The following is a 72,089-nucleotide window of genomic DNA, read 5'->3' as shown; positions in this document are numbered from 1 at the left end:
GAAAGAATACAAAACAGAATCTTTAAGAAAAAAATTACCCAATAGGCTGCCATCCAGAAATAACTTAAAAAAAAATATTTTGTGAATTTCTTTCCAGAGGCTCCCCAAACCTATATGCAGAAGAATAGGTTAGGAAAATAATTATACAAAATGGCATTTTAGTGAACAGCTTTTGAAAAAACAAAAGCATTCAATTCTGTCTTCATTGAACTTAACGTATGAAAAAGAAATGAAAAGGACTGACAAATTTCAGAGGCATTTTTCTGTTGTTTTAGGCCGATAGCTTTGTATTCATTGTATTATTACAAAACCTTTCAAACAAACAACAAAGTAAACTGAAGAATAAAATGACCTTACACTTATCTACAATCCACTTTCAACAAATCTCAACATGCCCTTGGGTTGAGAAGCTTTTCTTCTTTTGTGAATACAAGTCTTTATGTGAGAGGAATTAATTTAATGGAGGTATACATGCGGCAGAATTTCCCAACTGGCAGAGTTCTGTTCCTTGGTGCTAGACACTGGACATTACACCACCCAGTAGTCTGCTGGGAGGCGGCGGAAGCTCAGAGAGCAAAGCAGCGTGTTGGACAGCAGAGCCGGGAGTGCAAATTCGCGGGCGCTGGACCAGAGCCTGGGCGCTGGAGACCATTTCTAAAGGGATGTGGAGCTGCATGTGAGATGCCTGTGTGCTCACGCTGACGAGGAGCAGAAAATCTAGGTGGAGGAAGATTTCAAGACCAGCTGGTGACTGGGAGGGCCCTATTATCCCAAACCGACTGAGAGAAAATTCTATCTCCCTGATTTTCCTGAGAGAAGAGCTTGTTTTGGAAACTTCCCCACTGTTTGAAGTGAGATTGAGTAAAACATATTTCAGAAGATGGTGGAACCTGAGCCTGTGGCTGGGCCACCCTGCTGGTGTCTCTGGAATTCAACCCCTTGTAATGAATCACATCATTACCATTGAATCAGAACCCAGTGAGTCATGAGTCTTGGATATTAGCTACAAATAAGGGTGTTTTTAAAAACTGGAAATTTAAAAATGATCATTGGAGTTAATTTAATTTTTGCAATAACTACTGAGGTTAAGTGGCAACAGTAAATATGTACCTTCTGAAAGCTTGGAGCTCCAAGCCAGGTGGCAGGAACTTAGGGTCAGAGCTGAGGGTGCTCCAGCTGCATCCCCAATGTCACAGAGGCAGTGAGATGGGCCAGTCCAACACCAGGCATGCTGGGGCCCCTGCCCCTGCCACCTCCAGGTGCCTCCCTCAGCACTACCCTGATCAACAGGGCACCAAAGGACCTGTGTAAGAGTGTATCAGTCAGGGCACAGACAGGAGACAGAAACCATACCAGTAATTTGAACAGGGAAAATGTACCATAAAGATGGATTATATTAACTAGTAACAAGGGATTCACTATTGAGGGGGAAACAGGACTCTAAAGACTAACCTCGGGCTGAAGGAAAGTGCCAAAGGAAGAATTAAACTTGGCTGGGATTTAGACCTCACTGGAAAGGGTGTTTACGGGGTTTTCTGGGTGACATCTGGTCCACAGCCAGGGCCAAGGCTGGTGAACAGGAAGCCTTCCCCAGGGTGTCAGCAAAAATTATTGGAGAGTGAGAGCCTCTGGGTATCCAACACATCACTAGTAGCCATTCCATAGAAGCCAGAAGCATAGGGGAGAGCACCCAGAACCAGGAGGAGAAGCCCCTTCCTTCTGCAATGCACTTCATTCTAGTGACAAATCTGGCAAAAGAGAAATGTTTACAGGGTCCAGCTTCAGTATCACAGAGCAGGACTGAGAAGTGTGCATTTGGAGTTAAGGAGCAATAAACTGCACCTAACTGCAGCTTTGTTTGCGATAGTCCCAAATTGGACCTAACTCAAATGTCCATCTATTAAAACATGAATAAATAAACAAACAGTGGTAGAGACATGCAAAGGAATAGTACACTGCAGTGAAAAATGAATGGATTCTAGCCACACACAACCACATGGATGAATTTGGAAACATAAAGTTGAACAGGGTGAAAGAAGTTGCAGAAGAAAACATAGTATGATTCTGTTTAATTCTCCCTTAAACCTACTCCCAGCCTACTTCCGCTGTTTCCTAATAGTGGTCAGGGCCTAAGGAGGTCAACTTCACAGTAGTCTTATTGATAGTATGAAAACTTAGAAATCTAAACTTTGAACTGCCACAAATATCCAGATGGTGAAAAGAAACCACCTGGAGTCAGAATTAGCATTAATAATGTGGCATTGGAGGCAGAAATAAAGGAAACTTAGGCAAATAAAATAAACTTAAGAAACTTAGGAAAATAAAAAAAAAAATAAACAAGTTCAAAACAAAAATTAATGAAAAATAACAGTAAACACATGACAAAGTGATAGCATCCTTAATATGCAAAGAACAATTACAAATCAATAAAAAATAAAAGAATGCCTCAATAAAAATGGATTAAGAACAAGGCTTGTGTGTCTGTCTTCAAAAAACATACAAGCCTCCGCCAAGCTTCCTGACAAATTGTAAAAGCTTGATCCTTAACAAGAACAAAATCTGGGCCAGCGTTTAGGCTGCCATCTTGTCCTGAATTTCCTGGGAGAAAGTAGGAACTGGATTTCTTAGCTTTCCTTTAAAACTCACCTTAGAAGGCACCTTGCTCAGGAAGCTGCTCCCGGCTTCTCCAGCAAAGCTAGGTGCTCCTCCCACGTGACTTCCTAGGGCTTTGCCTCTCGTCTCTCAGCACTCATTGTGGATTTCTCCCCAGCAGGGCAGAAGCTCCGCCAGAGCAGCATCCCAGCCCCCACATGTTTGGCATGCAGTAGCCACTCAACAGGTGCTTTTTAAAACATTGAATGTGTGCATACATGAAAATGAATACAATAAAACATCATCTTTAGCTAGGAGCCAAAATTTTACTTAAGTCATCATGACACCTAGTGGTGAAGAGTCTCCATTGCAGACCTAGCATAACTGCTGTATGGACCTGAATTTCCTTTTGTTGCTGCAAAGGCCTTCTGAGCGCCAGCTATGTGCCACCACCAGAGACCATGTGAGTGCAGGGGACCCATGGGTGAGTTGGTCAGTCCTATCCTCTGGGGGTTTATAGTCAGAAGCACCCACTGCCACCGGCCACCACATAGAGTCAGCATTAGCATTCATATTGCACCGTTGTGGGGAGAAGGAAAGGAAACTCAGGTGCCAATGATCCTGGAATCATTTAGAGAAGGGCAGCCTCTGAAGCAGGTGGAAACTCTACACATGGAACTATCTCCTAACAGCAGCCTGTTTATCATGCCTTTTAATGCCAGCTCCGGTTCCAAGTGTCAGAGCATTGTCTCAGTTTTATTCCTGTCAGCAAATACTGATATAAGTTGATACCTCAAGCCATGCTGGCTTCCCTGGTCCCTCCACTCCGTAGGGAGAGGAGGCTGAGGAGAGACTTTCATCCAGGGGGCCTAGTCCTGCCTTCGGCTTCTGTTTCCTCTACCTCTAAACCAGGCTTTAAAGAGTAAATCCTAATTGGATAGCCATTTGGGAAGCAAAACAGAGCTGGATTTCTTTTACTAAAATTATAACAGAGCAAATGAAAACAGAAAAAAACAAAAAAAAAACAAAAAAAAAAAAAATAGGTGACCTCTTTTTCACCTGGGCTTAGGTAAATTTTAGGTACTACCAGAAGCCATAAAGGAAGGCACTGAAACATGTAATTTCGTAACCCTTCTCTACAAAAATAAAATAAAATCAAGCAAAAATCGGTAAGTTCAAAACAGAGATAAACTGAGGAAAAATAACAATAAACACATGACAAAGTGCTATTATCCTTAATACACAATGAAGTTACAAATCAATAAAAAATAAAGAAATATCTCAATGAAAATGGGTAAAGAAAAAATAATTCTTCAAGAGACATACAAATGGCCAATTATATGAAAATTAAAATAAAATAGTTTGGTGGATTCATAAGGATTTAAAGATTTTTAATACCTAATACTGACAAAGATATTTGTGGGAGTGTAAACTGGTACGTTTCCAGAGGGAAATTTGGTAATGGATTTCAAAATAGTAAATATATATATCTCTTACCCAGAAATTCCACTTCTAGGAATATATTCTAAGAAAATAATTGACCAAGTATATAAAGATGCAACATGTTCATCAAAGTATGAGGGGTGCGTGTTTGTGTGTGTATGTGTATGGATATATAAACTTGAAATAATTTGTCATTCATTAAAGTAAAAGAATAAGTTTTAGCTATGAGCCAAAAGTGTACTTGATTAATCATGTCATGATGAATAAATTATGGTACGCTGAGCCTATGGAATGCCAGTTAGCCATTAGACATGAAAATATAACTCCACATTTATTATCATGAAAAAATAGGTCCAGAATATATTGCTGAGCTTTAACAGCATTAAAAAAGAACTATCTGTAAATCCACATAAAGATTGTGGTTTGAGAAGATGTTCACCAAAATGTTAGCCGTGCTTTATTTGTGAGTGGCTGGATTTAGGATCACGTTTACTTTCTTCATATATTTTAAAAAACATTATGTGGCAAGAAGGTTTTGCTTTAAAACTAGAAAAACAGAAGCTGTTTTCATTAAAAGAAAAAGAAAATAAGCTCTGCCTTTCAAATAGATCCAATCCAGCTACCGCACTTGACTGCTGCAGCAATAGGTGTGTAGAAACTGCGCGCCGTTGCCTCTTGAGAACCACAGGAAAGCTACATTCCGAGACTCAAGGTGAGCTGTGTGGTTCTTATTTTCCTCTGGAGTGACACAGTTCTTTCCAAGATCCCCAATAAAGCTAATGACTACTAAGAACAATCCGTGACAATATACACTACAAAAATTCAAAATGTGAAAGCAGCCGTCGGCTAAGGCTTTGGGCTTTCCATGTCTCGGGCTCCAGTAGAGCTTCCCTGCCGAGAATAGACTCTTCCCCAGGCTCCCACTTACAGTAAATGTAATTACACTTTAATGGTATTCATCTCATTCTGTCACTTGTTCCATTGCTCCTATTTTTAACCAGCACAATGGGAACATTTGTCCTCTGATTCACTGAGAGGTTTTAGGCCAGGAGTCTGGCTTTTAAAATGACAGTACCTTTAATCCTATTGCTGACTTTTTAAATGAAATAACAGCCTGTAATTAAAACAATGGGGCACAGGTGACTGCAGTGGGATGAGAATAGCAACCCAGCACTGAATTCAGGAACAGGATTGATCAGCGACTGTGCCCGAAGGCAGGACATGGAGAACCAGGCTCTGATCCTGGCTTTGTGGCCTGGCAAGTTATGTCAAAGTCCTGCACTTCAGCCCCTGTGAGAGGAGGCCTCGATTCTTACAGTCGGTTCAGTCAGGCCCACCCAGCAGGGTGAACAAAGCCCACCTGGGACATTTGCTCCTCCGGAAGAACACTGGGGTAGCAGTTCTGCCCACTCAAGCAAAGCCCCTGGGACATCCAAAGCTGTCGTGGCAGTTGAGGAACCTCCACCCCCCGAGTCCCCGGACAGACCAAATGCCATGGAGAGGTGGTGTCTATGTCCCCTCCCTTTGAATCTTAGCTAACTCGTGCCAACTGCAACCACGAGAATATACTGGGACTGACACTCTGTGATGTCTGGGGCTAGGTCCCAAAAGGCCACACAACTGTCTTCTCGCTCTCTTCACTTGCTTGCTTTGGGACACTCCCTCTTGGAAGCCAGCTCCCGTGATGTGCAAAGCTGGAGCTATGAGGAAGGCATGTGCAGGTGCTCTGACCGACAGTCCCAGCTGAGCCCCCTTAGAGCCACCTCAGCCTGGATCCAGACATGTGAGGGATGACACAGCCCCAGCCATCTGAGTCCCTCCTAGAGGCATTCTGAGTCTTTCTCACTGAGGCCCCAGACACCGTGGAGCAAAGGCAAGCCATGGCTACTGGATCTTGATCATGGAATTTGTGAGCACAGGAGAGGATGGTTGTTTATGCCACTAGGTCTGTGATGGCTTGTTAGGGCAGCAACAGCAACTGGAACTCCAGGTCTGATGTGTGAGTTTATGTAATAAGCACTTACTTAATGTTTGCTGTGTGTAAGGCCCTGTTCTAAGCAAAATGCAAATATTAATTTGGAGTATAGTTATAATATTCATCTTTATAACAGTTCTGTGAGGCCCATACTATTATTGTCTATATTTTATAGTTGAGAAAACTGAAGCTCAGAAAAGTTAAGTAACCTGCCCAAAGTCACACAGCTACCAAGAAGGAAAGAGAGCATTCAAATTGAGGTCATGTAACTCAAGAAAGCATGCTCTTAAGCCCCCTGGTAGGTACTTTGCTTCTGCTCAAATCTTTTTAGTCCAAACTTTATGCATTGACTCCACCTGCGGCCTCCAATATCCACTCAGCATCCTTTGTTTCTTTCTGCCTTGCCTTGTTAAGATGTGATCAGAGGCTCCTGGGAAACCCATCTATTTTGCATACCTTGAGAAAAATCTAATAGACTCTCCATAGGAAAGGACAAGTTCGTTATGTATTTTTCAGACCTGCCTCCTGATGACTCCTGGTCCTGACCTGATTTCTTGCAGGCCCCAGGCAGGGGCTAATTTACATCTCTGCAGCCAGAGATTGCTTCTTCAGCTGCAAGCCCCCAATTAGCAGTCATTTTATTTGGGTACACATTGAGTTCCCTGAGTTCTTGTGTGCTTACTCAGCAGGCCTGCTGTCTCCGAAAGAGGACACTGCATGATAGTGGCCTTCAGGCCCTTCAGGACCTTTTAGGGGCTGGATTTCTCTGCTTCTGTAAACATTTACACTCACCCACTAGCACATCCTGATCAACAAAGGATAAAGCTTTGTGGCCTTCTTGCAGAAACTCTCTTTCCTAACTCTATATCTGCCACTTAAAAGTTTTTCCTAGAGCCACGGGTCAAACCCTGATTGTGATGCCAATAGATCACGCAAAAATCCCTTACAGAAGTCTCCTCTAAACTAGGTGTCAGTTGAAAATTAAAGAAATCTTTCCTTCAGTTGATCTTTTTCAAACAAATGAAAGTCTGAATAGAAGTGGCACAGCTTCTTACCCACCTACTGTTCTATTTGCAGAAGAGAAGAGACAAATTCATTAATTTTAAAATAATTGCCAACACAGGGCCTCCAAATCTTCTCTCCCTCTTTTCCTTCCTTGCCTCTTTCTTTCTTTAAATTAGGTGCTGATTGGGCTTAGGGTAAGAACTATGGAAGGTCACAAGTCCAAGGAGACACGGAGAGTTCTGGGAACAATTGCATCTATTCAATAGAAGCCACTGGCTTACCAAATCACAGGAAGCAGATCCTACATGACTCAGAATTCATTTTGAAGAGCTTCCCTCTTCCATCCATTGTTTGCTGGTTGAAGGATAAAAATGTATCCATTAACACAAAGTTGATTCTCTCAAGACTTCTCACTGCCCAGAATATGTTGGGCAAAATAGAAGCAGCGGGAGCCACTGAGGCTAGTTAGGGAAGATGAAACAGGAAGCCTGGGAGGAGTTCGCAAGCTCAGAACTTTCATTCTGCTCTGTGTCCTGCACCTGTGTGCATCTTTTTTCCCTCTCATACTCATTCTAACACAATGAAAAGTGGAAGGTGTGCCTTGAACCCCTCTGACCTGCATCCTACTCTCTCTGAATGTGGTCACTTGCCTCTAAGGGCTGTGCATTATTCTAAAAGAATTCACATCCTGGAATCCCTAAAGACAAAAGGAGTGGCCCAGAGGCTACACAGCCCAGCACTAATTGCTCAGACCCCTCTCTCTTCCCATGTCACGCCAGGCCTGTGATTTAGAGGATGAGCTTACTAAGAGGGCTGGTGACTCAATCCTGTGATGCACTAGAGACGTTCAATAAAGAAAAGTCAATGTAAAAAACCAAACCAAAACAAAAACCCAGCATTTAACCCATGTGGAGGACAGTTGTCATGGAAAGTGATAAATGTCACACTGTGAGAACTTACAGGCCTTGTGTGCTTTATACTGAAAGACTCTGGCTAAGACACCAAGAGAGTAAAAGATGATAGAGAGAGAGAGATGAGTGTTTCTTAATGTCCTAAGAAAAATGTGAGAGAGTGCTATAGGAAAAGATAGATTATAGCATGATTGTGTAATGGTGGAAAGAACCATAAAAGGGAAGAAAACTATATGAAGTTCCCCAAATAAGAGCTTAAAAGATGCAATTTAAGATTCTCCCCTAATTGTTCTGCCAAACCTACCTTAAGAGTTTCTGAGTCCTGTAAGGCCAAGTTTATAATTGCCGAGTACCAGACCGAGCAATTCATCCCAGATGAGCAAATCATTCATGATGCCAAAGCCTCAATTCTTGCAAAATATAGGATGCTGATGCTGATGCTCATGATGGGGATGATAACTATTACTACAACAGTGACGACAATAAAACCCTTCTAAGGACTTACAAATCTTACTCATTTAATCCCCACACAACCGTATGGGTTGGATCCTTTCCACAGATGAGAAACGTTAGGCACAGGGAGGCTAAACACACTCTACTGGCACCAGGAAAGGCCAACAAACCCTGCCATAGGTGATGATAAAGAAGAAGCCATTTGTTCCAGGAAGATTGGTCCTTTTGGGGTAATTTGGAGCCACCCCACGTTTCAAGGTCTAGTCCTCAGCCTGACATTTTCAACAATCTCCTTTTCAAATTCAAAGATAATCAAGCCTCGGGAATAAATTTGTCCCAAGCAACATAGTTTCATATTTAATTATTAATATAAATCAGAATGTCAATTTATTAATTCAGAGGTTCCTAAACTTCCACTGGTTCATGACTTTTTTCCATTGTGCCCCTAAGCCAAAAGAAACACAATTGAGCCTTGAACAACACAGATTTGAACTCATACCTGGCTTTTTTTCAACCAAATGCACCACTGAAAATACAGTTTTCTGAGCATGGAAAACCTGCCCATATGGCCTTTTTGTATAGGCAGATTCCACAGGGCCCGCTGCCAGACTTGAGAACTGAGGATTTGGTTAAACATGGTAACCGCCCCACCCCCAAACTGAGGGAGACTGTACCTATTTGTATTAAGCAGTCAGACTCAAACAAATTAACAAGTGTTTATGTCCTAAAAACTATAAGCTGTTTGAAAAAAATATATATGGAAATTTAAAGAAAAATAACATACTTGCTCTATTACTTATTAATGCAGTGTGAGTGCCTATTGGGTGCCGCACAATTTCTCCAACCTTGGAATTTGATCAGATGCCACCAACTCATTTCCTTCTCCACGCTAAGTTTTGAGTAATACCTGTTTTTATCACAGCAACCACTAAAAACCCAGCTTTGGAAAGATATGAGATCATCAAAAGGGATATAGCATAAGCTAATGTTGAAACTGTGAACTACTTAGGGCTAATAGTTCCTGTGATGTTCAATATATGTGCAGTATTGCAGAGTTTCCCTTAAAAACTTACAGTATCTTGCTGCAGGTGTCTGGGCATCTCGGCTCATAGTTTGGGACCTGTAGCATTATATAATACTAAGAAATAGAATGTCTGCTTAAGAAATATATGTGCAGAGCGTACTTAACTTTTCAAATTTTGTTCCCAGTAGGGTTGAGAAACCAAATCAGAGTCAGAAAGCCTTAGGGGCCGAGAATCAGCAAGGGAGGTAAGTAACTTGGGCCTGAGATTATGTACCCCGATATTGATCTGCTTAATGCAGTTAAATGCAGTTAAATAGCTTCGTTGTGTGTGTGTATTATAATATTTCATTTGGACACATCAAATCCCAGATAGAACAAAAAAGTTGCAAGCTTTTTTTTTTTTTTTTTTTTTTAGAGACAGGGTCTCACTCTGTCACCAAGACTAGAGTGCAGTGGCAAAGCTGCAGGTTTTTAATGATTTTGGTAACAGCTAAAGGATTGACTTGTTAATTATTCAACCTTTTACTGTGTACAACTTTTATGTAATACATATTTATGTATTTTGAAATGTTTCTTTAAATTTTTTAAATCATCATCTCAGAGAAAGTTACTTGCCAAAAAAAGCACTGGTTTTTAACTTTTCTTTAAAAATCTGTACTCACTTTAATATATATTCAAGGAATAGTAACAGCATTTTTCTTATTAAGAAGTTGGTATTTTCAATATCTTAATTGTCAATAAGCAGATTCAGAGAGTTAATGATCTGCTTTCAAAATTAAAAGCTACAATGGTAAAGTTAAAAATAACCTAACATACCTTCACTTTGGGATAAAACTATGCCACTTCATCAGTTCTACACACATCCTCCCCTCATTTTTTAATATCTTTGAGGTCAGGTGCATCTTGTGGTTACTGTTGGCTGGGTGGCAACTGTAATCAAGTTGTCGCCACCTCCTGGTAGGAGCAAGAAAGCGCCACCATCAAAACTAGCAGAAAAAGGCATCAAGAGCTGGCTCTTAATGGGAGGACATTTTTAGGAATACCCCAACCAATTTACAGGCAAACCTCATTTTATTGTGCATTGCTTTATTGCAATTCACAGATATTGAGCTTTTAACAAATGGGTTTGTGGCAACCCTGCATTGAGCAAATCTATCAGCACCATTTTTCCAGCAGCTTGTGCTCACTTCATGTCCCTGTGTTACATTTTGATGATTCCCAAAATATTTCAAACTTTTTCATTATTATTATATCCGTTATGGTGATATGTGATCAGTGATCTTTGATGTTACTATTGTATTTGTTTTGGGGTGCTACAAACCACACCCACATAAGATGGCGAACTTAATTGATAAATGTTGTGTGTTCTGACTGCTCCACTGACTGGCCCTTCCCCCAACTCTTTCTCTCTCTTTGGGCCTCCTTATTCCCTGAGACACAACAATATTGAAATAAGGTCAATTAATAAACCTACAATGGCCTCTAAGAGATTGGTTCATGAGGTTTAAGGAAAGAAGCCGTCTCCATAACATAAAAGTGCTAAGTGAAGTGGCAAGTGCTGATGGAGAAGCTGCAACAAGTTATCCAGAAGATCTAGCCAAGATCATTGATGAAGGTGGCTACACGTAACAACAGATTTTCCATGTAGGTGAAACAGCCTTCTGTTGGAAGAAGATGCCATCTAGACTTGCATAGCTAGAGAGAAGTGAATGCCTGGCTTCAAAGCCTCAAAGAATAGGCTGACTCTCTTGTTAGGGACTAATACACCTGGTGACTTTAAGTTGAAACCAATGCTCATTTACTATTCCAAAAATCCTAGAGCCCTTAAGAATTATGCTAAATCTACTTTGCCTATATTCCACAAATGGAACAACAAAACCTGGATGACAGCGCATCTGTTTACAAGTTTGGTTTACTGAATATTTGAAACCCTATTATTGAGACTTGCTAAAGAAAAAAAAAGATTCCTTTCAAAATATTACTGCTCATTGATAATGCACCTGGTCACCCAAGAGCTCTAATGGAGATATACAAGATTATTGTTGTTTTCTTGCCTGCTATAAGGTTGTTTTCATCCCTGCTAACATAACATTCATTCTACAGCCCATGGATCAAGGAGTAATTTTGACTTTCAAGTCTTATGATTGAAGAAATGTATTTCATAAAGCTATAGGTGCCACAGATTGTGATTCCTTTGATGGATCTGGGCAAAGTAAATTGGGAGCAGCCCTCATGCAGTGGAGGCCAGGGTTGGGGGACAAAGAAACCCAGCTCCCATCTGTGGGTGGACAATTCTGGGACTCTGTCTATATGCTTCTTAGAAGGCCCAAAGGGATGGGGTCCCCACTGCCCCCAGCCCTGACCTCAGATTCTCACCCTGCTATCAGCCTTTCCCCTTTCTGCTTCCCTCTCTCAGAGCATTTGTTCCTGCATCCTGGAATCTCCTCTCAAACAAACTCTGCACCCAAGTCTTGGCTCAGGCTCTGCATCTGGGCAGACCCAAACTAAGACTTGTGTGGCCCTTTAGTTCTGGTACTTTACTATAGACATATGACAATCAGGAACTGGCACCACCTTTCTTACATGAGTTACAATTTCCATTTTGATGTAATTCATGAACTACCACATTTTTAAATAAACTTTTAGTTTCAAATTTGCAGAAAACTTAGGAAGATAGCACAGAGACATATTATATATAAGATAACCATATATCCTGTACCCAGTTTTCTCTATCATTAACATCTTATATTGGTGTGGTACATTCATTACAATTAATGAATCAATAGTAATACATAATTATTAACTGCAGTCCATCTGGATTCAGAGTTCTGTTGTTTTTCTCTAATGTCCTTTTTCTGTTCTGGGACCCATCCATAGTACCACCTTCCATTTAGCAGTCATGTCTCCTTAGGCAACTCTTGGCTGTAACAATTTCTTAGATTCTCCTTGTTTTTGATGACCTTGACAGTTTTGAGGACTTCTGGTCAGCTATTTTGTAGAATGTTCCTCAACTGGGATTGATCAGATGTTTTTTGTCTTGATTATGGGATTTTTGGAGAAAGACCAAAGAGGTAAAGTATCATTTTCATCACATCATATCCAGGGTCCACGCTGTCAACATGATTTATCACTGTTGATTTTGCCCTGGATCACCTGGCTGAGGTCATGTTAGGTTACTCTTCCTACCTGCCCCTGCCCATGTTGTACACTTTGGAAGGAAGTTCCTCTGTGCAGCACCCTCCCCCTTAAAGAGTGGAATATCTTCAGTACAGAGTACATAGGTTATTTGGAATAGGGAGATGGTCCTTTCTCTCCCACTTATTTATTTGATCACTTCTTTATCAGTATGGACTTACAGATATTTGCTTTATGGTTTGGGTTATAATCCAATATTTATTTTGTTGCTAAAATAGCTCCACCTTTAGCCACTGGGAGACCTGTCAGTTGGCTCCTGTATCTCTTTGACATGCTCCCATTATTATGGGTTCATGTTTGTTTTTTGTTTAGCACTTCTTTACTTTCTGGCATTATAAAATGCGCCAGGCTCATCTTGTGTATTTCCTGCTCCAGTTTTATAATCAGTCATTTTCCCCATGAGCCTTGGTTCCTTTTCTAGAGAATGAGATTAGAAATCAAGGTCTGAGTGGCAAGTGCAGTCTCTGCTACTGGGGCATCATTGCTTTTGGGTCCCCTCAACTGACAGAGCAAGAAAATATGTGTGTGTGTACTAACCCACGTGTATACACTACATAAGTATTTCTGTATGTGAACATTGCATCTGTATTAGGCTAAACATGAGTTCACACCACTGTCTCCAACTTTAATCTATCACCACATGGATCATTCTCACCCTCCCTCCTTGATCATCTGTAACCTCCCACTCTAACAGTGAGAAACCTGGCTCCCGCCATCTGCCATTCACTTACTCAATTGTTCATTTCTAGGATAGATGTACAGCAGTATGATAACTGTTAACCCATACTACCCATGTGGGAAATAACTTTATCAACTAGAGACAGTGCTTATGTGCAGTTTCTTTTTCCCTTCGTATCACAGACTCCACTCATTTCCAATGCTACTTAGGTCAGCATGTTCCTCCCACTACCTTCTGTGAGGCTGTTCATACATTTGTTATATGGTTAGATTGTCTTGTCACATTTCGTGTTCCATCCAGGGATTCTCCCAACCCCTAAGTGATGTTTTAAAATTTTCATGTATTAAGATTCACTCTTTGTGTTGTAAAGTTCTGTGGGTTTTGAAGAACACCTATTGTCCTATCTCCGCCATTGTTGTGTCATTCAGAATAGTTTCACTCCCTAAAAAATCCCATGTGCTTTACCTTTTCAACCCTTCACCCTCCCCCGAACCACTGGCAACCACTGATCTTTTTTTTTTTTTTTTTGAGACAGAGTCTCGCTCTGTTGCCCGGGCTAGAGTGAGTGCCATGGCGTCAGTCTAGCTCACAGCAACCTCAAACTCCTGGGCTTAAGCAATCCTACTGCCTCAGCCTCCCGAGTAGCTGGGACTACAGGCATGTGCCACCATGCCCGGCTAATTTTTTGTATATATATATTTTAGTTGTCCATATAATTTCTTTCTATTTTTAGTAGAGACGGGGTCTCGCTCTTGCTCAGGCTGGTCTCGAACTCCTGACCTCGAGCGATCCACCCGCCTCGGCCTCCCAGAGTGCTAGGATTACAGGCGTGAGCCACCGCGCCCGGCCAACCACTGATCTTTTTAACATCTCCATAGTTTTGCCTTTTCCAGAGTGTCATCTGTCTTAGTCTGTTTAGTGTTGCTATAAAAGAATTCCTGGGGCTGGGCAATTTATAAAGAAAAGAGATTTATTAGGCTCATGGTTCTGCAGGCGGTACAAGAAACATGGTGACAAGGAGCACACATTCAGCTGCCTCTTCAGTGAACTACAGACACCTCAAACTCAGCATGTCCAAAACCAAGTTCATCTCCCTGAGACCCCCTCCTTGGGTCCCTTCTCCGTGTTGTCCTCACCAGGCGCATTCTCTCACAGGACACTATGCTATCCTCAAGGCCAACCCTGTCCTGCCTATTCTGCCTTCAAACTAGCTCTCAAGTCCATCCTCTTCTCTCCTCGCCATCTGCTCCCAACTTGACCAGGCTGGGCCTTTCCCCTCTGCATAATTGTTGAGACCTCCTGACTTGCTCTCATTTCTTGCCCCCTTCTGTTGTTTTAAAATAGTAAAAACAAACCAATGAAATAATTGTATTTTAGGTTATTAAGTATGAAATGTCCGATATCCTTAACTACCAACTTGTCAATATCTCTGACATTTCACTTTGACACTTCTTGTTTTATTTTTATCATGAAGGTACATTCTCAGTCTTGCAAATGCACATTTTGGCTTGTCAAATGTCAAATTTTTTTAGAGCAATTTTTGTGAAACCATGAATAAGTAAAAAATTCATGTTATTTTTGAATATGAGTTCTGTCGTGGAACCAATGCAGCACAGACAGCTCAAAATATCAACGAAGTATTTAGGAAGGATGTGGCTAATGAACGCACAGTACGTTGATGAGTTGAGAAGTTCCGATCTGGTGATTTTGATCTTGAAAATGAGCCACATGGGTGACCTGAGACCAAGGTGGATCATAATGAGCTGAAAGCTGTAGTGGAAGGGAATCCATCCCAATCTACATGTGAACTAGCAGCAAGATTTGACGTTACTATTCCAACAACATTGGACCATTTGAAACAAATTGGCAAGGTAAAGAAGCTGGGTAGAGGGATTCCGCATGAATTAAACAAGTACAGAAGAGAAATTGTCTGGAAGCTTACCTTTCTTTGCTATCACAATATAAAGATAGAAGCATTTCTACACTGTATTGTTAGGTGTGATGAAAAATGGATTATTTTTGACAATCACAAGCTTTTGACAATCACAAGCTTTTGGCACAATGATTGGATAAAGAGGAAGTGCTGAAACAAAGTCCAGAACTGAATATTCGTCAAAAAAAGCTAATGGTGTGTGTTTGGTGGTCCAGCGTTTATATTAGCCACTACAACTTCATGAAACCTGGTCAATCAATTACAGCAGATGTCTACTGCAACCAATGGGATGAAATGATGAGGATCCTTGTGATTAAACAACTGAGAGTGGTCAATAGGGACAGACCAATCCTCTTGAAAGATAATGCTCGACCCACATGTTGCACAAACAACGCTGCCCAAACTATAGAGGCTGGACTTGGAAACTCTCTTTCATCCACCATATTCACCAGACCTTGCACCAACTGGCTACCACTTCTTCCAAGGTTTGGACCACTACTTGCAAGGAAAAATATTGCATTGTCAACAAGCTGTGGAAAACGCCTTTCATGATTTAATTGCCACTCGCTCTCCAGGCTTCTTCACTGCTGACACAAACAAGTTGCTGGTAAGATGGCAAAGCTGTCAATAGTTTGGGCGCATACTTTGATTAACTGTGCTGCTTCCGGTTTCAGATATAATAAAGTGCACTTTCAATTCAAAATAGGACATTTGATATTTAATGACCTTATTTCACAATTAAAAGAAAATACAACCTGTAGGATTTCTACTTTCAAGCCGTTATTGACACATTTGGAGCCTAAAAGCATGCGATTCTCAAGAACATTTTTCTAGTCATTGAAAATAATGTGTATATGCTGGTTACTGAAAAAATTGCTGTTTATGTGTCCATGTGTCTAACTAATCCATGTTGCTAATAATAAGTTCAGTTAGCATTGTTGTAATAATATGTTTCTTCCATACCCAATCGATTTTGTGATAGTTTTGACGGTACCTGGGATAATTGTAAACATGCCAACTGACCCTTTTTTCAATGAATCTTTGTGCTATACATTTAAAAATATTACACGAAAGACATGTATTTTTTTCTTCTAATTTATATTTTATTACATTATGAAAATAATACATTTATTTGGCAAAGTAATCTAGGCTCCAAGCTGAAATAAAAGAAAATTCTGAAGAAAGTGTACTGATTATTTTTAAAATGTGAAATAGTAGATGTATTCTAACCAATATATACTAGCATTCTTATTAGGCCAATAACCCAGTAAACCTAATTTTAATAATTCCATATGAAATTACAAGATGTTTTTGCATTCATCCATTTTATGATTAGCACAAATCTCAAGAGAACTGACCTTCATTTTATCAAAACCCATGTATTTAAGAAATTCCTGTTCAGAAGACAATTTGAAACACTACCCCAAATTTTTATTTCCTTTGGTTCTACAAGTTGCATTTTCATCCTTACCACAAGTTACATTTTTCATAATCAAACGTTGTAGCAGCTTTAGATTCTGCCCAAGTACTATTATAAGTAAACTAGTATATTACATTTACATTATTTGAAAAATTGCTGATTTTGCAAATGCAAAAATGCATAAATACATGCGTATCTACACCGGCAAAACAAAATACTCTAAACCTCTATGCTTTAACAGGCCACACCTTCTGGCCCAGGACTTCTGAGACACCTTTCCAAGCCAGAGGGTTACGGCTCGCTGACCACCAATTCCACTGCTCCGGACACCCTTTTGAAAGGTGTAGTTACAATAAACCCTAAGCAGAATAAATTGATCTAATAATCAACATTTAAAACGTGACATTTTCACTACTTATTTCTGGTCTGCTACATTTTCAGACTGAAAAGATATATAAAATTTGCAATATTGTTTTCACTTTTTAAAAGGGAAAAGTGCTAAAAAATATTACATATGTATTCTGAATTTCCTCATCAGCATCTTCCAATTCTTTCTACCTGTTGGGTCACAGTCTAGAGTAACAGGTAAATGATCCCCTCAAGGTCAAAAACAAAATATCTTTATCACTGAGGTCTTGATTCTTAAATGAAGATCTTTTCATAGGACTTTGCTTGATATGTGTTAAAAAAATATGCCTAAAAGTAGCCTTTTAAAAGTTCACAAATAAATCAGTTACTATTAGAACAGACATTTTTATTTAAGCAAAGTCCTTGTTAAGTGCACCTATGCATATTTGTGGAAATTTACTTCCAAATGGGCATTAATATCTAAAACCAGATGAACAAGGTTTCCCAATTTAACTACAGAAGTATTCCACCTATCCTAAAGAAGATATTCCATGATCATTCTACAATTTTCTGTATAAACAGCAACAAGTTTGATCTATGATCAACATGAATATCTAATAAATATTAAAACTATTAAACTATAGATTAAAATGTAGATCTCTCATAGAGTTAAATGATGTCATTTTGGTACATTCACCATTATTGTACTTTATTTAATAAAGAAATACATTTGCCCTTGCAAAAATAGCAATTGCAAGTTTACAAATAAAACCATAGACCTTAAAAGTCATGATGATAAATCATCAACTTATAACCAACAAAAATCGAGTTGTTTACAAATGGTCCATGGTACAATTAAAATAAAAAATATCAAAAGGTCACAGGATCTTAAAGAATACGTTTATGGATAGTAATTTCATAAAGATTCTAAAGAAAATTTCAGAATTTCTAAACTTAAAATGTTTAAAATCTGTTCGCATTGTCAAAATATTCCTCAACGAAATAAAGTAATAGGACACTATAAATGAATGTCACATTTAAAATCTGCTTCATTTTAACATTTTTTTGCAAAAAAAAAATTTTTTTTTAATTTGCAATGTGTGGATATAGTAAACCAATGTGTGGATTTACAATGTGTGGATATAATAAACCAATATTTAGTTTTTATTTCAACTATTAGACATATTCATTCAATAATATATCACCTAGCTGCTGTTAACCTGACAGTCAGTCAGTCAGTAGTACATTGCCCTACAAACATAAAAGGAGCTGAATCATTTAGGTGTTTTTAGCCGTAGCAATTTAAGTAGTCAAAATGCAAAACTTACGGTTGCTCTCCAAATCACCCAAAAACATATGATACAGCGTCAGAAATTGTTCGCATCAGTTTTATAAGTTCATCTGTGTACTTCAGGTATCTGAAACTAAAAAATGGATTCTTTTATATTTTGATAAAAATGTACTCGAATATTTCATAACATTAATATTTACTGCTTTATATGAATACTGTATTGAAAGCCCAAGCATTCAGTTTACACACAGAAATTATACAATTATACACCGCTTCACAAAGGCAGCAAACACATTACATTCTACAAAATCTACTTTACAGAAATCTAAAAATTCTAAATATCAAAAGGTACAGCTGAAGAAACAGGTATAAATTTGGCAGCCAGTAATTTTGACAGGGAAGTTACAGCTTGCATGACTTTAAATATGTGAATTTGAAAATATTTAGGGTAATCATTGTGCTTTGTGTTGATCTGAAAAATATAACACTGGCTGTCAATGAAGCATGTTCAAAAATATTTTTTTTTCTTTTTGAGACAGAGTCTCACTCTGTTGTCCAGGCTAGAGTGCCGTGGCATCAGCCTAGCTCACAGCAACTTCAAACTCCTAGGCTCAAGCAATCCTTCTGCCTCAGCCTCCCGAGTAGCTGGGACTATAGGCATGTGCCACCATGCCCGGCTAATTTTTTCTATATATATTTTTAGTTGGCCAGCTAATTTCTTTCTATTTTTAGTAGAGACGGGGTCTCGCTATTGCTCAGGCTGGCCTCAAACTCCTGAGCTCAAACGATCCACCTGCCTCGGCCTCCCAGAGTGTTAGGATTATAGACATGAGCCACTGCACTCGGCCCCAAAATATTTAATTCACTTCAAAATGTTATGCAAATTATGGTGGTTTCTATGGACCCCTACAGCTTCAGTCATTTAGCTCAGGTACATGACTAAAGTAATATATTAATTCTTCCAGTACAGTGGTGTTTCATACCATTGACATTTGCATACTCTAGAATAATTTAGAAACAAATATGTAATATTCACAATGTTCAGAAAAGCAACCAGAAGGTCAAGGAACTTGCCTGGTTCTTCAGAGATGGTCTTATGTCAGCTTCATAAGTATTCATTCTACAAAACAGTAAGCTAATGTTTGAACACAATTTCCAAGATAAAGCACATTTTCTCATAAATAATGAAGTCTTTTTTTCTCAGGCACCTGAGAAGTATACAAAAGAATTTCAGTTTGAACAGATCTCTTGGAATGTGTTTAACCTGGTATTTCAACAGACTTAAGATTTTCAGGGTTTCACAAGGGCCAGATTTTATTTGAATTACTCAGAAGAGAAAGAAAATGTCTTCTGAAAGAGGTGAACTCAATCATTACCAACAGAAAAAGTATCCACTGTATTCATCTCTCATAGAAACAGAAAAATATAACATTTCCCCCCTTAGAATATTATATACGTGTATATATGACTTAAAGTTCCATTGTACATACTCAAACAATAAAATCTGGAAACCAGCATGAAACCCTATAATTCACATGTTAAAATGTTGAAACTATGACCAAAATATGAAAACTGCTAGAGCTATCAGAAAGAGACAAGGCAAAAAGCTTTCTTGGCATGTGTATAAACTAAATGTGATAATCTCAAAAAATTTTCAAAATTATAGTTATTACTTTCCAATTTAAAAACTTTAATTCTAAAAAAAAAAAATCTATACACAAACCACTGATTTGACCAGACCAAAAAAAATGTCAACAGTAAGCAGACCCAGAGGAGTAGTACTAAAAAATACAAACACCAGGACATAATTATTACTGCTAATGTCATGTAATATCTTTCAAATTTACCCTTGAAATTCTAACTGTTGTCTCCTGGAAAGCCTATGGAACATTATCCACCCTGTAGATCTTTGAGCATTCCTGATTTATTAAAATGTGTAAAAAGAGCATGAATTTTTCTTGGCAGTAACATTAAGAGCCTCTTTGATCTCTGCTGACTTTTTCCACTGAAAGGATTCGGAAGTCCTGTTGGCATCAGAAAAGACAAAGAGTTGTCCCTGCTTGATAGCTATTTGATATTTGGCTTCTTTTAGCTGAAATGGTTGAAGTCTTTATAGGAATCATGTATTACAATTTGGTGAATAACTCTGTACTTAAAGATCTGTGGAAATAAAAATTTTTTAAAAGAGAATATTTTTGGCTGCACAATATTGTGAATGTACTAAATGCTACTGAATTATAAACTTTAAAATGGCTAATTCTCTGTTATATGAATTTTACTTCAAGAAAAGAATTTTTAAGTATCTTTTTCACATTGAAAAAATGTATTTGGCTGTAACTTCACATAGATTCAAGAATACTTATTTCTCTCTGTCTGCTTCAGCCTATCCTTATGCTGAGAGCCATTTGATAGCTCTTAGATCTTGGGAACTTTTTTTTTTCAGTGAAGTTCATGATTTTTAGTCACATAATAGATGAAACAAGATGTGATGAACTTACTTGCACTGGCTACTTAACCCAGCTACATCAGAAAGATCAATTATGAAAAATACACAGAAGTCTCAAGATAGTTTTTAATGAGTGCTCAGAAAAATGGCCAATTTTAAACTTTCATAAAATCTTTAAAAAGAGGTTTTGTAAAAAAAATTAAACTCTGGCAAGACTTGTTAAGATAGTTACAATGGAATATAATGACACGAATGCAAATAGTTCTGAAACTTGCTCTTTATTAATTTTTATTTTTCACAATTCCTGCCTCTACATATAGCAGATTGTTCTTTTTCCAAAATAAAGTTATGTAGAAGAAAATAATGTCTAACAGAATAAGCACTGCTCTTCTTCATATGTTGTTGAATATTTCCTAATGCTCGATTATAAGGATTATCATTTAAAGTTTGGCAATTTAAATTTACATGTATTGGCAGAGTATATCTTTCTAAAATTATATTTTATCTTTAATCTAGATTTCAATTTTCAAAATATGTAGTCCTTTTTTGTTTTATCAAAAATCATATTTTTGTAATAGTGGTGCCAATTTGTAGCAAGAAGAGCTCTTTTTATTGTATGCAAGGGAAACTATTATGTATCAGACTTTCTCTCGTTTCTCCCCATTTTTACTACTTAGGTCTTTGGCATAAAGAATAAAAGTCAATTAGCATTATTATTTTTAAAAAAAATCTTTCAGAGTTACCTGGTTTAATTGAATTGAGCAAAGTCCATCTCATTTGTGTGAACTGAGTTTTGTTTTAAGCTGGATCTTGTCTTTCAGCTTTCACTCATTTTTTGAGAACTGACTTGTTATTGATATGTACTGTCTTCATTTCGTTTTGTTGCTGTAGCCAATTACCTACCACAAACTCAGTGGCTCAAGATGATACAAATTTATTGTCTTGTAGTTCTGGGAGTAGAACTTTGAAGTAGTTCTTAAAGAGCTAAAGTTGAGGTTCAGCACAGCTGTGTTCCTCTGTGGAGGCTCTAAGGGAGAAGCCATTTCCTATCTCTTCCAGCTCCTAGAGGCTGTCCATGTCCCTTGGTGCAGAGCTTTCTTTTATCTTCAAGACCAGCAATGGCCCATGGTTGAGTCTTTCTCACATCACATCACTTGGACTCTGACTTTCCTGCCTCCTTCTTTCACTTATAAGGACCACTGTGATACATTAGGCCCACCCAGATAACCCAGAATAATGTCTTCATCTCAAGATTCATAATCTAATCACATCTGCAAAGTCATTTTTACCATGTAAGGTGACCTATTTGTAGGTCCTAAGGATTAGGATATGGGCCTGTTTGGGGGGCTGTTATTTTGCCTACCACACATACCAATAGAGATAAATCATAAAAACATAATGTTGCAAAAAGTTACTAACAATGTGATTCTGACCAAGTGATGTGGCTCACGCCTGTAATCCTAGCACTCTGGGAGGCCAAGGCAGGAGGATTGCTTGAGGTCAGGAGTTTGAGAACAGCCTGAGCAAGAGCGAGACCCTGTCTTTACTAAAAATAGAAAAAATTAGCCAGGCGTAGTGGTACACGCCTGTAGTCCCAGCTACTCGGGAGGTTGAGGCAAGAGGATTGCTTGAGCCCAAGAATTTGAGGTTGCTGTGAGCTAGGCTGATGCCGTGGCACTCTAGCCTGGGCAACAGAGTGAGACTCTGTCTCAAAAAAAAAAAAAAAAAAAAAAAAAGGAACCAAAAATACCAATGTGATTCCTATTACATTAATTTGTAAAGCACATAAAACAATACTATATACTGTGTGGAGGTACACATAGAGTTTGGATAGGTATGAAAAGAAGTCTGGGAATGATACACTTGTCATCTATTGGTGACCACTGGGAAAGGAAGAGAGAGAGAGAGAAATGGATTGGGGAGTATCTGTTTATTTCTTTAAAAGAAAGATACGAAGCAAAATGTTAACATCTTTTAAATCTGGGTAGTTGTTACACGAATAGATGTCTGTTATATTTATTCTCTTATATGTTGACATACTTCATAATTTTAAAAAGTTAAGATAGTATCCCAGAACTTCTCAAACAATGTTGGGTAACTTCAGCTAACTCCAACTTGATTTTGTTGTTATAAAGAAACTAGTTTTCCCTAACAATTACAAAGCACACTGGAAAGTGACAAAAATTTGTTTTCATTTTTATGACATTTATTATAGTCAGCTTCTACACACAACATTTAGGTTGCTAGTTAGAAATAATATAGTCTACCATTTAGCATTCAAATTGCTGAATCTTAACTCAAAGAGTTGATCTTTTCTAATTCAAGTAGGTAACTATCTGGGTAGTTGTAGGATTTGAGTATTAATTTGATGACTGATAGGAATGGCAGGCAAACATTAAAAAAGTTCTATCCATTGAAGGGGTAACCAGGCACTGGGGAAATTAATTCAGAAGTATTACCTCTGAGACATAGTCTAAGAAAACTATTAGATTTCAAAGAAAAAGATAAAATCCCAAAGCCCCCCAGGAGAAAATACCAGATAACTTACAAAAGCAAAGGAATTCGTCTATATGTTGGCTTTAAAAAAAAGCTTGATGCCAAACAAAACAACTATGCACATCATTTAAAAAAAAAACCATGAAAGAAAGTGTGAGCCAAGGATTTTATACCCAACCAAGCTTTCCTTTAAATATCAAGGCTAAAGAAACATAGTTTTCAACATATAATAGCTTAGAGAAATCTGTACCCATCTACTTTTCTTGAGGAATGACTGGGAAAACTTTGGCAAACAGACTGATGGTGTGTATTTAAAAATATATAAGCATAAATCTAAGATGAAAACAAAAATGGGGACTAATGTACAAATGTTATATGTTATGACAAAGTAGGAATAGGGCAACTAACATATGGGAGAAGAAAGGAAAATAGAATAAGCTAATTGGTTATTGTACACAATAGGTGGACTTTAAAGGATACTGATTTTTAAAAATGAACTGAATAGGAAAAATTAAAAATGAAAACAGGGATACAAGTGCATTTAAAAAAGTACAAGGGATTTCTACTTCTATTAGGATGGAGTAACAGGTACTGGATTTACTCTCACATTTGAAACAGCTACGACAGAGACAAAATATGTGAAATAATGGTTTACAGACATTGTGCTTTAGCTAATAAAGGACAGTGGTTCCAGCAGGGGGTCGGGGTGGCATCCAAGGTGGGCTCTCTGTACAGCTTCTTGTCTGGAGAGCGTTTCCAGGTTATAGCACAAGGGTGGGGAACCCAGGTAGAGACCAGTGGTTTTCCTGAGTTGAGGAGATGATTTGGAGTCCCAGGTGGCCGAGATGGGTAAAGTTTGCAGGGCAAAGTACCAGAGAGGAAAGAGCTACACACACATGCACACGCACATACACACACCTCTCTGGGGATCTGCAGAGGGTATTTCTCTAGCCCTAAGTATTGATCAGTGCATGCATGTAAGAAACTACCCAGGGCTATGGAAAGAATCACTTGGAAGGCTTAGAGGGAACAATCCCTGGAGTTCAACACAGGGCTAGGAATTATTCCTGTATCCACAAACCAGAATCGAAAGCTCATATTATGGCACATAGAGCACTCAAGAGGTTATTGCCTCAGAAGCATAGGGTTACATTAGCCTTAGACTGGTGGGTTTTTTTTTTTTTTGAGTTTCACTCTGTCACCCTGGGTAGAGTGCAGTGGTGTCATCATAGCTCACTGCAACCTCAAACTCCTGGGCTCAAGCAATCCTCTTGCCTCAGCCTCCTGAGCAGCTGGAACTAAAGGCATGAGCCATAGCCTTAGACTTTTAAAGGCTGCTCTGGTCCCACCTAATCAACCTTAAAAAAAGATTTGAAAGGATCAAACTGTTTCTAACTAACTTCACTTCATTCCAGAACAAAGATGAAGGATATTCATAGGAATCCAAACATATCTAGCACCCCAAATTATAAAATATCTGGCATCCAATTAAAAAATTACCAGGCACACAAAGGAAGAAGAAAATATAACCCAGAGTGAGGAGGAAATAAATCAGTAGAAACAGACCAAGAAATGACAAGATGATAGAATTAGTAGAAAAGTAAATAGTTAATATAACTTTATTTAATATGTTCAAGAAGGAAGAGAAATGATTGAATGTGTTAAATAGAGGCATGGAAGATATAAAAGACACATATTAAAATTCTAGAGATGAAAAATACACTGGATGGAGTTTATAGGAGATTAGACACCGAAGAAGGAAAAAGGCTTGAGTGCAAAGGTAACCATCAGAACAAAAACAGGAAACTTCCTAAGTACTGAAAATTTTTAATAAATAATAGTTAAGAATGCACAGCTTGTAGAAAAAGAAGCTTCATAAATAGCATACACATTCTTATAAAACATGACTGAGTTATCCCAAACATAGGTTATATGGATAAATGTAAGTGGACTTAACTACTTAAAAGAGTAAGATTTTTACTTTGAGTCACAAAATAAGACCCAACTAACCTAAAAACAAAAAGATTCAGAAGACTAAAAATAAAGGCTGCACAAAGGTATATCAGACTAAGAGAAAAATGGAAGGAAAAGAAATACAGAAATTATACAGAAATTATAAAGACAGAGCTTTCTACCTTTACTTATACTTTTTTGGGTTATTAACACATTTTTTACTTTTCAAATTGACCAATGGACATATAAAATTGTTCTATATGTGCATATGGCTATGCTGCCATTTTTATGTGCTGATAGACTATAGTAATTACAGTTACTGCTTAAAGAGAGATCTTGTTATATGCCAGGCACAGTGCTAAGGAGATGTTATTTATGCACCTCATTTGATCTGTATAGCAGCTTGATGTCAGTTATGTATTTTTATTCCCAGTTTGCTATTGAGAAAATAAAGGGCCAGAGAGGTTAAGTTGCTCAAGGTCAGAGGCTAGTAAGTGGCAGAGCCAGCACCTAGACTCAAGGCTGTTTGAGCCTGCTGTCCTTTACCCAACTAGCACTCCGCACTGCCTTATCTTTTATGAAGTCCTGATGAAGTATTTTAAAAACAGTGACAGGTTACTAGAATGCAAGTTAAATTTTATGCTCAGTATAAAAATATACTAGTTGGAATAAATACCATCCATCTTAGAAAAGACTTTCAAATGTCATTCCTTTTTTACCAGTTGTATTTTTAATTTAAAAAACTTAAATTTTTTTATGGCTGAGTAGTACTCCCTGGTATTCATACGACACATTTTACCCGTGTAATAGAGGTTATTGTATAAAGCAAAAGTTTACTTCATTGGCCACGATCAAAGTGAGCAGTGAACAGTTCAAAGTTTCCCTAAAATAATTTGATGTTATTCTAAACTTGCTCTACATTTGAATTATACAATTTCTATGGGTTTTGGATCCTAACACAAATTGTATTTAGTTTATTGACCCGCGGTATATGAATGTGCTGTTGCACTAAAACACACGATAACAACAAAATCTTTCACAAACTTGCATTTATATAAACTTAAGTAGATAATATCTTCATTAAGTTAGGAATAGCATCAAATTTATTTTTGTGTGGATTTGAATTTCCTAAAATTACTAACAGTATGGATAATGCAAATTTCTGGACTTGGGAACTGTTTAAGATAATAAATGTTTGCTTTTAAGGTACTAAAATTTGGGGTAATCGGGGGCGGGAGGGGACCTGGCGGGGAGACGGGCCGGGCGACTGGGCGGCGGGAGCGCTCCCAGCGCGGGCCGCGGAGAAAGGGAAATGGGACGAGATGGCTGCAGAAACCCGAGCGCGCCCGGCGGCGGCAGGCGGGGCAGCGGGTGGGCCGGCGGGCGGTGGTGGCGGCGGCGGTGGCGGTGGCGGCGGCAGGCGGGGCAGCGGGTGGGCCGGCGGGCGGGGGCCTGGTCGCGGGCAGCTTCGCGCGCGAAGGCGGCCCCTCCCACCTCCTGCCCGGGAGCCGGCGGGGAGGCCACGGCCAAGTGCCAAGTTCGGGCCCCCGCTGCAAGGGTCTGAAGCTCGTCCTGCCCGCCCCAGACCCATCCCTGCCGCGTTCGCCCGTCTTTTTTGGAAATAACGAGGAAGCTGCCTTTGAACTCTGAAGGGATCTTTCCTTTGAAGTCCGGGAGGATGCGGCCCTCAAGATGCACCTACTCCACACCTGGGAACGGCCCACGCCCCTAGAAGGCACGAGCGCGGCCCATTGTACTGGCCTGTGAGCCGCGAATAGAGAATTCGCCGCCCAGAAGCGAGGAGTCATTTCCCGGTCGGGCGGGCCCTAGCAGATTTCTGCACCTTTTGGGGTGTCCAGGCATACCCCTCACTGTGTGTCACTGACTCCCGGGTTAGGAAAGTCCCTTACTGCAGAACGACTATTTTCTGAACCAGCTTTTGGACACAACCTTTGAATTTGGAAAATCCGGATGATGAGCCTTCTGAGTCAACCACTCTGCTGATGCTTAAGTGTCTTCTAGTACCGACCCAGTTGAAGGTGGAGTCCACAGCCCACCCTCTCAATTTGACCCGGAAAGAAGAGGAAGAGGAAGAAGAGATTAAGAGCCCGGGAACTGGAGGATGGCCCCGCAGATATGCAGAAAGTACGAATCTGCTCAGAGGGTGGATGGGTACCAGCCCTATTTGATGAGGTGGCCATATATTTTTCTGATGAAGAGTGGGAAGTTTTGACAGAGCAACAAAAGGCCCTCTACTGGGAAGTCATGAAGATGAATTATGAAACTGTCCTGTCCCTGTAATTCCCATTCCCTAAGCCAGACATGATCACTCGGTTGGAAGGGGAGGAGTCGTCTCAGAATTCTGACGAGTGGCAGCTCCAAGGAGGAGGAAACTTTGCAGAAAATGAAGAGTCTGACGTAAAGTCCCCAGATTGGGCAAGCCCGGTGAACGCTGCCGCCAGTCTCCTCAGCCTCAGCACCTTGACAGCCTTGGCCTCCGTCTGCCTCGGGACATCACGGAGCTGCCCGAGTGGAGTGAGGGGTACCCTTTCTGCATGACCCTGGGCTTCCCAGGGTACGACCTCTCTGCTGACTACATAGCTGGGAAGGTTCAGTTCAGCCGGGGTGTGAGATGCAGTTACGACGCAGGGTAACATGGTGGTGGAATATGCCGAGAGCACCAACAACTGCCAGGCTGCCAAGCAGTTTGGAGCATTAGAAAAAAATGTTTGAGACTGACGCAAAGTGAAGGCGCAGCTCCAGAGTGCCAACACCATATGACGGGCATTCCGAGGCCCCAAGAATGGGAAGTTTAATCTGGTGGACCAGCCTGCGGCCAAATATGTCAGATACATACAGGCCAAAGGGGACCCCATCACCAGGGAGGTGATGCAGCTCAAAGCCCTTGAAATCGCCCAGGAAATGAACATTCCAGAGAAAGGGTTCAAGGCAAGCTTGGGTTGGTGTCGAAGAATGATGAGAAGGTACGACCTGTCTCTGAGGCATAAAGTGCCTGTGTCCCAGCACCTGCCTGAGGACCTGACTGAGAAACTTGTCTCATGCCAGTGCAGTGTGCTAGCTCTGCGCAGGACGCATGACCATGAGGTGGCTCAGATGGGGAACACAGATGAGATGCCCGTTTGTTTAGAGGTGCTATCGAGGGTGACTGTTGGCAACCAGGGCGAGAAGCTTGTCTTGGTCAAGACGCCAGGCAGGGAAAAGCTGAAAATCACAGCAATGCTTGGTGTCTCAGCTGATGGGAGGAAATTACCTCCGTACATTATTTTGAGGGGAACATACATCCCCTCTGGGAAGTTCCCCAGCGGGATGGAATCCGTTGCCACCAGTATGGATGGATGACTAAGGACTTGATGCAGGACTGGCTGGAAGTGGTGTGGAGATGAGGCCAGGGGTGGTGCCCAAGCAGCGAGGGATGCTCATCTTGAATGGCTTCTGGGGCCTCGCCACCAATTCTGTGAAGAACTCCATGAAAAGCATGAACACTGACATGGTGATCATCCTGGGGGGCCTGACCTCGCAGCTCCAGGTGCTGGATGTGGTAGTCCACAAGCCACTGAATGACAGCGTGCGGGCTCAGTACTCCAGCTGGCTTCTGGCCGGGAACCTGGTGCTGAGCCCAACCGGGAATGCCAAGAAGCCACCCCGGGGCCTCTTTCTGGAGTGGGTCATGGTCACATGGAATAACAACCCAAGCGAATCCATTGTCCAGGGGTCCAAGAAGGGCCACATCTCCAGCAACTTGGAGGAGGAAGACGATGTCCTGTGGGAAATGGAAAGCGAGTTGCCAGGAGGAGGAGAGCCACCAAAAGAATGTGACAGTGGAAGCGTGACTGAGGACAACTGAAGGGAAAGTTAACGCAATGCAACTGTGATTGAAACAGTTGGGGAGAATTCTTGAGAAGATTATTCCTGAAAGTACGGATGCACAGTGAACAGCAGGAAAAGGCCATGGGGCCCGACCACACCCTAAGGTGCCAGAAAAGTCTAGGACCCTTAATTTCGTCAGAGACATGATTGGAAAAGAAACTGCTTCTGTTCCATCTCTTGTTTTGGAGATTACTCCATCTGTCCATCAAAAGAAACCTGTAAATATGAAATGAACAAAGGTATTTCCTGGAGAAGAGACCATTTGTTCAACACCAACAAGAGACTCAGCATATGGGCACAACTCCAGTAGTGTCCTTTCTATGGATAAAACCTCAGGTAAATGTTTTATTCTGCCTTTGAAAATGCTTCCAAAAGTAAACCCACACAGGTCAAGACTACAGAGAAGGCTTTGTAGAAATGTGTCACTTATATGTACCTGCTACTTATACATTTCCTCTTTTGAAAAATGAGATACTAATGATAACAAAATTAAGACATAGACATACTGGCCTGGTGCTAGCAGATGGCTTTTCTATAGACAAACTAGGTTAATGTGGAAGACATAGGTTAAAATAAAATATACTGTTTTATTTATCTTCCTAATCTGGTTGGCAGCTAGACTTTTTTAGGGTCTCATTTAATGGCCCTGTTTTTTTCATTATTATATTTAATGACAGGGCAGGAATTAGTACACAAGATCTTCTGTTTCTCAGGCTGCCTACAGAAAAAGTCACTATAAATTATCTGCTGTCTACATGGTACAAGGCCCATTGACTCATATGATACTTGTTTTGTTAATTTCTTTAATATTTTTTATCACAAGGTGGTGGGAGGGCGTGAGCCTTTAGCCACAGCTGTTTTAAGACGTCTAATCTCCTAGGTCGTCGAATTTTTACATGATTAGTAATTTGCATTCCCACATAAGTTGAGTGTTACAAAAACGTTCCTTGAAAGCTATCTGTGCTACAGAAAATATGCCAGAACCTCATAGAAAAAACCATTGCTAGAAATGTCATTCCAGTGTCAAATCTGCATAACAGGCTGCCATAACCACTTTTCCTTCCTGTAGACTCAGCTCATCTGTATATTATAAACTTTTGGCATCTTGAAACATCAGTTTCTACTCAGGTACTCATATTGCTGTTAGTGATTCATCTTTCTGATCTTTTTAAACTACTTTTCCCCCTAAAGGGGGGAATATTTTACTTAATTTCTAGTATCTGAATAACTTTCAGTATTTGACTTGTTTCCCCAGTTGCTTTTACCTATCCTGTATTCTTGGTCATCTCAAATGTCATCTAAACCCATTTACTGCATTTCAGAAGTCTCCATTCCCTGCGATTCTACCTAATTTTTCATTTACTGTCCTAGTTACTGGCCCTTTCTTCGTGTCTTATTTCACTTGCTTTGGGAGCTCAAAAGATTTTAAAAGACTTAATTTTCGGTTCCTGCCTTGGAGCCATAGTTATTCTGCCAAGAAGAGTAGAAAATGGGTTCAACTCCTGTTTCATTCCACCAGCACCTCCGTGAGCCTCATCATCAGCTGAGAGATGAGGCCTTACAGCTTGCATAGCACTGGAACTTTCCTAGAGTAGTGATTCCACTGTCAGGGTTTTTCTGGGCCCATTCTTCCACTGACTTAATTATGATCTATGCCTAACAGAGCCCCAGTACAACTATTTTGCAGAATGCCTATTACTCTAGAAGTACTATAGCACATATTGAGACATAGTTGTACTCCCTAGTAGATAGGAACTGGCCCCAACAATAAACTTTGATAATAAAAAAAAAATTGACGTAATCTATTACATAGCAATGGATAACTAATTGAGATACAATCTAAATCAGCTAAGCACACTATTTGGAAATTGTTGGTTGCCATGGCAGGACATCCCAAAACTTATTGAGTAGTTCTAATTAAATCAATATATAATATATTGTTGGAGATAGAATGTCTTATGTCTTGTAGAATGGTGCCTTGAACTACAGCTTGGCCAGTGATATTAAGCACTCTCCCGTCACTGTTTCCTGATTGGTAAATGCTTCATATCACTTACCCATGGGATAGGGAGAGTGAGCCACTACATCTGGGTTATGAGAGCAACTTGGCTGCATTTTCGGTTGGAGAATAAAGATGAAGTTATTGCCTATTTCTGAACTTGGGTAAATAACCCCCTCCCATCCACTCTACTTTTTTGATCTGTTTGTATGCTCATCAACACAATTCTGAATAATCACTCGGCTTCCCTGGTGGCTAGGATGGAGGGTGGGGTGCCCCTTATGAAATGGGAGCATTTAGGTTTTCAGATCCTGTCCTAGCCAAAGGCCCTTATGACAAACCTGGAGTCCAACAAAGTCAGGCTTATTGGCTCTTACAAATGAGGGAGACTGCATATCCCGTGGAACTACTGGGCATTTCACCAAAGAAAGAAAGAAAGATTTAAGGTTATGATGTGATTTGGGGGAAGGGTAAAGTTTAAATGAAGCAATGTTTTGATGGCATCAAGGCAAACAGGCTATATAGGTTAGGGGTCAGTATGAAGTCTAAACTGCAAAGATTCCTGTTCTTGGAAATGAGGAAGTTGCGACAGGTCTGGTTGTGTCTAGAAGGCCTAGTCTGAAGCCTGTGTCTATGTGGGAAATTGAGGTTGTTTCTGGGTATTGAAAGACTCAGATCTTTCAGGTAAAAATGTAATAGTTCATTTTTATTGATTTTATTTGAAGCAGCAAAGTTTCTGACAGCCTGACTTTAGAATAAAGTTTCTCACAGACTGAGAAAGCAGTAGTCACTCAAAAGGGATTTTTTTAAGGACATTTTATAGCTGTAGCATGACCTTGAGAGAAATTTTCCAGTTAATTTTGCAGCTGCCTTTGTCTGTGTCTATTATGCTAGTCTGATTCATGGCAGGGAAGATTTTTTTTTCCTCAGTCTCACTTAATTTGTACTTTCTCAATAAAATGTCTGGAGGTAGAATTGTTAGATTTTTTTGTTTTGTTTTGTTTTTTGAGACAGGATTTTGCTGTGTTGCTGGGGCTAGAATGCAGTGCTGTCATCATAGCTCACTGCAACCTCCGACTCCTGGGCTCAAGCCATCCTCCTGCCTCAGCCTCCTGGGTGGCTGGGAGTATAGGCATGCGCCACCACACCTGGCTAATTTTTCAATTTTCAGTAGACACAGGGTCTTACTCTTGCTCAGGCTGCTCTCAAACTCCTCACCTCAAAGATCCTCCTGCCTTGGCCTCCCAAAACACTAGGATTACATGCATGAGCCACTGTGCCCAGCCTCTGTTAGGGTCTGTATATTAAAAAAAAAAAAAAAAAAAATCACTGGCTACTCTGCAGACTATAGTACACCATAGATGAATAGAATAAAAAATACTTGCTGTTATGAACCAAACAAAAAAACTCCAGAACATTCACACTGTTTTATCATTCCCAAACACTTCTAGGTGAACTACATGATTCTTTCAAAAGTATTTATTTAAAAAGTGACTTTCATATAAGCAGATCCACAGCCTGGTTTTAGAAGTAATTAAAATATTATATAATGACATAGGAAATGTGAGATATGGTCATGATAGAACAAATGCCTTCATTCCTGAGAAACTGAGAGACCAATGCATGAAAATTTTTGTGATGTTAGAAGGTTACGTTAGTCAGTGGCCAATCAGGAAAACAGAAACACTCTTGAGAGTTAGAGCAAAGAGGGATTTAATGCAGGCAGTTAGCTACACAGAGGCTGGTAGGGCTGGCCCAGCGAAAGACCCAAGGGGCAACTCGGGCCCAGCGGTGGGGCCAAAGTTCCAGCTGGAGGACATCACGAGTCTACACCGGAGTTATAGTTTTTGTTAAGTGTTATTGAATGAAAACCAAAATTTGAATCGCAACTGAGTAGTGAAAACCACATAAATAAGCCCAAGACTACTGGCTGGTAGTTCAGAGCATGAACTTTGAAATCTGAGCTCACACGGGGTGGGGGTGGGGGTGCCACCAGCTAATTATTAGCTGTGTGATTAGGGCAGGCTTCTCACTCGACAATTAAAGAGAATAAGAGGACCTACGTCACAGGGTGGCCGTGAGGACTCAGTAAGATACAGCTCATGAAGGCTCACCAGGGGCCTGGCACGTAGTAAATTCTCCGCTGATTCATGGTCCTTGTGACCTGCTGGAAGCAGCTCCTCCCTGAGCCTGCGACCAGTGCCAGGGACAGCCACTCTCAGGAGTGGGGAGAGGGTGAGGGTGCTGAAAACCGAAGGAAGAGAAGGAAACCCCAGGAGGGTAAAATAGATCTGCCTGGGTTCTTCCTGAAGCCCCCAACGCCCTGAGAGGAAGGAAGGAGGCTGGAGTCTGTCCTGGGTTTTATACCTGCTCAGCCGCCTGCCTGGCCCCAGGTGCCCATGGCGCTGGTCTGAGCCTGCGGAGCCTCAGGTTCCCCATGAGAAAATCCAAAGCACCTTCCTCCTCGCAGGGCGGGTGTAAAGCTCAATGAAGTAATGTATGCAAAAAACTTTAGCTCTCAGCCAACTCGGGGTTCTGGGGAATGTGAAATTTACAGACAGAGCCACCAGGTGGCGCAGTGACTGTTTGCTTTGGGCGGCAGTGAAACTCTCCAGGTTTGGGAAAGACCAGAAGTGTGTCAGAAACTCCAGAGGGTCAGCGGTAATGTGGAGGTGGCCTGGAGGGTGGGAGGCCTGAGTGAGCGGGCAAGAAGGCGAGGGAGGAAGAAACGAGGAAGCATGTCCGTGAAAGGTCCCAAACTGAAACCCAAAGCCCACGGGGTGACCTGTCCCTTCTTTCCATAGCCAGTGTTGGCACTCACCGCAGCGGGAACCTGGGCCCCTGCGAAACAGCCCCTCCGACAGCCCCCAGGCCTGCGGAGGAGATGGACACCCTCTGTACAAAGTGAAAATGAGAAGTCATCGAAGGCCACAATCCCCTACCCTTGTGGTGTGCCAGGCACTGCCTGCTAACTGTCCCATTTGATGCAGTAGAAAATTGACGGTCAAAGGATTCGCTCCTTTCCCTAATCCATAAAGCTAAGAAGCAGTGGATTCACGTTCAGTCAGCCTGTGTTAAAGCCATGTCAGTGCTTTACAAATCATTACTCCTCCAATAAAGCAAAACACGACCACCCTGCTCCTCTGAAGCTCAGGACGTTAGGTAACCCTCATGGTATTGACAAGCGTGATGACACCCCTCCACCCCCCATGGCTCCTGTGTCAGCCTCCTCCCTGCTGGCCTGGCCCCTCTATCACCTTCACTGTGACACCTTCAGATGTGACATCAGCTACCATCTTCCGGGTCGCCTTCACTGTCTGGTTGTCTCGGCCTCGGCCAGGCCTTGTCATCACTGAGCTGCTTGGCGTTAACACCTCTCACTGCAGACGGCACCAGGCCTGCCAGCCCTGCCACCCCTGGGGCTCAAGTCTCCTGCTGCAGCTGGCAGGGCCGCCTGCTGCCTGCACTGCTTTCCTTCCTCCCCTCCTTCCCGCCGTCATGCCTACCATGTTGCCTGCCAGCCACTCTGAGAAAACACCCCTTGGTCCCCCTTCATCCATCATGCCTGCTCTACCCTGGGCAAGCCTGGAATGCTCCTGCCTACGTCTGGGCAGGGGAGCTCTGCCCTAGGAAACTGCCCAGTCGATCAGGCAGGAGGAGGAAGGGGCGGCTACTGCTGTAGGAAATTTGGATGTAAGATGGAAGCAATCCTTGTGAGTAATGTTCAGCTGCAGAGATGAACATGGATTTATCCAGGCTGGAGTCTGCCACGTGGCTTTGACGGAAACCAGTGGGGATGTTGAGGATACTGGCTGAAGTGATGGAACGCTGAATCTACAGAATGATTATCTCATGTAAAAACGTGCTGTTTACTTACTGCTTACAAACCGTAAGTGTCTTAAGGGCAGGGCCTTGACCTTATTCTCCATTGTAATCCCATCCTCTTGCTGTTCGCTTTCCTGAGCACGTGGGTCAGGGGATGAGACTCGGTGCTCAGTCAGCTGGGGAGAGAGGGCTGGAAGGATAGAGGTGTGGTTGGAGACGTTTGGGTGTGTGGTCAGAGATGGTCACCGTGGGGATGGCCTGCTCCAGGGTGTGGCCCAGGACACGGGGGACTGGGGTGGAGTCGAAGGAGGGGGACTAACCCCTCTCCGTTTGCCAGGACTTTCCTGACCTTATCACTGAAAAGTCTCAGGTCCTGGGAACCCCCCCCCCCTGCCCACCCCCCCCCCCCCCCGCCAGTCCTGGGTGAACCAGGCCAATTGGTCACACTAAGTGGAGAACAAACATATGTCAGAGAACCAGGGTGTTGCTGGGTGGTCTGTGGAAGCTGTAGTCACCCAGGATTGATTTCATGGGCACATGACATTTTTTGCCACACCCTACATGTAATCCCTGTGCGTGTTTTCACATACGGAACATATGCTTTTTCCTGGCCCTGAACTCTAGGAGTAACAACTGTGTTACAAATGGCAAATAGTTCAAGAGTGGGAATACTAAAGTGTGGCCACATCGACATTTTCACGTCTGAAAATTAGGTAGGCTTCACGTCAACAAAAGTCACCCAGCTACTTCCTCTCCTTCCATTGGAAATTTTAACTGCCGAGTCATCATAATAGCATCCATTTTCTTAGAAATCTAGTCACAGAAATTTGTAATATTACATGAAAGGACCATGTATAAATATCATAATTTCAATTAATCAAGCACAAATATCACATCAGGAATGAAATAGTCTTTGGTTAAATAGATCTAGTTTTGAAAAAAGATTTTATACTCCACATGCATTACGTGGCACAGACAAATCGTAACTTCATTACAAGTCATTTTACAATAATTGACTTGCTGTTACAGCAATCAAATCAGCATCAATAAATTATGCTAGTGAGGTTTTATTTTCAGAACAGTATTAGATAGTTCAGTTATTTAAAAGAAAAACAGAATTTTTGGAAAAATTTTAGAAATACTGTTCAACCAAAAAACAACTCCCTTACAAATAGCCAATATATACAAGCCACATTAAAACAAGTAATGTCAGATTAACTTCAGATTTATATGGTATGTGTCAAAATCATGGATATGTACTGTCACTGTAAATGAAAAGATGGTGGTCCAGAGGGACTTTAGCTAGCTTATTCACAGAAACAAAAGAAGAATTCTTTCCCAGAATATTTAGAGGAAGATTATTGGAAATACAGTTCTTGCTATAAAATCAGTGGAGAATCATTATGTACAGACTTGGGTACTTATATACACCTATAGCTTACTCAACATATTTATATCAGAAACTTGAAGATATCCTCCCCTTCTAAGTGTCCCACATATAAAATCTATATGGAAGATTTCTCAAATTCTTATTTGTATTCAACATTAAATTGAATACATTTAGAAAACTTTTAAAGAAGTTGTACATTTCTTTCACAAATGTATATATTAATGGTTAACAAAAAAATTCTGCCTCTTTTCTGCTAGGTTTTGGCCCATGGCTCAGTTCCTTATTTTATTAGAGATTAACAAGAGAGAGAGCATAAATGCCTTGTTTAAACTAAGCCTTAAATCTTGTTTTTGTTAAACGTTTTACTCAGATAACCGTAGATTCTGAGACAGTTGTAGAAATTGCAGATTCACCTGCAGTTGTAAGAAATAATACAAAAGAGATACTACGTTCCTTTTACCTGATTTCCCCCATCTTGCTAAACTATAGTACAATATCACAACCAGGATTTTGACATTGATTCGGTCAAGATACGAAACATTTCCATCATCACAAGGATCTCTTGTGTTATCATTTTATAGTTACATCCACCTCTCTCATTCTCCCCCCTGCTCCCTGGCAAAATCTATTCTCCATTCTTAAAATGGTTTTGCATTTCAAAATGTTTTATAAATGGAATCATACAGCATATAAACTTTTAGGATTGACTTTTCTTACTCAGCACAATTCTCTGGAGAGTCACACGAGTTGCTGCCTGTATTAGTAGTTAGTTCCTTTTATTGCTGAGTAGTATTTCATGGCATGGATGTACCACTGTTTGTTTCACCAGCCACTTGTTAGAGCACATCTGGTTGTTCCTACTTTTTTAATAGTATGAATACAGCTAATACGAACATTCATGTAAAAGTTTTGGTGTGAACATAAGTTTTCCTTTTTCTGGGACAAATGCCCAGGAGTATAATTGCTGATTGGTATGAGAGTTATATGTTTAGTTCCATAAGAAACTGTCAAGTGGTCTTTCAGAGTGGCTGTTCCATTTTACATTCGCACCGGCAGTATATCCGGTTTCTCTGCATCCTTGACAACATTTGGTGTTGTCACAAATTTCCTTTTCCTTTTCTTTTTTTTCTTTTAGCAATTGTGGTAGGTGTATAGTGATATCTCATTGTGGTATTAGTCTGCAGTTCCCTAATGACTAATGATGTTGAACAGCTTTTCATATGCTTCTTTGCCATTTGAATAGCCTATGCAGTGAAATATCTGCTCAGGTTCTCTATTTTCTAATTGATTTTTTTAACTGTCAAGTTTTGAGAGAGTTCTTTATATACCCTAAAATAGATGCTAGTCTTTTGTCAGATATTTGGTTTGCATATATTTTCTCTCAGTATGTAGCCTATCTTTTCATTCTCTTAATGTGGTCTTTTGTAGAGTAAAAGTTTTAAATTTTGATGAACCAAATTTCCCTTTTATGGAATTTGCTTTTGTTGTCAAGTGTAAAAACTCTTTGCTTAGCCCTAGGTCCCAAAGATTTTCTACTTTTTCTATGTTTTTATAGTTTTAAATTTTATGTTTATGGATGTGATCTCTTGAGTTAATTTTGTATGAGGTATGAAATTTAGTTTGAAGTTCATTTTATTTTCCTATGGATGTCCACTTGCTCCAGTAGGTTTATTGAAAAGACTGTCTTCCCTCTGTTGAATTACTTTTGTATCTTTGTAAAAAAATAAATAAATAAATAAATAAGTTGAGTATATTTGTGTGGGTCTATTTCTAGATTCTCTATTCTGTTCCATTGATGTATGTACCTATGGCTCCATTGTCTTGAGTACTGTAGCTACATAAGTCTTTATATTGGGTAGAGTAATTTCTCCTACTTTATTCTTTTTTTACAAGATTGTTTTAGCTATTCCAAAGCCCATGCCTTTCCATGTAACTTTGAAAATAAGCTTGTCTACAAAGACTTTACTGGGATTTTAATAGGAGTTATATTAAACCTAGAGATCAATGTGGGGAGTATTGATATCATCACTATTTTGTATTCTAATCCATGAATATAGTATCTCTCTTCATTTGTTTAGATCTTTGATCTCTTTATTTAGCATTTAAAAATTTTCAGGATATAGGTTCTGTACATATTTTGTTATGTTTATACCTAAGTATTTCATTTTCTTTGGAGTGATTATAAATGGAATTGTCTTTTTTGGTTTTGTTTTTCACACGTCCATTGTTGGAACGTAGAAATGCAATTGACTTTTGTGTGCTGATCTTGTGTCCTGAGACTTTGTTGCACTCACTTGTTAGTGCTAGGAGTTTTTTTTTTTTTTTTTAATAGATTATTTGAAATTTTCTATGTAGGCAATCATGTCATCTGTAAATAGGGATGCTTTTATTTCTCTCTTTCTAATCTGTCTGCATTTTATTTCTTTTTCTTGCCTTATTGCCATGTGAAGAATTTCCAGTACAGCCTTTAAAATTTTAATCAGTGTAGATTTCTAGAGATTTGCTGAAACATACTTGCCTGAATGGGATCCATCAGGCTTAAAACTCTGAATTTTCAACACTGTTCTTATCATGCAACCTGTTCAAGTTTCATTTCCTATATTTTTGATTAATAGCTATAATCAATGGTTATAAAGGGCATCCACTCTGCAAAGCCCTTTGAAATAGCAGTGACTTTTAATGAGCTAAATGGAACCTGACTATAGAAGCAAACCTAGCTTAGGGACATTATTTGTAAGATAGGACCAGGAGGCAGTGATGCTCTAAGAATTAAAGTTTGAGATTGACTTATGGATTATTTTGAGCATGTAGTGTGTTCTTCTAACTTTTCCTCCTTTCTTCTAAATTGGAGGCAGCAATAATTTTAAGCTATGTAAATATGAAATTACCTTCAAAGCTACCTTCTTCTTATGTATTAGAAATCACCATCATTAGGAACTCTTTTGAGAATTGGCTTATGATAAATAAAGAATTCTGTGTATCTTACTATGTTTTTAGTAATAAGCATTTAACATATTTTGACAAATCAAATTATCATGTCTTATTTTGTTAAACAAAAGTACATAACCATTAATAACACTTTTCTGGGAAAAATGTATATTTCTGATATATAGTGATATATTTTTATATCATACAACATAATAAACCCACCAAAGAGAGTTTATGGCTATTATAAAAGACAGAAAACTTGGGTACTTCTAGATCCTATCTTGGTTTCAATTATAAGAGGTCTTGGATCTGTACACATAGGTGCATGTAGGCCTTAAAAGTATACACAGGTAAATCTAGTTTCTTGCAAACACCAGGAGCCCCTACATATAATTTGTAGAAAATTTTAAATCTGTAGTAAGAATCAAATTCCAGAGCCTTTTTTTCTTTTTTTCTGAAAGCAGTGACAAATCATCTCAAGGCAAATTAGTCATTTTCTTTTCCAATCACTTTCACTTATTTTCCTGGTTCAATTTATACCTGTGCATTGAATAAATTTTTTGTTCTTAAAAGTGTAAGTGTTCTAGGAAACACTCCACCCATTGTGTGCAGGGAGCTCTGGATTCAGACCTTGAGACACTGACTTAACCTCTCTGAGCCTCAGTTTTCCTGTCTGTGAGCAGCAATGATGACATGCATCTCACTGGCTGTAGGGCTTAAATGAGATGGCTCTTGTGGAGGGCTTGGCCTAGGACTGGGTCCTCAGTTCCTGACTTTCCTTTCTTCTCTGATACGTTGCCTCTGCTTTCCCAGCGTCACCCTTTCTCCTCTCCTCTTACATGCTGCAGAATGAGGTGCTTCTTATTTTGGGTGCCATTGTTCATGCATGCCAGAGGGGAACCCTTGCCAGAAGTGTGAGCTGCAGGGATATGGGGAGCTTAATGCTGAAGCTACGGCCTCCTCTAATGCACCACCGTGGGCCACTTATATACAGAAGGGCTGTGCACAAAGCTCTGTGTATTCTTATGCTGTTTTTTCATACTACAGTGGGGGGAAAAGCTCCATTAATGACCAGCACATTCTAGCCAATATGACAATGCAGGATAAGTAATCCATGGACAAACAGTCTTTCACCGTCACCTTAAATACAACATTGTGGCTGTTTCATGCATATTCAACGCCTTTGTGGTTGCAATGAGCTTAGACCCAAGACTGCTTTTGGCACAGCAAGCAGCAAAATGTTCTCATGATACAAAGCAATCACATTTACATACAGCCATAATTCTTTTGAAGAATGAAGCAGCAACAGTCTCAACGTGTCATTTTGACAACCAACATTGATTTCCAAATAGCTGAGTCTGGATTGAATACAGCATAAACAAAGACTATCTATGTGAAGTACTGTGTGAGTTGGTGATCTGCCAATGACCACTTAATTTCAAATCTAGCACAAGGTTCCCTGTTCACCTTCTCTCCTCTGCTGTACGGATGGCAGGGCTGCTACGAACCCTTCAACAAAGAGACAGCGGTCAATGGCTGTCTGGAAGCATCACTTAAAAGGTTTCCATTTCAGTGCAAACACCAAGGACTTTCTTCTTTCTCCATCAGGCCTTCCTGGGAACTGCTTTGAAATATTCCTCCCTTGAAATGTCAGATACGCCTCCATACCATTTCTGAAGCCAGATATGTTCTATCTTCATCTTCATAAAGAACCACTCGTACTGACGGGGCCACTTTCTCATCCCTGGGTGCCTGCAGGAATAAAGGGAGATCCCAATAAAGCTGTTCTTATCAGAGAGGTGCACCCTGGGCCGAGTCACAGGACCTACAGACTCCAGGCCTCATTTGGGCTGAGAGCTGCTTAAATCAACCAGAGGCACCCAGGACCACCTTAGAAGGCCGGAAATGTAGTCCCTACCCCAAGTGGCTGAAGGCTCAAGTCTTGAGCTGGGCTCCTTGGTTTGAATCTCAGTCCAACTGCTAGTGAGTCGTGATGCCCTGTGGGCTGTCAGCACTTGCAAGCCCCATCCCTTACCTGTCACATGGAGTGATGCTCTGGTGCTTGGGCCACGGGGCAGGGTGGGGAGCGCACCACGAAGCACACGTAAAATACCCGCAGAGAGTGGGTGCTCAGTGGATGCCGGTATTGTTATTAGGACACATAAAGAAAGGCTTTATGCGTGTCTGTATGAAATGCTAACAAAATGGTGAACCTGTGCAACAAGTCTGCTCATGGGAAGATTTCCAGTCCTGTAGCAAGCTTGGAACTGTTGAGCCAAGCTGAGAGCCAGCCAGAGATTCCACCTTCCGCTATTTACTGACTTGCCTTCTCCCCCACTCATACCCCTAATTAGCACAATCCAATCATCTTTGAGGGTAGGGGCTGTGGCTCACTTTCTTTTTTAACTTCATAAAAATAAAAGTTTCCTTTGTGTCTAAAAATGTTATAAACATAATTCAACGACCAAGTCCAAACTGGGAAAAACATTTGTAACAAAGCTAGTACGATAACAGGTGGATGATCTTTTTAAAAAATAATTTATTTTGAAATAATCATAAATGTATGGGGAAATGGCAAGTACAGTGTAAAGAACTATTTTCCTTTGCTAAACCATTTGAATGTAAATTGTGCAGCTGATGCCCCAACACCCTAGATACTCATGCAGCCGAGATAATAACATAATTGTTGTTTTAAGCAACCTGGTTTTGTACTGATAGCTGGAAGTCTGTACTGATAACTGGAAGTTTGTACTGATAACTGGAAGTCTGTACTGATAACTGGAAGTCTGTACTGGTACCGGAAGTGGATGCTGGTGTCGCAAACCCTTTCCCTTGGGGCATTGGCTTTAGGCCCCAGGCAGTGGGTGGACGCTGGAAGGATCTTGAGAAGAGGGTGAGGGCTTTAGAAAAGGCAAAGATAAGGTTGTGGGAAGCTGGAGGCAGAGGGATCCACCTCACCTAGTGGCTACAAATTTTGCACCACTGTGGCCTGTAGTTAGGTGGAAAATAGAAAATAAACCTAATGAACCCAGTGAAAACTTTGGCCTCTTCTCACTGCTTATCCCAATAATAACATGTGAGGAGAGAGAGGAGCTAGAGAACAATAGCTGAGTTTGAAAAGAAAAATAAAAACTAAAATAAAAAAATTAAGCAGGTGTGCATAGACGCACACATCTACATCTATTTCTTTAAGTATCGAAAACCCTGGGTTTGTGTCAACATGTCCAATCCCATTCATTCTATTCTAGTTTTCTTCCTTGTGCCTTTGTAGTCCTCTTCCATGGCAGGGAGGGGCCTGGCCTCTGCTTTCTTAGGAGGTTTACTTATTCCATGATTCCCGCGTGTAGGCTGCTCCCATCTCTGTAGGGTTGCACCTGCCTTCACGTTGCTCCCCCACCAACTCAGACAAACTCTTTCCAGCCTGTTTTCACCATGGCCCTGCACTCCAGCACTGACCTACCACTCCTGCTGCCCCTAGGAGGACACCCTCTCCACCTCGGAGACCCAATACCCATCAAAAGCCCACCCCTGCGTGAGCGTGCCCTCCGCACCTTGCACAGGCTCTGACCTCCCACAGGGCTGCCCTCCCACTCATTTGGACCCCTACAAAGTGATCCTCAGACTTTAGCATGCCTGTCGGTTTCCTGGAGCATGCTTTTTGCAGTTTAGATTACTAAAATGCTGAGCCTTATTTCCCTGAGCATTTGATTCAGTAGTATTATGGAGTGAGCATCCTACTCATGCAAGGGTGACAAGACCCCCTGAGAAACTTCACTCCAGCACATCAGGCAGGTACTCTGCTTAGTTTAGAGTGGACATTTGAAAATGTTTGTTGTGTTGACTAGGAAGGCACAGGTATTTTCATTGCAAGACAAGGCGCTATCAAAGGTTGAAAGTACGTAGGCATTGTGTCTGAAACACCTCGGTGTGGGGTGCTCTCCACAGGTGGGGTCAGCCCACCCAAGGCCGTTTGCATGGCCGCTGCTGTGCCACCAGTCACCTGTAGGCAACGTGAGCTTGGCCGTGGCGCTGAAGAAGGGCAGCTCAGAGCAATCGCCGCCATCAAATAGCACAGCCCCGACCTCTACTTTTAATTACTGTATATATTTCTGGGAAAACCAGTTTGAAAGCATCTACAAACCTTGAAAACATAGCTTGCTTGGCAAATTCCACTTCTTCTGGAGACACTGCTATCATCCGGCCAGTGAGTGTTAACCGGACACATCGGGGATCTTCCGGGTCTACGATGTTTTTTCTGCATGTGAAGAACATTTTTCATATATTAGAACAAAAATAGAACATCAGCCTGAGATACTAATTAATTTATAATTTAAAAATTAAAAATAGCAGTCACATTACTGGTTATATCATTCAGGATTTTATGTTGTCTGTAATTACTTTCAAATACTTAGGCAGAGGCAGTGTGATACATGTGTTTGTGTAAGGCAGATGTCAGTCTGCATCCTTTAGATAACATCTGAAGTCCCCTAGTCAAGAGTGCACATTGCCAGGGTGGGGGAATTACAGAGTTGTTCAAAGGGGGAAAATATTTCAGTTCAGCTAGATGAATAAATTCTAGAGATCTGCTGTACAGCATAGTAGAGTTAACAAAATGATATTGTGCACTTAAAAAATTATTGAGAGGGTAGATCTCATTTTAAGTGTTTTTAACCACAAAAACAAAACAAAACAAAGAGACACAAGAAAACTTTGGAAGGTGATTCTGGTGATGGTATCACAGGTGTTTACATGTGTCCAAACTCATCAGAGTGTACGCATTAAATATACGCAGTTCTTTATGTAGTAATTATATCTCTATAAAACTTTTTGCAAAAAGAATGCACATGCCAAGGCTAGCATCTGCAAGACCCTAACCAGGAGCCACTATCCGGAATAGTGTTGCTGCCCTATACAACTCTGGGGGGGCAACACCCATTTAGAAGACAGTATGAGTGGCACTCCCAGAGCAGTGCAATGCATCTGCCTGGATCCAGTGGTGGCTGGGGTAAGGGCTTTCAAATATTGCTATCAGAACCTGTGCTGAAGTTTCCTTAATCAGCATAAGACAGAAGGGATTTGAGGAGCATGAGGTGTGAGTGAGGAGTCTCTTTATTTTATATGATTCTTAATTCTTTGAATATTACAGTGATGAGGGGCTACTTCCATTATGCAAAGAAGAAGAAGAAAAAAAAGCACCAGGGTGGCTCTGGGGCTTGGGCTGGATCCTGCCCCAGGTCCATGGGCCCCCATTGACTGCATTTCTTATGTATTCTCAACCCCTCTGGGATTCATTCATCCATAAGAATTCAGCCTTTGGGCGCCTTCCTGCTCCATGATCTCTAAAACCTGGGCAGACACACCCCCCTCACTGCTGAAGTGTCCTTCCTACAATCACAGAGTGAATGTCGCCCCCTTTTCATAATCTTGTGTCAGTTTTCCTCAATGGTAAGATAAAGTCACAGTCCAGAATTCACAGGAAGAAGCAAGAGCCAATAAAAACAACAAATATCCGCAACAGGTACCAATACTTCTTCTGAATTGATTATAAGATAAAAATGAATAAAGTCTCTCAATATTTCATGGAAAGTGTAACTCCTTGAGGGTCCTGATTTTTTATGGTGACCTTACTTCTAACTCTCCGCCTGACTCACCCCAAAGATATTGTTTCCTTTATCCTATCGTATTAAAAACTAAACCTCTGATTTCCCCTGACTGGTAAACCTCACTAGAGAAGTTCTGGTTCTGGTTTTTTGTTTTATCTTCATTTTTGACCCCTGGGGATTTCCTTTTGTGACTTATGAGCACACATTTAAAAGAATGTTTATCTTCATATTGTTTTTTGGATTGATGAATTCTATGGTCTATTTTAAAACTTTAAATAATACTATTTTTTCCATTTTAAACACAATCAGTTTCTACATAGGAGATTTGGGGGGAAATAAAAAATTGCGTGTTTTTTAGTAAGTTTGGAATTATAGCATGTATGGAATTTTTATCTTACTTTTTTTCACTTAAAAATTTAATTGTGAACATTTTATGTTGGGAAGTTTCATGTTTTGAAATCTGTTTACTCTCGGAATTCAAAGCTGCAGCTTAACTTAAATATTTTTCTACCATTCCTGTCTATTGAGTATATTGAATGGGCTAGAAAGTTAAATCTCTGACGCTGAATAATTTATCACGAGGTAAATCGTGAGAGCTGTGCTGAGTAGCTGAGAAATTGGAAGAGCACAGTGTCTAGCCTCCGTGCTGCTGTTTACCATGTGACCTGTGGCCAGATGGACCAAGCCTCAGTTTCCTCTTCTGTAAAGTGAGAGTATTAATTTCTTGCCTGCCTCCTTCACAGGGCCCAAATGTATGTGAAAGTACTTTGAGCATCATAAAGAAGTAATGAATGGTGTTATCTTATATGGAAACATTCTATTCTAACTTATAGGCATTCATAAAATTACATTAAGTTAATGTGAGCAGGTTAAAGATGGAGCAGCTCTTTTTTTCAGCTAGACTGAATATTCTCTCTTTTTTTAGTCTATTGCCTTGAGCGATTTTCTGGCACTGCATTTCATTATCGAAGGCTAGATGAGAAAGCTTTATGATGAATTACTCTCCAGCATGGATGGAGAGAAGGAAGCCGGAGATATCTTGCATTTCCCTTTTGCCTGGGGCCAGTTATAGTCAGAAGAAAGGGAACAAAGTATCCTCTTCTTGTCTGTTTTGTATACTCTGTAAGCCTGAATATTGCCATATGTGGATCCTGGTGGGTAAGGAAGGACACGAAAGGCCTACAGAGGGGTGGTCGAGAGTGTGGGCACTGAGTCAGCCTCCTAGGTTTGAATCTGGGTCGTGACCCACCTCTCTGTGCCTGTTTCCTCACCAATAAAAAATAGATAAAAATAGCTCCTCCATGATAGTGCTGTTATGCAGTGTTGGTGGAGGGAGATGGGGTTAGACTTCTTCCCCATCTGACCAGGAGGGCTCCGCCAGCATAGCATTCTTGACTTTCATACTCAGACTCACACAATTGGTGAATTGGGAAGAAGACACTGGACACGTGTATCTTATTTCTACCTCTCTGCAGGAAGCATATATTTTATTCTCCTCCTCTATGCCATACATTAAAAAGCGGCCTGCTTGGGGAGGCCTTGATGTGTAAGTCTCCCTAATTCTGGAGTTTCCTTGACCGTGTTCTCCATGTTGGCTTTACCAATGATAAAGGTGATGTTTTGCTGTTCCCTCCACCTTACTCTTTTCTTTTATTTCTCAATTGGTTTAGATCAAACAAACAATGGCCTGCTGACCAACTGTGGCCTGCCACCTGTTTCTTTCTGCTTGAGAGGTAAGAATGGATTTTACATTTATAATGCTTGAAAGAAATCAAAAGAAGAATAATATGACACATGGAAACTACATGAACTTAAAATTTTAGTATGCTGAAATAAAGTTTTCTTGGCATACGGACACATGCGTTTGTTTCCATACTGTCTACAGCTGCTTTTGTGCTGTAACAGCGGAGTTGAATTGTGACAGAGATCATATGGCCTACAACACCTAAAAATTTACCATCTGCCCTTTACAGAAAAAATTGCCAACACTTGGTTTAGACAATCAGAATGGAAGTGAGGTGCTGTTTGTTGGGCCCCTACGTGAGGATTAGATGCATGAATTCACATAAAGTGGTTAGAACAGTGCCCGGCATGCAGCGGGCCCTCATACAGTGCCGCCGCCGCCATGTTGTTATGGTGTTGGGCGGCCTGAAAGGGTGGAGCAGCTGGAGAGCTCTGGGATTTTACAGCCTAAATTGGTGGTGGTGTCAGTCATGAAACATCATGAAGATTGTTATAGACGGAATGGTGTGCCCTCGAAATCACATGTTGAAGACCTAACTCCCAATGTGACTGTATTTGGAGATAAGGCCTTTAAAGAGGTAGTTAAGGTGAAGGGAGGTCATAAGGGTGGGGCCCTGATCTGATAGGACGAGTGTCCTTATAAGCAGAGGAAGAGACACCAGGCCTGCATATGCACTAAGGAAAATGGTGTGAGGACATGGCAAGAAGGCGACCATCTGCAAGCCAAGGAGAGAGGCCTCAGGAGCAACCAGACCTGCTGCCACCTTGATCATGGACTTCTGGCCTCCAGAAAAGTGAAAAAATAAATTTCTGTTGTTGAAGCTCCTCGGGTTGTGGTATTTTGTGATGGCAGCCTGAGCAGACTAACACACAAGACGGTGAGACTGGATGATGCTTCTGAAATGGAGAGCATCAAAAGCCTCCCCGCTCTGCCTCTCTTCCAAGGTTTGTTGCAGATGTAGGTTGTTATGGTGGTGGAAGAGATCCAGTTAGGAGAACAGCAAATAATATATAATGTAAGCAGGTGTTAATCTATACAATTTTGAAAGTGCTTTTTTTCAGCCTTAAAATGGAGATTGGCTACGTTTGTGGCAGTTCCTCATAGGAGGAGGCCAGGGAGATGCAAGAAAGCATGTACAAGTATCGACTTGCTTAATTTTCACAATATCCATTGCTGTAGGTCACATACTACCATCTCCTAGTGTGCAGTAAAAGGTTAACTCAGCAGGCTTAGGTTGCTGAAACCCTGCACATTCCAAAGAAAGGCCTGTCTTCAGGAGAGCTGGCCCTCCACCGGCTCCTGGAAGACAACCTCTAAGCCCCTGGAACACAAACATACCTCAGAGATATTGTGGGTTTAGTTCCAGAACACCACGATAAAATGAATATCTCAATAAAACAAGCCACAATGATTTTTTTGGTTTCTTAGTCCGCGTAAAAGTTATGTTTATACTGTAGTCTGTAAAGTGTACAATAGCTCCAGGATTTTCAGAATGTTAAGTGAGCATTAGTTTCAACATAAAGTCACCAGCTACATTAGCTCCTGACAAAAGAATCAGCCTGTTCTTTGAAGTTTTGAAGCCAGGCATTGACTTTTGTTCTCTAGCTATGAAAATCCTGTAGGGCATCTTCTTCTAATATAAGGCTATTGCCTCTACATTGAAAATATGTTGTTTAGCATAGCCTTTCTTAATAATCTTTCTTATTATTAACCTTTCTTTAATAATCTTAGCTAGATCTTCCGGATAACTTTCTGCAGCTTCTACATCAGCACTTGCTGCTTCACCTTGCACTCCTATGTTCCTGAGACAGCTTCTTTCTTTTAACCTCATGAACCAACCTCAGCTAGCTTCCAACTTTTCTTCTGTAGCTTCCTCACCTCTGTCAGCCTTATAGAACTGAAGAGAATTAAGGCCTTGCTCTGTATTAAGCATTGGCTTAACGGAATGTTGTTGCTGGCTTAATCTGCTATCCAGACCATTAAAAGTTTCTCCATGTTGACAATAAAGCTGTTTTGCTCCCTCCCCTCCCCTGCCCCTTCCCCCTTCCCCTCCTCCTCCCCTTCCCGCTTCCTCCTTCTCCCTTCCCTTCCATGACAAGGTCTTTCTCTTTTGCCCAGGCTAGAGTGCAGTGGCATCATCATAGCTCACTGCAACCTCGAACTCCTGGGCTCAAGCAACCCTCCTGCCTTAGCCTCCCAAGTAGCTGAGACTATAGGTATACGCCACCATACCTGGCTAATTTTTCCTATTTTTTTGTAGAGATGGGGTCTTGCTATTGCCCAGGCTGTTCTTGAACTCCTGGCCTCAAGCAATCTTCCTGCCTCTGCCTCCCAAGGTGCTAGGATTATAGGCATGAGCCACCCAGCCTGGCCTTGTTTTTCTTTCTTATCATTCGTATGTTCACTGGAGGAGCACTTTTAGTTTTCTTCAAGAACTTTTCCTTTGAATTCACAGCTTGGCTAACTGTTTGGCACAGGAGGCCTGGCTTTCAGCCTGTCTCAGCTTTTGACCTTGCCTTCCTTGCTAAGGTTAATCATTTCTAACTTTTGATTTAAAGTGAGAGACATGCAACTCTTCCTTTCACTTCAATACCTAAAGGCCATTGTAGGATGATTAAGTGGCCTAATTTTAATAATGTTGTGTCTCAGGGAATAAGGAAGCCCAAGGAGAGGTAGAGAAACGAGGGAATGGCCGGGTTGGCCAGTTGGTGGAGCAGTCAGAACACACACAACATTTATCAATTAAGTTTGCTGTCTTCTATGGGCACAGTTCATGGGACCCCAAAGCAATTAGAATAGTCACATCAAAGATCACTGATCACAGATCACCATAATATAATAATAATGAAAAATTTTCAAATATTATGAGAATTACCAAAATGTGATAGAGTTACAAAGTGAGCACAAGTTGTTGGAAAAATGGCACTGCTAGACTTCCTTGATGCTGGACTGCCACAAACCTTTAATTTGTAAAAAGCACAGTATCTGCAAAGCGCAATAAAGTGCAGTATAGTAAAAACGAGGTCTGCTGTATCCTGCCCAATGGGAGGGTTTTTGTATGCCTGAGGCCCTGCACCACGCTGTGTCAGTTTGACCTCTGGGGGTCTGAAGACTGAGTGGCTCAGTGACACAGGCCCTGCAGTGCCTGTGTGACTGAATGACAGTAAAAACCCTGGACACCAAGGCTCAGGTGAGCTTCCCTGGTCAGCAGTATTTTGCACATGCTGTCACATGTTGTTACTAGGAGAATTAAGCACATTCCCCTGCAACTGCACTGGGAGGGGACACCTGGAAGCTTATGCCTGGTTTCTCTTGGATTTACATCATGCACGTTTTGCCTTTGATGATCTTTGTCTGTGTCCCCTCACTGTAATAAACGATGAGGTTTTGAGTTCCTGTGAGTCCTTTTAGCAAATCACTGAGCCTGAGTGTGGTCTGTGGAACCTCTCATCATGATGACTCTGAAAGCTCTTTTCACAGATGGAACATGTCATAGAATGGCTGTCTTGAGGCATGATTCAGTAAAACTCATTCTCATCCATTACATGAAAATCTTGATCAAGGTACGTCTGTCAAGCAAAGCACATGTTTTGCCATACTTGACGAACTTGTTTTTACCTGCCTAGTTTTTCTTTATTACATACCCCTTTGAGTTGTAACAGTGGGAGTAACAGTGGACAGGGAGTAACAGTGGACATGTTCACATATTCAGGTAAATTGCTTCATGTGGAAACATTGTGTACCATTTGAAAGTGTCACAATCTGTGGTGTTTTGGACACTGCAGAGACATAGTTGCTGAGTTGTACATTTTTCTTGTGGGATCAGATGAAACAATGATGGGATATAATCTACATAACTATAAAAACAGAATCTATATTGAATTTTGTAAAAATAACTAAGACGCATAGGAGAAACTAAGTAAAAATAGTAAATAGGAACTACGTTTACACTATTAGGTTTTATTTTATTTTATTTTATTTATTTACTTATTTTTGAGACAGAGTCTCGCTCTGTTGCCCAGGCTAGAGTGCCGTGGCGTCAGCCTAGCTCACAGCAACCTCAAATTCCTGGGCTCAAGTGAGCCTCCCAAGTAGATGGGACTACAGGTGAGCACGCTCACTAATTTTCTATTTTTAGTAGAGATGAGGTCTCACTCTTGCTCAGGCTGATCTTGAACTCCTGAGCTCAAGCAATCCTCCTTCCTCGGCCTTCCAGAGTGCTAGGATTACAGATGTGAGCCACCTCGCCTGGTCGAACAACTTCTTTTTTCAGTATAGGTATCTCCCATCCAATATTTAGGATATACTTATACTAAAAAAGTGTTTGTTTACCTGAAATTTACATTTAACTGGGCACCCTGTACTTTATTATACACACCTAGCTGTACCCCTCCCCACTATTACCTCCAGACCCTCACAGAAGCCTGTTATATCCAGTATCCCTGTGTAGCAGAAGACAGGAGCCTCCAGATGTGGTGCTAAGACATCCCGTGGTGACCAAGGAGAGGGGAAGGGACAGCAGGAGGCACCGTCACTACCTGAATCAAAAGCACTGTCTGGAAATCCCAAGGATGCTCTGGTGGAGTCTCTGCCTCCTGAAGTTGGAGCAAGCTTAGTTATCTTATCTGTGGACTGCTGGTGTGGGTGACCCTGGGGGTTGTAGGACTTGGTCTGTGCTGACTGCATTTTTCCTTTAGGTCAGTGGACATTTTGGGGGGCATTTCTCCCCCTTCCCCCTGGCTTTGGGGCAGGGCACCTGTGTTCTGCCAGGATGAGCATCTTGTAACCCCAGAGGACTGGGATGTCAAGGGTAGGACCAGATAGTCCAATCCACTTATTCACAGTGGCTACCTGGGGAGTCCAGGGATGTTCTTTCTGCTTGAGGACCCCTAGTGGAGGGTGGCAGAAGCTGTCCTGGACCGTGACATCTGCCCTTCTGACCCCAGCTGTGTTCACTACATCGTGAAGGCTCTGGCACCCACCCAGTGCTCTGCAAGTCACCTCTGCTGGGTGAAATGCTCACACACCCTGCCAGGAACTCTTTTAACCTTTTTATTTTTTTTTTCCGTATACTAGATCCTAATATGATATGTGACGATTTAATCCAGGGAGTCAAGGGACCAAAATATTAAAAGGGTCTGTTTTTAAGGAGTGGGGTTCATGCCCACAGCCATGGACCCCATTGCATTGAGGTTCCAGAATGCTTCTAAATAGGGAGAATGATCATCATAGCACCTTGAATGCAAAAAGGTGGGTTAGATGACCTGGGGAATTATAAAGGACACAATAGGACAGTGGTTTTGGACTCAAGTAGTTTCCAGTTAAATGAAAAGATTGTCTTCTAAATACTTAACCTCCTTTGAGATAAGCAATCTTCTTCTTTACTACAATAATTTCTTTTATGCTCACATTTTTACGAGCTACACTTTTGTAAGAGCTCTACAAGGGATTCATTCTTCTAAAAATATATGCAACCTTCCCAAACACTGTGTATCTTGATGATTAGTATATTTAAAGGTCTGTTTTATTTTTATGTGTTTGTATTCAGTGATAAAGGAAAATGGTAACCCAGCTACTTGGGATGCAGAGGTGGAGAATCGCTTGAGCCCCGGAATTTGAGTTCAGCCTGGGCAACATAGTGAGACCCCAACTCGAAAAAAAATAGTTTTAAAAATAGGAAGAGTATTAGAGGAAAGGATACATTATATTCTTTGAGGATTTAGGAAGGTACCTAAACATACAAAGCAAATGACTTTAAAATATTTGTTCAACTTTACTTTGATCATTAAAATACAGAAAAAATTTTGTTGTAATATTCTGAAATTAAAAAAAAAGAATAACTTTAAGATACTTTGTTGTATGCAATCCTTAAGTGATAGGGATTTCAATAGATTGGGCAACCTGGTGAAATTACCACCATCGTACAATGGTTCTCAACTGGGAGAAATTTCTTCTCTATAAAAGGCAATTGGAAATCTGTGAAGCATCTTAGGTTGTCATAGCAACTGGGTTTGGGGCTCTACTTGCATTTAGAGGGCGGGGCCAGGAATTCTAAATGTCCTGCAATACATGGGATGATCTTATACAATGAACTGTCCCACCTCAAATCCAGAGAACCCACTGAGACATGCCACTAGGCTTAGTCTTTCCCTGATGTATCCAGCCAGGTAGGAAGTGAGGAAGGTAGGTGTAGGCTAGGCTTTCTCAACTTTGGCACTATTGACATTTGGGCTTGATAATGCTTTGTGGTGGGGGCTGTCCTGTGCAATGTAAAATATTTAGCAGCTTGGCCTCTACCTGCTAGATGCCGGTAGCACCCCTCACCCCCAAGCCAAGTTGTAATAACCAAAAATGTCTCCAGACATTGCCAGATGTCCCCGGGGAGGGGTCCCCTGTTTGAGACCCACTAGTGGAGATGTAGGGAAATTTACAGACTCAGTGGAGGGAGAGGAATGAGTTGCCTTGTATGGCTTTGTACATTGTCAGAGAAATCTGGGTGTCATCTGCAACTGAGAGAGAGAAAGGAATGCTTATGTTTGGTCTCAAAAAAAGGACAAAGGTGTGAAACTGAGGGTGGGAAAGGGACTTCCCTGGGGAGATTAAGTGCGATTTTGTAGTGGTGTTGAGAACACACAGGAGGATTCTGTTCATGAATCAAAAGGGGCAGCGCCAGCTCAGCTGCGTGGTTTGCCCTGGCAGTCATGAGCCATCTGGGTGCAGGAACAGAGGAGGCAGAAACAGGGTTTGATAGGGTTGGGTGTGGCCAGGTAGCAACTCCAGAGACGAGGGGGCAGGGGGTCTCGGGGGTGATTATAAAGATGGACTGAAGAGTCTAACTTGAGCAAAGAGAAAGGGGAGCCAGGAGATGCTGGCGGGTGGTAGGATCATGATGGGGGCACAGGATTGGTGGGCTTCGTGTGGTGCAAGCAAGTTGTAGAAGGGTCACTCAAGCAAGAAGGCTACAGGGCAGGATGCTCAGAATGGAAATTGTGGATGTGGTGCATTTGCTAGCAAATCTGGGGTGTGGGTGGTGAGAACTTGGCTGGGGAAGCTGGAGTGTAGGATGCGCCATCCACACGAGGTTGAGGGTGAGAACAGGGGCGGCAGCAGAAAGGAAGACTGTGAGGTCTCCGCAGCCTCCATGCGCCAGTTTACCTCCACTCTCCAGGGCAACCCCAGAACAAATACGAGTCCCCTTTTCTGTGCTGGCCTTTCAGAGATTGCAGAAAGCACTGTGTTGTTCCTGGGATTGTTCTTTTCCAGGCTGGCTGCTTTTAGACATCCTTGCTTGTCAATGTCCCTGTTAAACCGTGGGATCCAGAACTGCCCTCAAGCTCCAGGGGGACGTATGCAAAGTGGAGTAGGCACATCTCGTCCACCACCCTCCACTCCAGTCTTCTAGGGACGCAGTTAAAGAACATGTCTAGTTTATTTTATTTTGTTTTTAATTTACTTCTCATTTGATTTTATGGTACACTGATATAATGCCTCGTATTGTCTTAGTTAATTTTCCCCCATTTTGTTCTCCTTTCTTGGCACCATTTTCTTAGTTACGACTTTAGCTGCTCTTGACAATTTTTCTATGTCTCCCAAATATGCACTTTTCTGTGTCTCTCACTGTGTCAAGCTCCCGATCAGTTCAACCCCAGAACCTGGCTCCCAGGGTCCCACCACTTTCCAAGGGATTGCAAATGATCAAGGAACCAGAAACACCCTACTTAGAGTTGAGATTAAACCCCATTCTGGTAATAGGCCCCTTTGGTCATTCAACCAATTTTTCGTCCATCCACAGTGTCACATTTTTTGTGAGATTAGATGTAAGAGAAATAAACTAATATAAATCTACCCACATTATTGTCCCCTAGTTCCTATTATTATTCCATCTTGTCCATGAGAATGTGACCACGTAGCTTTCTTCATCTGCCTCAGGGAAATCCACAATTGTCACAGGAAAGTATCAAAGAAAGGGACAGTCTTTTGATATGACAGCCTCCCCACCAATACTGCCTGTAGGAGGCCACTTCCTATTCTTAGGGCACACAAGCCATCTTTTCAACAGTCTCTTCCAGAATCACTACGTAAGTTTTTTGTGTTTGTCCACAGATCCTCCCAACCTCTGATTTTCAAGACTCTGAACAACACTTGCCCACTTTCAGGCTTTCGATGCCTTTTCCACACCTCAATTCAATGTTCTTATCCATGAATTCCTTGAGTTTCTTGGAATAAAGTTTGATTCAGAAGCCTTGGACATATAGTCAACCCTCTGCATGTGCGGGTTCCTATTCAAACAACTCCAGATCGAAACGATTTGGAGAACAATTTTAAAAATACAAATGAAAAATACAGCACTTAGATTGTATGAGGTATTTTAAGTAATCCAGAGATGATTTAAAATATATGGAAGGATGTGCGTAGATTATATGCAAATACTATGCCATTTTATATCAGGGACTTGAGCAGCTGGGGATTTTGGAAAGCAGCTACACTCTCCACTATACCACCAACACAATCCGGAGATTTTGGTTTCCTGGGGGTGGGTGAGGAGTCTTGGAACCAATCCCCTCTGCAGATAGAGTTTTTGCATTTCCCTATCACTTTGATATGCTGAGAATATATTAAAATTTACCTTCGTCGCTTCTCGGCCTTTTGGCTAAGATCAAGTATAACATTTACCTTCATCCATTGAATATCACATGTGTTTGAACCATTTTAGTTTCTATATTTTAAAACCTTTATATTATAAATAAGTGCAATCATGACACGCCCAAAATACCAAGGAGAGTAGTAGCAGACATTAGAATAAACAACCAGGTTTCTATCCACACTTGCAAGTACATTTAAACTGTTTCATCCATCTGTGGTGGGTTGAATCATGGCCCTGGCCCCACCAAAGGTGTCTATGTTCTAATCTCCAGAATGTGTGACTGTGACCTTCTGTGGCAAAAGGCACTTTGCAGATGTGATTAAGTTAAGGATCTTGAGAAGGGAAGATTAGTGTGCAATATCCAGTGGGCCAAATAATCAGAGGGCTCTCATGGGGGAGGGGAGAAGACTACAGTGAGCAGTAGGAGATGGGACGACAGAAGGAAGAGACAGTGACACAAGTAAGTGGCTGCACACCAAGGAATGCAGGCGACCTCTAGGAGCTGAAAAAGCAAAGAAATGCATTCTCTTGCAGAGCCCCCACAAGGAAGCATTCCTGCCGACACCTTGGTTTTAGCCTTGTAAGCCTGATGTCGGACTTCTGACTTCCAGAACTGTAAAAGAATAAGTTTGTGCTGGTCTTAAGCATAAAGTTTTTGGAAATTTATTAGCAGCAATAGGAAACAAACATGTCATCCCTCAATGACCCCCCCCCAAATATTCCATATATTCAATCAAAAGAATTTAGCCCCACACTATGCTCAAGGCCCTGTGCTGGTTTCTGAGGGCTGTACAAAACCAGAAAGACGTGGCCCTGGCCCTCAGGGAGCTTGTACTCTAGCAGGGGAGGCGGATACCAGACAGCTTGCTACACAGTGAATGATTTCTTCAGTCGCTCTTGGAACATGGAATTCTGCCTGTGTTCTGAGGGTCAGTGAAGGCTGGCCTCTGGGAAATGAGTGGGAATTAGATAAAGTGGGGGTAGGAAAAGCACTCTAAACAGAAGTGCTGTCCACCCTCATGAACAGGACTAGCAGAGCACTCCCTTGCCCTTCCCCTGCCATCTATGAACTAGAGAACAGTCCCCCGAGACACTGAATCCGCCTTGATGTCGGACTTCCCAGCCTCCAAAATTGTGAGAAGTAAGTCTCTGTTGTTTATAAAGCCACGCAGTTTAGGGTACTTTGTTATCGCAGCACAGGCTAAGACAGCCAAAAGGTCACTGGGACCAAGACAAAGACTTGGGGGGACAGTGACATCAGAGAGGCTGGAACTGCACAGAGGCATGTTAAGATTTCCTGAGAGTAATGGGAAGCATTGAAGACTTTTAAGTAAGACAGTAGAAGAATGAGACAGATGTTCCAAAAGTGTCCCTCTGGCTTTCGGATGGAGAATGGGTTGATCCAGGGAGACCAGTAGGAGTATACAGAGTACAGTGAGCAACAGTGAGGGCTTGGGCCAGGGAGTGGACAAGCAGTGGGCTGGGAGAGGCTTGGGAGGTGGTGAGGTGAGCCTTGCTGACTGTGGGTAGGCACGAGGGGGAGAACGGGCCACAGGTGGCACCTTTGGGTCTTCTATGAACGGCCAAGTGGACAGGGAGCCCAAGCAGAGGAGCCCTCTGGGGAGGAGGTGACTGAATTTGAGGTGTCCAGAAGCCATTGGTCTTGGGTCTGGAGCTCACATGAGAGGTCTTAGCTGGGACTATAAGTTTGGGAGTCACTGGTACTTGGGGGTGGACTGGATAGAGCAGGGAGAGGTGTAGACTGAGAAGACACCACTGGCTCACGAGAGCTTCACTCTCTGCAGCAATCCTCTCCAGGCTGATTGATGTCTTGTAGGGCAGTCGTCCTCAACCTTTTTAGCACCAGGGACCAGTTTCATGGAGGACAATTTTTCCACAGACCAAGGGGAGAGGGGATGGTTTCGGGATGATTTAAGTGCATTACGTTTATTGTGCATTTTATTTCCATTATTATTACATTGTAATATATAATGAAATAATTATGCAACTCACCATAATGCAGAATCAGTGGGAGCCCTGATCTGACAGGAGGTGGAGCTCAGGCGGTGATGCAAGTGACGGGGAGTGGCAGTAAATGCAGATGAAGCTTTGCTCCCCCCCCCACCCCGCTCAAGACCAGTGCTGGTCCACGGCCCAGGGACCAGTTGTAGGGGATGTAACACAGGCAGCTTGAATGAGAAGTATTTCTATCTTATCTATCTTTGTGTGTCTTACAAAGGCGGATGCTATTATTTTTCATCTTTACTTCTGACAGTGTTTACCATGGTTCACGTTACACAGTAGATTCCCAGTCAATATTTGTCCGAGTGAATGCTTTATTGGAATAGGCCGCATGCATGGATTCGTATGCACATATTTAAAGCAAGTTTCATGTCTTGCCTCTATTGCTATGCAATCCATTTGATGGAAATTATATTCAAACAACTTAAATCAACTTAAAAAATACCTCTGCGTTTTGTAGGTTCTGTGGCTTCTGAATCAGTTCTTTCTGAAATGTGGGTGAGGATTCTCACTGCTTCCAGGATGCAGCTGATCCAGGGAGGCAGGGAAGATGGGGGTAACAGCAGTTCCTCCGGGATGGAATCCCAGCCCCATTAGAATTTGGTCTGTGGGTCCTTGGGCAAGTGCCTCAGCTTCCTCATATGTACACAGGGGCTAACAATAGCACCTCTCATGGGATTCTTGTGAAGATCACTTGAGTTATTTACATCAATTGGTTAGAACACTGGTTGGCACAGAGGCATTATACGTACCATGGACTATCCCTCCTATTATACGTATGAGGTGCGCAGTGTACTGGGGCACTGTTGGTTTTCATCTCCTTTCCCTGTCTCTGCCACCCCAACCCTGCACAGAGGAGACAGCATTGCTGACCATGGCTACTGTTCATTAGTGCTGAGCCTGAGCTAGAACTTCACACACAATGAACAATTTCATTCTCACAGCAAACTCATGGGTACTGTTATTCCCATTTTAGGGTAAAGGAAATTGAGAATCAGACAAATTAAATGAATTGGTCAAAGCCAGGCAGATATTACTTGGAGGGCTTAGGATTCAAATTGATGAACCTCAAACAGAAGCTCTTTTCTCTGATGTAGTCATTCTCATATGTAGGTGTGCACCAGGATTCCCTGGCTGGTCCTTGAAAATGCAGATTCTAAGCCCCTTATCTTCAGATTTTGCTAGAGCCCAGAAGCTGGCATTTACAAGCCAATCAGGTGGCTCTCCTGGTCTCAGGCTGCTCCTGAGTGTGGTTTAGTTATACTGGGGCCCACCAGAGGGTTCCAGAGTCAAGCCCAGTGGGGTTCCTAGGCCCAGAGCTAGCAGCCAGGTCAGGACTGCAGGGCTTCAGGGTCACTCTGGGGCCTTACTGGCTCAGCACCTGACACTGGGGGACTGGGGCAGGGTCCCCTGCAGCTCCCACCTGCTTGAGGGTCTTGCTGCAGTGCTGACCTCCGATCAGATGCTGCCCTGAAACCGCCTCTGAGACTCCTTCCAACCTCCCTCTGCCCTTCTTCCTACGCTGCTGGGACCTGTCCTGGGCAGGCAGGTCTCTCGCTGCTCTGCCCTGGCTACCTGTGCTTCTTAGATCCACCCCTGGCTCCCCCGCCTCAGCCTGGATGATAGATGTCAAAAACAGAACAGTGATTCCCTGTAGAAGCATACACAGAGTGAAGGAACCCTCAGAGTGTGCTTATTCCTTATCCTGCATTGCAATGGACCCAGGAGCTATGCCTCTAGTCCAGTATGGAACATATGTGCTATCAAATGGCACTGTCCCTGCATTGCATATACAACTGTCCTTTCCAAAAGCCTGCTACTCATCTTGCTTAGACATGTTTAGCAAGCAATGAATTAAAAAAGGAAAATTGGCTACCATTTGAATTGTGACTCATTTAACAGGAAAGAAGGTAGCTGTAGGGACTACAGAGGCCCAAGGGAAGAGAGGCTGAGCCAGGATGACGGCTGTCTGTCGAGACTGCGCGGTGGGTGCAGGGTAAGTTGCAGAGGTTACATTCTGTCCTATCCATTTTTCTGCCTCGCAGCCTTCAGCACCTCAGTCTCCCACTCTGCACAACAGAAGGCAGCGGTGGATGGCCAGGGCCCTTCCAGGCCACAAATGGCTCTAAGCACGCTGGAGTCTCCACCCATTTTACAGAGAAGGCTATGCTGCTCTGAGGGTCACTTTTGCCAGCAGCCCAGCTGGCCTTAGCTCTGCCCTCGCTGTAGAGCTCTCTAGGATAAAAGGGCAGAAAGGAAGTGGGTGCAAGCCCACCCAGATCAGCAAGGCTGTCCTGGCCGAGCAGGGTGGGGCTGTGGGCTTTCCAGAGGGAAGGCCTTCACCTGGGCAGTCCCAGGAGGCTGAGTCACAGGCATCCTCACCAGTGGAAAAAGAGCAAGAAAGTCAGAAGGAAAATGAAATCCTGGGGAAGAAATGGGTAATAACCGGGACCAGAAAATTTAAATGTAGCCTTAAGATGAGAAGAAACAGGTAAAGAAAGGAACATCAAGGAGGTTACTGTCTTATTTTGGAAGTCCAGGCCAGGTGGAGTCAGATGAGCTGGGGGTGATGGGCAGACAGAGGGGAAGAGAAGACGCCAAGATGGTGGGAATGCAGCCACCCTGTGGAATCCCACTCATCTCCCCTGTCATGGGGAGGCTTGGTTAGGAGACAAGTTAGGGGACTTTATACATGTGGTCATGTGTTAGATCTTGTCTTGATTCAAATGACTGGTGACAAATGGGAAGCAGGGAAGAGCCTGTGTCTTTAAGTCTTATTTATGCATGCCTGGTATATAGTAAGTGCTCAATAAATACCATTTGAAGAGAAAAAAGTTTCTTATTTGCATCTCAATATTCAATATGTTGCTTTGCACACAGTATGCTTAATTCATGTTTAATTGAATTTATTGTCAGCGTCTCCCTATGTTGTCTTTACATTTTTGGAGTCACAGTTTTCCCTCCCAAATTCCTTTGTAAGTCAATAATTAAAATCTTTTTTCTTGGTCAGACATTTTTCTTACTATTTCTACACACTGGATAATTTAGGTACAATCTTTATTATCTTGGGAATGTTATTTCAATTATTTGCTTGTCTGATGGGGAAGGCCCAGCCTATAGAAACAAAAAGACATTGTCCAAGAAAATATAGAATTGGAATGTCAATATTGAATCCTTAGCAGTTTTTCTGCTTCTTCCAAGACAAAAGAAGAGAAAATTAGATGAAACACATAAGGAAAATATTTGCAAATCATATGTCTGAAAATAGTCATATCTAGGAGTATATAAAGAACTCTTACAGCTCAACAATAAAAAGATAAATCACCAAATTAAAAATAGTTAAAGGATTTGAATAGACAGTTCTCCAAAGAAGATGTACAAATGGCCACCAACCAGCACACAAAAGTATGTTTGACATCATGAGTCCTGAAGGAAATGCAGATCAAAGCTACAATGAGATATCACCTCACACCCACTAGGACAGCTACAGTCAAAAAGACAGACAATAACAGGTGCTGGTGAGGATGTAGAAAAATCAGAACCCTCATACATTGCCAATGAGAATGCAGAATGGTGAGGCACTCAGGAAAACAGCTGGGCAGTCCCTTAAAAAGTTAAAGACAGAGTCACCATATGACCCAGCATTTCAACTCCCAGGTATATACCACAGACAAATGAAAACACACGTGTGCAGAAAAACTTGCACACGAATGCTCATAGCAGCATTATTCATGATAGCCAAAGCATGGAAACAAATGTTCATCAACTGACAATGAACGGATAAATAAAAATGGACAACTAACATGTGGCACATTCATACAATGGAGTATTATTTGGCCATAAAAAGGAATGAATTATTGATACCTGCTACAACATGATGAACCTTGAAAACATTATGCTAAGTGAAAGAAGTCAGTCACAGAAAGCCCCATATTGTACAATTCCATTTATATGAAATATGCATAATAGGCAGGTCCACAGAGACAGAAAGTCTCTATTAATGATTGTCAGGGGCTGGGGCCCTGCCATAAATCCCTTTCATTTATCTTAATAGCTCTAGAAAGCTTTTTGAAGGATGTATGTTTATGGGTGTTACATCCTCATTGTTTATTCATATAATTTCTGCTTAAGATGGAGTCTTGTCTAACAGGTGAGTAAAGCATTTGTAAACTGGATGGGGAGAGGTCATCAGACGATGGAGGAAGAGGGTAGGGTAATGACAGAAGAACTGGACTCATCGGTGGATTCCGGAAATGGACAGGAACCATGCGGATGAAACTTCATGGGGCTGAAATGAAATTAGGATGAGACAAGTGGCTACAGGTTGCTGTAAGATAAGACCTCAGAATTGAGTAGAAGACGGAAGAGAATACTTGAACACCTGTTCATCAAGCTTTCTCTCTGCAGAGTTCTCTGACTCCTCCTAGACAGCTCTTTTAAAAACTACTCAGGTTCATGTTAGCTCCAAGAATACAGGAATGTGTGGGCAAAGAAGAGGTAACACGAATGTGAACAAAGAGCAATTTATTTAGAAGATTTATATGTTGCCTTCAAGGGGAGTGAACAAGATTCGGTGAGGAGACATTGGATTCAGCTTCTGTACCCGATTAGGACTGGACCCTGTACTTTGAAATGCACATCACGTCTCAGGTGGACACAGACTCCAGACACCTTGGCTATTAACAAACAAGCTGCTGTGTGTTTACTTGATCAAGCTCATCTAGAAAGTGACTGAATGCCTTCCAGACACAGTTCTAGGGGAACAAATCCCAGAGCCTGCATTTGCAATTAAGCTGGGCTGAAGTTTGCATCTGTCATTCAACATTTTCTCCCTACAGGATGCAGGGGGAGGAGTGGCTACAGGACATTTACATTTCCAGAATCTCTTTTTACTTTTCACACAGAAGAAATGATTAAACTCAGTACGTACAAATTTAGTTGTTTGTGCTCACTAAGGGTCTATCCTGAACCTACGATTTACAGGCAAACCAACCCACTCACCAGCACTCTCCCCTGGGGTACCTTATTTCCTTGAAGGAGTGCCTCCTGCTGCTAATGTACCTACAGGATGCAGGGGCAGCTAACAGGATAGGGCAGGCATTACATCTATGTCCGAGCAAATTGTCCCAGTCGCTCTAGGTGAGCAGTATCTTTTTGCGTGTGTTCTTCAGTGCTGAACTGCCTCGCAGTATGCACTCATCCAAGCGAGTGATGCTGAGGGACTGTCGTTTCTGACAGACTTCCATTCTAGTCTCGTACACCAACTGGGCTTCAATCCATTCATGGTTGGGCACCTCCCCCTGGGAAACTATAATAGATTCCTTTGCAAACTATAGTCTTAGCATCTGCTCCAATGCTAAACTACTGAGGCCTGGTCAGTCAAAGGGCCCTGAACAAGAGCTGCTGTTCATTGCTGGGCAGGGATGCCTCAACCTGAGGGAATAAAAGGGGTTGTGATCCATGACAACAGCCGAGACAATCTTTTACTAAAAGCCTTTTGAGGAAGAGGAAAAAGTGCTTCCGGATCCCCCTTTCTTGATAGTCAAATCAGTCTACCTAGGAACCTAGCATTCATCCAGTGTTGCAATTGAAATTTTTGCATTTCAAGAAAAGCATCTGATAAACCTTTTTGGTTTCATTTATATCCTGATCTTCAAAATGAAAATTGATCCAATATGACCAAGCAGAATATCATTCAACCAAAAAAGTCCTGCCTGGTCCCAATGACTTGCTGCCTGCCTCACTGAGAAGATGCAGACCTGAACCCATGGTGTTCAAGTCTGCATGCAACAAAAGGGAGGATGCTGCGACGAAAGACACATTTCTTGGGTGTCCTTCCTTTGTCAGTCAATATTTATCGAATTTCATACAATTGTGTCTCTGGTCTGAGCATAAATTCACTTACTCACGGGGCATCTGTCCATGCTTACACGTGTGGAGGGAGAGGGAAAGGAAGAGAAGAGAGGGCTGCTGACTGCCAGTGAATCTTCTGTACTGGAAGCTTATGCTCCATTTGCTGTCTTAACCTGAGCTAGGAAATAGATTCCCACCTCTAATTCAGCTCATTAATTAAATGAGGACACCACAGTACCGAGGAGTAAATGGAATTATTGAATAAAACAGACTTTAAATAAAGTAACAACTATTAGGCAAGACATGTTTAAAGGTTCTGGTTTGGATGGAAGTGATGCTCTGACAAGTGGGAAAGCCATCTATCTCCCTTTCTGTGTTTTCCAGACTGTCAATTTTTTAAAAATTTAAAATTATTTAATTGTCAGATAAAGATTGAAGATATTCAAGGTGTACAACATGATGCTTTGGTACACATATACATTATGTAATGATTATCACAATCAAATTAATTATTTGATTAACGAACAGAGGGCCGGTTCACCCTGCCCCTACAGTACTCTCTGACTTGCATCCCTTCCACCCTCAGGCCTGAGTTGTCCTCAGCCTGTTTGCTGGACGGCTTTCTGCTCCCGGGCTGCATCCTTGGTGGAGGTGGAGCTTTCGGCTGTGCCAGTACAGGGTCTGCGGGAAGCAGGGCTCACCCTGATGAATCCAAAGGGAGGCTTGCAGCTCCTGGGGACACCCAGAGGGCTACAGGAAATGGCGTGGAGGCACCCTTTCCTTCCCCCGGAGGTCAGGGGCCACACTGCTTCCTCCCCGTCAGAATTTGCTTCATGGTTCAGCTTCCGAGGCCTTCTAGGCCTGCAGGAGCCCTGGGATGCATCGTGCCGAGAGGCCCATTTCTGGCTTTGTCTTCCTACTTAGGATGAAACAGGGAAGATCCATGCCCCCACCAGTTGCACAGACCAGCAGAGGAATATGAGCACACGGAAACAATGCACCAAATGTGATGGCAAAAATGCTACTGCAAGTTTTCAATTCACAAGGATACTTGCTTCATGGAATGAAGGCAATTTTCATTTTTCTGCATAGGAGCTGCCTTCTGAAGGTGAAGGTCTTGACTTATCATCATCATTATGAGAAATGGGCATTTTCTAAATCTCCCTCTCTCCCACGGGAAATGCTTTGAAGCACTTGACAACGAACCCTCGTCTGACTGGTGACCTCTCCAGGCCCTGGGGTCAGGCAGGAGGGGCTGCTCACTGCTACCTTGCCAGGCCATCCCTCAAAATTCCACACAGGTGCTTGCCTGGGTAGTTTTTAGCCATGGACACTTCTCCCGGATGCCTCACTGTGCTCCACTGGCCTTAGGAGCTTGCAAGCTTGGCTTGTTTATTCGGGACTCCAGTGTCGGTCTATCTTTTAATGCTGGCAGCATAGCTTTGTTTGTGAAGTCCCTGAGTTCAACATTATCAAGATCCTAGAGGTGAAACCTAAAATGTAATGCTGAGCTTGGAGTGCAAATCTCACACAGATGAATCACATCTGGGCTTAAGCCGTTCATGGGAAGTAATAGACTCCGGGTAATAGCAAAAGCCCATTGCTTGGTAACCTTTGCTTCGAAGGGTGATGCTTACTAAGGCAAACTTAGTTTTGTAGCTATTTATTTACGTATTTCAATACTTCAGAACAGTGCAAGGGGGTAGCAGTTCTGAGAAACGAGTTTTACAAGATCTGAACGTAAGGGTACCAATGGGTGTGGTTCACCCTTCCTCTCCCAGGCCAGAGTTCGGATATGCAGAGATGCCGAGGCCCTGGTCCCACGGTGGTCACCTCTGGCCATAAGCTGCCTCACCCAGTTGCCCAGCATGCTGTACAGATGTTTGCACTTTCCATGTGTGGCCTGCCACGAAGAAGGTCCACACACATGCCCAGTTTTCGTCGAGGGCTGAAGGAAGTCACCCCGTGACCCACACCCTAGGAGTACCTCTCCTAAGCTGTGTATCTCACTGTTCCCAGTTCCAGCTCATGCACATGTTTGCCTGTGGCCTGCCAGCAGACACACCCTTCTGCAGCAGGGGCACTGCTACAGCTTTGTCCCTGGCTCTGTATGCTGTTCCTGTCCCCAGAGCAGGTCCTTTCTGGGTGCTGGGATCCACATGCTCGGGCATGACTGTGTTTAGGACTCCTGAATTCGGAACACCTGGAAAGTTTAGGCAGGTATCCTGGGAATATACTTCCAGTAACAGCAAGCTCGACTGACCAAGAATAGGGAGAATATTCCATGAGAGAGGAGATGTTTCTTTTCCTGGCTTCTTGCCATAACCCAGCAGGGAACAGGGTCAACTGAAGTGTCCCCTGCTTGAGTCTCTCATGGCCGATTTAAAACAACTGGGGTGGCAGGGGCTTATCCAGGCCGCACTTTACACCATATCGTTGCTTTGATTAGCCTCTGTAAGAACTAATGCACTGTTCGGTTATTATGTTTTTCATGTCGTGCATAAAGAAAAATAGAATTTCAGAGGTGAGATGAAACCTATTGATTTTCAAAAGCATCACTGTATTTATAGGTGAAGCGACTGAGACCCCAGAGGTTAAAGGACCCACCCCAGGCCACCCTGTGCATTTGCTGCTTCTCAGGGTGGGTGGGCAGGTCTCTCACATGCAGCCCCCACACTAGCTCGGTGCAGACATCTTCCAGGCAGGATGTGATTTCAAGCCTTGCATTTGGAATTCAGGCAAAACTGTCTGGATCAGTGTTCCACTTGTGCCTAAATGTCTTTAGAAGTCTTTTCTTTTAGAGAGTTTTTGAAAAAATGCATTAAAGGACACTGGCTCTTTACTGCACATATGTCTTGGGGGGTGGGGACAGAAATAAATTGGAAAAACAATACACAGACTGTGTGCTGCATGTGCTGGGGAAACAAACTCCTGGCCTTTCCTTCGCTAACCCTCACTCCCACCCCCATCTCTGCCCTTTTTCATAGCAACAAGAACTGCCATTTGCCCAGCCCAGAATTATACAAGGCACTTTGCGCCTATTTCCAACACTCGCAATAAGCCTGTGAAGTAGGAATCATTATTCCCATTTTACAAATGAGGAAACCAAGGCTCACAAAGGTTAAGTAACTTGCTTCAAATCACATTGCTTGGTGAATGGTGGAATTCCAATTTACCTGATTTCAAGGGTAAAGACGTTGATTTGCATCTCAGGGTTCTGATCAAGCCATGAGACCCAGAGAGGAAACTGCCCCCCTCCCTCCCAACTCTCTGTCAAAAACTTCCCAGGACCTGGGCAGGTGAGGCCAAACCCTTGCCTACCTGCAGAACTCTCCTTCCGATTCCGGCAGCGTCAGCGAGGCCATGGGGTTCTTCATCAGATCAGCCACCACAGGGTCCTTGGCTGTCACGTAGAAGAAAGGAATCCCAGTGCTGTTGTTGAGGGGGCCGTCACTGATGGGCAGGCAGTTCCCAAAGGGCAATCCTTGGATCTAGCAAACACCAAAAAAAGGCATTTTCAATGCAGAGTTGTGGATTGACTTGAGCTGGGAGCTTAGCTTGTGTCTCTGGCCAGGAAATACAGCACTGGGGATATGAAAGGACTGTGGCATCATAGCGATTTTGACAGGTGGTAAATTAAGGCAAGGTGGTCCCCAATCTACTCAATTCACCCAGTGATGGTGCCCAGAATTTATAGGAGATACTTAGCGGTGGCATTGTTTGGAAAGGATGGTTAAAGGATTGATTATCTTGAAGCTGCCTGTGCATAGCAAATACACTCACTTTATTGAATTTAATGTTATCTTCTGAGGGGCAATGAAATTTACGGGGGTGGGGGTGGTGCTAAACCTTTCCCACAAACTATCCCTAGAGCCCCACTGCCTTCACTGCCTCCCCCAAAGTTTTGGCAACTTTAGGGAGAGAATTTAAGTCTTAACTTTAACATCTTGCCTGGTCTTTGGACTCCAGGAACTTTCTATTATTGTTTATTTTAGGGCTATACCACTTTCTCATTTATTAGTTGCATTTCTTATTGTAATCCGTAACATTTCATTATATAACTCAACAAGTTATGGGAAGTTTGTTACCCTTTTAGCATAAAGGAAGTCAAAGAAACACAATGTAACAATTTTTGTTCATGATCATCCAGTAGGGTGGGAGAGGGTGGTACTGCCTATTTCTGTGACTTCAGATAAAGACAACAATGTTTAAGTCTTAAGTTTTCCCAAACGCTGCTGGTCAGGCATCCCAGTCTCCCATGAGCTTTATCCCTTACAAGGTGGACCTCATTGTTACTTAGTTCCCAATTCAGGGGCTGTCTTTGTCTTTGAAATGTTGTGTGACAATGGTATGCAGAATTGTAAAAGGCAGGGCTTTAGTCTTTCAAGAAATTGAAAAGTAAAGCAGTCTTCTGAAATAGTGAAGGTAATATGGCATTTCATATACAGATTCCATTTTTCAGCTTGTCATAAACTGCCCAGAGGCATGCTTTGCATACAAATGGCAGCCACAGGGTGTTTTCTGAATTTATTGAGTTTAGATTAAATGTCAGTATGTATTAGCAAGGAGAACGCCTAACAAAGCTAAGAAAAGGGATGTTGAAACCCAAAATATCTTTAATACACTGGCACTAGACTTTTAACTGCTTGAAAAAAATCTGTGTTTTAAACCAAGATCAGCTTCATCTTTAAACTTTATGTCTTCTTAAGATATGTCTTAGGAGTGCAAGGTACAGGTGAGAAACCATTTGGATGCTGTGAATATCCAACTGGATCTGAATCTTACATTAAAGAGGTTAAGATCTTTACCAAAATTGGAATACAGTTGGCATTTAGATAATTTTTAAATAAAAACAAAACAAAACCCCTTCAAAACTGCCTAGTCAACCACCTAATTTTATAGATGAGGAAAGCAAAGTGGAGAAGCCAGTAACTTGGCCCCTGTCTCCAGCTGGTGAGACCCAGAGCTGGGGCAAGAACCAGCCCCCTGGTCAATGTCCTATGAATTCTGTAAAATATTAATTCTTTTTTGCAGGAAGTAAATAGGAGTTTAAATTACTGCCCTGTCATAAAACGCTTACATCTATCTTGCAGCCCTAAAAGCTTTCTGGAGGTGGATACTTATGGAAGCTACCTCCTCATGCTCATCCATGTCATTCCAGGTGGAGTCACGTCTAACAGGTGAGTAAAGCATTTGTGAAGGCAACCATAAAAAGTGCAGCTGATAGCTCATTCCCGCATTTACATGCTTTCCAGGAAAAATCCTTTTTCCTTCCTGGAAAAAATCCTGAGTTCCATTTTCTTAAGTGGAGATTTCCAGCAAAGCCCTGGTGCTGTGTTTCTCTGCATCCCCGCTCCGGTGCCGCGTCGGCGGGTGATGGGGTCTGTTGCTCTCTGCTGGGAGCCGGGGTGCTGTGCACGCCTACTCTGCGATCCCAAAGCGGCTCCCGCTGCTTTGTCCAGGTCCCCAGTCAGGCACTGGTTATTTGTACTTCTCTTTGGCTATCTCCAGACAGGCATTCGGTTCCCAAGCTTACCTGGTAGGAAGCCTGGCTTTCAGTGTCCCTCTCCCGCCCCCGCCCCGTCTCCGACTCTGCCAGGCTCATCGAAGCACAGTCTAGTCCCATTATTTACAGTGTGGACGGGCCAATCCAGACCACTGCACACATCTGTGAGACCTGGATCCCACTACGTGAGCGGTCAAGAGCATCTCCCTGTCCCCCGGGTGCGCCGCCTGATGGCCAGGCCACCGCGAGGCACACACCTGCAGCCCGCTCCGGGCCAGGCTTACCTTCTCGTGGGCGGACACGGTGGCCAGACAGCCCCAGGCGCTCGCGTGGGCCAGGGAGCGGGCGGTGCCCGCGCGCAGCCTCGGGCCGGGGGACGCGCCGGCCGCCTGGCGGCTCTCGCGGCGGTAGGAGAACATCCCGGGCGGCGCGGGCGGCTGCTTGGCGCGGGGGGCGCCTGCCCGGGGCCGCAGGTGCGCGTCCTCCTTGTGAGCCGAGGCCGGGAAGCTCTGCTGCCAGATGCTGCCCGAGTCCTCCAGCAGCGCGGGCAGCGCCTCCTCGGTGGAAGCGCTGTCCAGCTCCTCGTCCACCTCGTTGGTGACGGCCCAGGACACGGAGCTCACGATCACGTACCCGGCGGCCGGGGACAGCAGGGCGCTGCAACACAGCAGCCAGGAGAGGCGGGTCCCCGGCCGCGCCGGCCGCTGGCCGCGGCGCACGGACATCTTGCAGGCGGTGCGCCCTGCCGCGGGGACAGCCAGCAGCGCGCCAGCGCCGGGCAAGGGCGGCAGCGCCCCCCTGCGGCGGAGGCGCGGAGCCGGAGCCCCCTCACGACCCCCGCAGGACTCCTAGGTGGGGTCCTCAGCGCCAGTCCCCGGGATGCCCTTACAGCCGCGCTGCCAAGTTGAGAAGTCGAGGCTCCTGGAAGACCGAATTGCACACAAACGCTGCACGTACTGCAGCCCCGGTGTGCAGAGTCCTTGTCGCGTGCCAGGTCCGAGGATGGGTTCATTTCCTGGAGGATGGTACAGGTTCTGCAGCCAGAGGGTGGACGTTCAAATCCCGCTCCATACACTCCTCTGCTCAACACCTGTGCGACATTGCCATGCCACTTAACCTCTCTGTGCCCGTTTTCTTCATTAGAAAACGAAGATAAGATTTGTCTCATAGGGGTGATAGATAGGAGCGTTAAATGATTCATATTTGCAGAGGCTTACAGCAGTGCGTATTCCGGGGGATTGCTTCCAGGACCCCCGCTGATCGCAAAATCCACGGGTGTTCAAGTCACTGATATAAAATGGTGTAGTGTTTGCATATAACCTATGCACATCCTCCTGTATTCTTTAAATCATCTCTAGATTACATATAATACCTAATACAATGTAAATGCTATGTAAATTGTTACACTGTATTGTTTAGGGAGTAATGACAGAAAAAAACGTACGTGTTCAATACAGACGCAACCATCTTTTTTATTTTATTTTATTTTTTTTTTTAAATATTTTCAATTCCCAGTTAGGAACCCACAGACATGGAGAGCTGACTATATTTTGTTAACTAGACACAGGGTAGGGGTATTGTCACCATCTTTTTAGAGGAGAGGACCGAGTAAACAGTGGAGGTAAGGTTAGAGCCAATTCCTTCTGATGCCATTCCCTTTTTCTGTAAGGACAATAACCCTCTCACACTTTGCTGTGTCAAGGAGCATTGCCTCTCGTTCATCTAATAGCAGAATTGAGTTACTGCCATTTAAGTTGAAATAAAGGGAGCCAGTACCCAGAGTAGAGGTGGAGGGGCAGAGTGGAAAGACAATTGTATGAATGTATCACAATTTTAAAACATTCTCTTATTGACTGAAATTTGGGTTGTTTCCAGTGATGAAGTGTTGCAGGTATCAAAATAATTCTAAGTTAATTATACTTTCTTATTACCTCTGCTTATGGAATCCACAATCTCCCCCACTAGGAAACATTTTCTACTCTAGATTTTCTACCTAAAATTTAATGGTCCTCTTTCAAATTTATTCTCGATGAAAATAACTTGAAATAGCACCTGACTTTTATTTTTAAAGTATTTTGACAAAGGTTATATTTCGTGGTAACTAGAGTGTCTGCCCCACTTCCCCTGGATCCACTTCCCCGGCTCCCCTTCCATTCAAAGCCAGTTTTCAATGTTTCCTTCATCATCCCCTCAATGCTGTCCAAGCTGGGTTCCCAACCTCACCCCAACTTCCCTTTCCAGGATGACCTCTTTTTAGTCTTTCCTTCCACCCAGCTGACCTCTCTCTCCTCCTTTGAGTCTGGTCTTCTCTTTACTTTCTTGGGTCCTTTTTTTTTTTGAGACAGGGTCTTGCTCTGTTGCCCTGGGTAGAGTGCAGTGGTGTCACCATAGCTCACTGCAACCTCAAACTCCTGGCCTCAAGCCATCCTCCTGCCTTATCCTCCGAAGTAGCTGGGACTACGGGCATGTGCAACAACACCCAGATAATTTCTTTTTTTATTTTTTGTAGATACAGGGCCTCATTATATTGCCCAGGCTGGTCTTGAACTCCTGGCCTCAAGTAATCCTCCCACCTCGGCCTCCCAAAGTGCTCCTTTGGGTCTTTTTTTTACCTCTCTGGCTGCACTTTCTCAGTCTTCTTTGCCAACCCTCGCCCCCTTCTCTGTGTGCTCCTAAACATTGTTATTCCAAGGGCAGTTCTCTCTGTCCTTGTCTTCTCATCCTGCACACTCTTCCTGAGTGATCGCATCTACTCCCATGACTTCTGCTATCATTTTATGTTACTGGCTTGCCAGCCTAAATCTCCAATTTAGTGCTCTCACTCTCTCCCTGCACTGCCTTGCCCCCAGGATGATGTGGCCTGTAGTCTTGGAAAGGCAGTATAGTAAGTCATTCAAAACATGGGCTCTGGATTCAAATAAGTCCAAATGCTGCTCTATCGCCTACTGGCTATCATTTGACTCCTCTGAGTCCCTTGCCTGCAAAATGGGGACAGTCATGTCTCCCTCACCGGGTTGTGATTACAGAATGAGATATCAGATAGGATGTACTTGGAGACGACGGAGTGCAGATCATCCATGCTTTCTGTTTTCACAGAGGAGATGGAATGTCCATTCCAACCCCTGGAAGGGAAAATTTGGAGGAATATTGCAGGCTTTTGGCTGTCCTCTTACTCCTGCCTGCCCATGGGAGGAGCAGTGACTCATCTGATGGATGAATTTAGGAAGATGAACTTAACATGCTCTTCTAGCTCCTGCAAAGCTATTCTTTTCTGAATGGTCTGTCCACTCTTCTCTTCTGCCCTGCCTGAGCTGACGTGCCCCTTGAGGAGTTATGTGGTCGCCATGTCCTGCCTGTGACTAACGGCATAGGTTCAGTTGCGCAACCTAATAGCAGTCCTATTTGGTCAAAATTCCCAGTTAGCTTTATCTCTGTTAAACTTTTTGATGCTTGTCCTTTACTTCCCAATTAGATCCAAACTCAAAGGGAATTTAAGAGGGTGAGCAATAATTATCCTCCAAAT

At 42.4% G+C, this 72,089-nt stretch overlaps 1 protein-coding gene across 1 annotated transcript; it reads right to left on the bottom strand.

Moving 5' to 3' along the window:
- Positions 1 to 40,798: 40,798 nt before the first annotated feature.
- CREG2 (cellular repressor of E1A stimulated genes 2) lies at positions 40,799 to 69,291 on the bottom strand. Its single transcript, XM_069495100.1, has 4 exons — positions 68,851 to 69,291; positions 66,382 to 66,551; positions 43,336 to 43,449; positions 40,799 to 40,946 (listed from the first exon to the last, which is right to left on the bottom strand). Exons 1-4 carry the CDS (start codon positions 69,289 to 69,291, stop codon positions 40,799 to 40,801), a joined length of 873 nt encoding a protein of 290 aa, XP_069351201.1.
- Positions 69,292 to 72,089: the final 2,798 nt, after the last annotated feature.

The sequence above is a fragment of the Eulemur rufifrons genome, chromosome 19, assembly GCF_041146395.1.
Source record: "Eulemur rufifrons isolate Redbay chromosome 19, OSU_ERuf_1, whole genome shotgun sequence".
Classification (NCBI taxonomy): domain Eukaryota; kingdom Metazoa; phylum Chordata; class Mammalia; order Primates; family Lemuridae; genus Eulemur; species Eulemur rufifrons.
This window is presented reverse-complemented; position numbering and strand designations above follow the sequence as displayed.

Bases quoted from the DNA above. Each gene is read 5' to 3' on its own strand.
- CREG2 (XM_069495100.1), bottom strand. From the start codon at position 69,291: ATGTCCGTGCGCCGCGGCCAGCGGCCGGCGCGGCCGGGGACCCGCCTC. The intron at 43,450-66,381 runs GTAGGCAAGGGT...CTTCACATGCAG, and splicing joins TCGGAAGGAGAGTTCTGCAG to AAAAAACATCGTAGACCCGG. The intron at 40,947-43,335 runs GTTTGTAGATGC...TTATTCCTGCAG, and splicing joins AAGCAAGCTATGTTTTCAAG to GCACCCAGGGATGAGAAAGT.